At 43.8% G+C, this 71,791-nt stretch overlaps 2 protein-coding genes across 2 annotated transcripts in view; both read left to right on the top strand.

The window, feature by feature from the left end:
* The window catches only part of SNRPA1 (small nuclear ribonucleoprotein polypeptide A'), a 15,858-nt gene extending 2,431 nt beyond the window's left edge, over positions 1–13,427 (top strand). The window contains exons 2-9 of the mRNA XM_006872139.1: positions 95–242; positions 964–1,042; positions 7,163–7,209; positions 7,660–7,762; positions 8,439–8,518; positions 8,911–8,986; positions 9,446–9,539; positions 13,369–13,427. Coding sequence (XP_006872201.1) covers positions 95–242; positions 964–1,042; positions 7,163–7,209; positions 7,660–7,762; positions 8,439–8,518; positions 8,911–8,986; positions 9,446–9,539; positions 13,369–13,427 — 686 coding nt within the window. The remainder of the gene's footprint in view (positions 1–94; positions 243–963; positions 1,043–7,162; positions 7,210–7,659; positions 7,763–8,438; positions 8,519–8,910; positions 8,987–9,445; positions 9,540–13,368) is intronic.
* A 15,764-nt stretch (positions 13,428–29,191) lies between these two features.
* On the top strand, positions 29,192–43,972 carry VIMP (VCP-interacting membrane protein). Its single transcript, XM_006872138.1, has 6 exons — positions 29,192–29,267; positions 29,803–29,937; positions 33,066–33,172; positions 42,049–42,138; positions 42,239–42,317; positions 43,893–43,972. The coding sequence occupies exons 1-6, from the start codon at positions 29,192–29,194 to the stop codon at positions 43,970–43,972; spliced, it is 567 nt and encodes a 188-aa protein (XP_006872200.1).
* The last annotated feature ends 27,819 nt before the right edge of the window (positions 43,973–71,791 follow it).

Here is a 71,791-nt window from a genome sequence, read left to right as displayed (position 1 = left end):
TTGCTAATGTTACAGGGTGGGTTTTAATTATGAAAAAATGACCTCTTATATTCTTTCCTTTTTTCTCTCTCTCTTCCACTCTCCTCTTTTACAGGTTATAAAATTCCTGTCATTGAAAATCTAGGTGCTACCTTAGACCAGTTTGATGCTATTGATTTTTCTGACAATGAAATCAGGAAACTAGATGGTTTTCCTCTGTTGAGAAGACTGAAAACATTATTAGTGAACAACAACAGAATATGGTAAGTATCTCATATTCTCTGCCATTTGTATTTAGCAATAATTGTTTTTTTAAATACAGGAAAAAGATAACAGTCTAGGTATTGTCTTTAGAAAGTACTGGGTGGTGTAGTTTTGGTCTTTTAAAATAGCAATTGTTGTTGTTAAGTTCCATCAAATCAGTTCCAACTCTTAGCGACCCTGGATTAGGGTTTCTGAGGGTGTGAACCTTTGCGGGAGCAGATAGCCTTTCATCTTTCTCCCACAGAACGTCTGGTGGGTTCGATCCACCAACCTTGTAGTTATCATACAGAGCCACTGCACTCCCGTTAAATAAGCATATTTCTCATAAATTAACCATCCATTTATGGTATAGTTGTTGCATGTCTGGTAGCTGGGCTGCGTATGCAGAATCGTGTTTCTTCTGTGCTGTGTGCACAGAAAAGTGATGAAGTGAACCTTTAAGAGCCTCCTTTCCTAGATTTCACACAAGTCAGTCACTGTGTAATGAAAGAGCTCTCCACAACTTTTCGGGAGGCATCCCATTCTGTCATTGATCTCACATTGAACAAGGTTTCCTCTGTGTACCTCATGGCCCCCCGTCAAATAGGTTGTCGGAAGAAGAACCCCAAAGGTTCCTTCCAGCCCTGAAGTCTGAAATCTATGGAGTACGGATTTTGATCAAATTGTTAGCTTACTGAATTTTCACTTGTAATTAAAGGGTCATTCTGCTCTCATTTTTAGCCGTATAGGTGAGGGACTTGATCAGTCTCTACCTTGTTTGACAGAACTCATTCTCACCAACAACAGTCTTGTGGAACTGGTAAGTTGACCAGGGAAAAATATATTGAGGGTGGGGGGCGGATTTTAAAGGTTTACATACACTCGTATGTAAGGAGCTCTGGTAGCATAGTGGTTATGAATTGGGCTGCGAACCTTAAGGTCAGCAGTTTGAAACTACCAGCTGCTCCGTGGGAGAAAGATGAGGCTTTCTGCTCCCATAAAGATTTACAGCCTCAGAAACCCTGTACAGGGCTGCTATGGGTCAGAACCAACTCCATGGCACTTAACAAAAACAGCAACACATACTCGTGTGGTGCTGTGGGTTAATGCACCAGACTGCAAAGGCGTTTGAACTGCAAGGTTGGTTGCTTAAGCTCACCAGCTGCTCCTTGGAAACCCTGTACAGGGTCGCTATGGGTCTGAATTGACTCGATGGCACTAACAACAACAATATGTACTTAGAGAAAATTCAGAGAGAAAAAAAATCAAAATGCATTCTATTACCCTTTTTCACAGTCAATTCAGAGTCTGGATGTTTGCGGTTATATACATTACAAATATCTTCTCATTCTGTAGCTTGCTTTTTTTATTTTAGCATGTTTGATAGAGAAGTTCTGAATTTTTTATTTTAGCATGTCTGATAGAGAAGTTCTGAATTCTAATGTAGTCCATTGTCAGTGCTTTTGATGGTTTGTAAAAGCTTTTCCCCCAAGGTCCTTAAAAAAAACCCTCCTATCTTGGTGTGTAGTGGTTACAAATCATCGGGCTGCTAATGTCAAGGCTGGCAGTTCGAAACTACCAGCTGTTCTGCAGGAGGAAGATGAGGCTTTCTGCGTCCATAAAGCCTCAGAAATCCTGTGTAGGGTCACTATGAGTTGGAACTGACTCCACAGTACTTACCAACAACAACAGCATCCTGGTGTGTGGCTCTGTGGGTTAATGCACTGGACTGCAATGTCAGTTTGAACTACAAGGTCTGTGGTTCAAGCTCACTAGCTATTCCTTAGAAATCCTATACAGGGTCATTATGGATCAGAACCGACTCAATGGCACTTAACAACAACATGTTTTCTAAAACTACCAGATGGTATCCAATTGTTAAGTGCTTTTGAGTCGGTTCTGACCCATAATGACCCTGTGTAGTGTTTCCAAGGAGCGACTGGTGAGTTGGAACTGCCGATGTTGCAGTTCACACCACCCATGAGGTCCATTCCACTGTCCCACAGCACCACACCGGGACTTCAGTCTGGTAGCCACTAACCTCAACAGACCTGAAGGCACTGAACAGCCACCTAAAGCAAACATGTCACCATCCAGTCAGTTCTGACCCAGAGTGACCTAACCAGACAGAGCACAACTGCTGCATTGAGTTTCCAAGGCTGTGAGTCTTTCCAGAAGCAAACTTTCCCAAAGTGTGGCTAGGGGGTTCAAACTGAAGTGCTTTAGCCATTGTGCTACCAGGGCTACTGTTACTCCCATAGTTTGAATTTTGAGATGTTCTAGTAGTAATAAACTACATGGTGCTATTTGAGAACAATACAAAAACCAAATGGTCTCAATATTTTTTTGCTTGCATGTTGAAATGGTAGTTGAATTAAAATATTAGAATGCGTGAAGGACATCTGGTGATGCCATAGTTAAGCACTTGATCACTAACTGAGAGGCTGGTGCCGATGGCTGCGAAAGACAAGCCTCTAGGGATTATACCCAGAACCTCTGGGGCACTTCTACTCTGTCACATGGGTTGCTACTTGGTGACATCGCTGAAAAAACAAGAGCAGTATAAAATTAGTTTATTCCTTTATTCACTCTGTTTTAATGTGCTACTGAAAAATCTAAACTTTACTGTTTTACTTTTTAACTTTTTTGTGTGAAATGAGTGAAGGATTACAGACCAGATCATGGGTCCCACATCCAACAGAGTATACACTTGGGGTCACTACTGTGATTGCAGTCCACTCCAGGTACCATCTTTTCACAGATTTATACACTTGGGGTCACTACTGTGATTGCAGTCCACTCCAGGTACCATCCGCTCACAGATTAACCTCCAGTCATTTCATTTATTCCCGTGTCTTTGCTGTGTCTCACACACACAGTGTATTTCATATTTCACTCTTTACATTCAGATCAATAGTTACCTGGAATTGATTATTTTGTTGTTGTTTTTGGGTAACTTTTCCTTGTGTTTTGGGAATCCTGGTGTGGCGCTGGATTGCTCAAGACAGGGTTGCCAGTTCAAGTCCACTAACTGCTCCTTGGAAACCCTATACAGGGTTGCAGAGTTGGAACCGACTTGACATCACTTAACAGCAAATACAAAGCAGCTTATTATTTTCCCATTCAGCAACTCATACACATTGTGTTTCATGTGATTGATTGCCATCCTTAACCAAGTAACAGCTCTCACCCACGTCCTCCTCTTGTTTCCCATGTCCATTCTTCCTTCCCTGTCCCTTCCCAGCTTTCTGACCTTGGGTTCTGAGTCACTGCTGCCTTTGTGATCTCATATAGTTGGTGGTTGTAAAGAGTGCCTGCCTCCTATTACAGTTCCCCTTACAGACCTGTTTACTGTGTGGTTGGAAGCTGAATTCAGGGGTAAGTTCTATTCTGAGCCTGCTCTTGGGGCTCCACCAGCCTCTTTCCAACCATTGAACCTGCTCTTTGTTCTTATTTTGAGTTTTAAACTGTTCCACCTTTTTCTCCCACTCTATTCAGGACTTTTCTACCTTGATCCCTTTCAGAGTGGTCAGTAGTGATAGCCAGACACCGTCTAGTTCTTGTAGTTCCTGAATCATGGAGGCTAAGGTTCCCCTGGTCCTTTGGACTAATTCTTTTTACAGATCCTTGATTTCTTCACTCTTACCTCTGGATGGTGAGAGACCAGTAGTTTCACCTTGTTGTTAAGTGCTGTTGAGTTGCTTCCGACTCATAGTGACTCTGTACAGGGTTTCTGAGGAGCAGATGGTGAGCTTGTAACACCGACCTTGTGGTTCAAACTGACCTTGCAGTCCAGAACACTAGCCCATATAGCGCCACACCAAGACTCCAGTTGAACTGATATTTTTGTAAGATAGAGGCAAGTTATTTCAGCTGTTTTGTCTAATGGTGCTTCACAGAGTTCTTAGAAAAAAGCCATTCTTGTATCCATTTTACATTTTTCCACAAACTGTTTTAAGCCCCCTCATACAACTTTTTTTTTTTTTTTTGAGTGGAGCTGTGTAGGCGTGAGGGTTAGGGTTGTGACTATGGCCTAAGACTTTGTTTATTGTTAGGGTACTACTTTATGTTGTTGTTAAGTGCCGTCGAGTCGGTTCCGACCCATAGCGACCCTGTATAGGGTTTCCGAGGGTGTAAATCCTTACGGGAGTAGAAAGCCTCATCTTTCTCCCGCGGAGCGGCTGGTAGTTTCGAACCGCAACCCCTGTATAAAGTTTCCAAAGAGCAGCTGCCAACCTTGCAGTTCAAACGGTGTTACAGTCTGGTGCATTAACCCTCAGCGCCACACTTTATACTAGGGTTGGTATTAAGGGTAAGGGTTAGGCTACGCTTACGAGGAAGACTCAGTCTAGTTTTTAGGGTTACAGTTAGGATTGTTTTAATTTTTTCCTTGAAATTTATTTGGTTTCCTTTACATTTTCAAATTCTACAACTACATTATTCCCTATTTTCACTTTATGGGTTTTTGTGGTTGCAACTGTGTCTCTGGTTCTTTATTTTCCGTGTTACAGGTCGGGTTTACTTTGCATGCATCTATATCTGGGTTGAGTCTACGTGATGCTGTCATGTAATTTAGTCTGAGGTTATTGTCTGCTATTGTTGGTTCTCCAGAGAACTCTCTGTAGTATGCTTTGTAAGGTTGGTCTAGTTTTAACAAATTCTTTTCATTTGTTTGTCTGAAAATGGCCTAATTTCGCCATCGTGCTTGATTGACAGTTTTGCTAGATAAATGATTCTTACTTGTCGGTAGTTTTCTTTGAGAGTTTTATATGTGTTTACCGTTTCCTTCTTCGAGTCCTGGGGTGGCGCTGTGGGTTAATGTGCTGGACTGCACAGTCATTTTGAACCACAGGGTTGGTGGTTCAAGCTCACCAGCTGCTCCTTGGAAACCCTATACAGGGTCGCTGTGGGTCGAAACTGACTCGACAGCACTTAACAACAACATTGCCTTCTTGCCTGCCTGGTTTCGGCTGAGAAATCAGAGCTTGATCTTACTAGTTCTCCGTTGTAAGTAACTTTTCAGTTTTTCTGAGCTGTTCTCAGGATATTTTCCTGGCCTTTGGTTTCTAACAACTCTTGCACAATATTCTCTCTGGAGTTTTTGTCTCTTCCTGTTCTGGAATTCCTGTCACAAGGTAAGGTAGTCCTCTTGATGGTGTCCCACATAAATCTTAGGCTTTCTTTGGATTTTTTGGTTCTTTTTTTCACGTTATTTCTTTAGCAGATGAGTACTGAGAGCTTTTTAAGTTCAGTAAATTCAGCTTTCTGATGATTCATTTCTGTTATTTCCCTTTTGGGGGGATAGGCTTCTGGCTTTCTAGTTGCTGCTTTTCTATGGTTCCTGCTTTTTTAAATGAACTTTCTCTGTTTCCTGAATTTTTCCAGTTCTGTGTTCCTTGATTTCATCTGTAGTTTTCTCATTGTTTCTCACAGTCCAGTGAAGTTGCCTAATTCGCCCTTACCGAATGGTTCTGAGACCATTTCTGTATTTCGGTCATGTCCTATGAGGCACTCTGTCTTGTTTCTCTGTGTAACCTGAGACGGTCGGTTTTCTCTGACACTGTGGTATTGTGTTTATACTTCATTGGTGATTGTATGTTGATGTGTTCTCAGGCACTCACCACCTGTCTCCTGGTGGTCTAGTATAGACCAGAAGTGTGGATGCAGTTGGTTCTCTGTTCACTGTTTATGTAGCAGTAGTTGAGGTGGGTTCATACGCAGCCCAAGGCAGGGGCGCCAGACAGAGCAGAGGCTGCACACAGGGCTGCCACTGATCACTGGGTTGGCAAGGGTGGGGAGGCACAGGAAGAAGGGAGATTGGTCCCCTTTGGCCACCAGCCTGCAACTGTATTCTCTGCCCACTGGCCACAGTGCCATCTGTCACTCATGAAAGCTCAAGATGACCGTGTGGCCCACACCAGGCCGCATTGTGCGGGTCTTCCCTCCCTCGCTGCTCCTGTTGTGACCTCCCGCTGCTCGGAGCTCAGCATCACTGTCTGTGTCCGTTTTGCTCCAGCTTCTTTGTCTTTATTTGCAGAGGGTCGTCTGCATCTGCGTACTGTGCGGTCTTGCCATAGACTCTCCCTCATCAGTGTCAACCCAATTCAGCTCATGCTGTGTGTTCTGTAAGCTTTTTAATTTTAACTTAAAATGTTGAATGGGTTTTGTGTGATCCGGAGGTATTCTGACCTTACCCCTTTTCCTTGTTTCAAATGGACTGTATTCCTTTTCCTCTGGACTCAGTACACAGCTTCCCTTGGATTCTTAAAGGGGTGCTACCTCCAAAAGTAAGCAAGCACTGCTCCGAGGTTGTCTCCCTCCTAAAATGTGAGAAGAAGGCATTTCAGGGTGCTCACTCAGCTGCCCAACAGTCATTTCGTTTAATCAACCACAAGGAACCCCTTTCCCAAATGCAAACAGCCATGAAGTGTAAGGTTTGAAGTAGTCGACCCAACATGCACATGCCTAGAGAATGTGTTGTTTGATGAGAGCTGTTAGAGAAATTATAGTTGTTTTTAAAGGTCTTTGCGGTGATAAAGGAGGTGTTTTAACATCTCAGTGGGATGGTGGATTTGACTATCTAGCTCAATAGCTGGAGTTCTATCAATGTTAGTTCTATAGACCTTGAGTTTCCCTGTGTGAAAAGCTTAATGCAGTGTCATCAGTTTTGATACTTCTCACTTTTAAGCTCAGTAGCCCTTTAGAAATTGCTGCAGGAAATCCATTCTTTTGTCTCTCTACTGTTGATATAGATAGTACTTGTTAATGCCAAAGAGTTTAATCTTTAAGAACCTCACATTTACTCTCCAGTTTATTCCGAATCTCTTCTGTGCTAGTGTTGTGCTGGGCGCTGGAGCTATAAAATAAATAGGTGTAATGGGGTCTTGCTTCAAAGGCACCTGCCTGTGTTGACGTTCTTACTGTGACGGTTCTTTTACAGGGCGATCTGGACCCTTTGGCCACTCTCAAATCACTGACTTATCTGAGGTTAGTAAACTATTTGTGTTCGCATTACAGTCTTGATTTAAAGTAATCATTTACTGAGTGTCTTTTTAAAACATCTTGAAAATGTTCCTTTGGGCTCCTAATGTGACTTCGAGCACCCTGGTAATCTAAGGGTGAAGCACTCAACTGCTGAGTAAAGGTTGGTTTGAAAACCCACCCAGTGCCTCCGTGGGCAAAAGACCCAACCATCTGCTCCCCAAAGATCACAGCCTAGAAAGTCCATCTATGGGGCAGTTTTCATCATGGCACATGGGGTTCCCATGGATCAGTGTTGACTTGGCAGCACGTGACAATAGCAGCGTTTCTTAAATTGCTAGGAAAAGTAGTGAGGTTGCCTTGGTTTCTAGGTTCATTCAACTTTATGAAAGTGGGCTTGGAATGCTACGCTCGGCCATGAACAATGTTAGCTTTATGTTGTTCCTTTTCTCCTAGTATTCTGAGAAATCCTGTAACAAATAAGAAGCATTACAGACTGTATGTAATTTATAAAGTTCCACAAGTCCGAGTGCTGGATTTCCAGAAAGTGAAATTAAAAGTAAGTGTCACTATTACTCTGTTGACTGGGAGTTGTTGTTAAGTTCTGCGTTGTCTTTATAAAGCTGGTAATTAAAATGTGGGAACGAAAATTTCATAGCCGAGCTTATGGTACAACTTTGAGTTAAAGCTGGTCCTTCTAAGGGTGGCAAAATGGCATACGTACCGTGACTACTGCTGCCAGGCTGCGTACACGTGTTCCCAGGGGACCTAAACAATGTCCCACTTTTGAGCAGCTCCAGCTGTTAATGTTTTTCTCTTCATGGAGAGGTTTTGGGTTTCCTGGTGGTGCTGTAGAATGGGTACTGGACTGCTAACCACAAGGTCAGAAGTTCAAACCCAGCAACCATTCCAAGGGAGAAAGATGAGGCTTTCTGCCCTGGAAAGAGCTACAGCCTCAGGAACCTATAGAGCGTCGCTGTGAGTTAGAACTGACTCAATGGCAGTAGGTCTGCTCTGGGTGGGTCTTAGGTCCCTGGGAGCCTCTCCTGGGAACCTGAAGGAGGGGGCTGTTTCAGAGGGTTCACCAACGAAAGCAAGATTAGTTAGTGTGGCTTTTGGTATTTAAAACCACCCAGATGATTTCAGGGACGTTTCCTTCCATGTTTTCTGAGGAAGGCATGTAAATGCATGTGGTATTCCTGTTTCCATTAACTCTGTGTGTGGTGTCGCTGTAGGAGCGTCAGGAAGCAGAGAAAATGTTCAAGGGCAAACGGGGTGCACAACTTGCAAAGGATATTGCCAGGAGAAGCAAAACGTAAGATACGGATCCAACTTCACTCCACTTCACCTTCAGAAACACTGTTTGGCAGTATGCCTCCTACAAATTCAACAAAATGCTGTGACTGATCTGGTATTAAATTTGGGTGCTGGTGGTCTGTGACCCCATCAGTGTTCTGTACATCCATGAAATGCCCAGGTCAGCAGAACAGATATTGGCATAATCAGTCTTAATGTGATACTATATTTGTCCTGCTTTCTCTATAGGAAGATAAACCGGGTAGTGTTTCTGAAGGAGAGCTTTTGTATCAGTTTGTTAACAAAGATAAGATACTACACTGGTTGAAATACTTTCAAAAGCTTTTGAAAGTAAGAGAAGCAGTTTCTGCGGTGTGACTTTAATGGTTATGTTCTTCCTCTCTTCTCAAGTTTTAATCCAGGCGCTGCTTTACCAGCCGACAAAAAGAAAGGTGGGCCATCTCCAGGGGACGTGGAGGCAATTAAGGTAACGTGTTAGAGCTCTCAGACTGCAGGAATGAAGTGGGATGAGGACACAGGTGTAAAACCAACTTCTGAACCTTGTAGGTTCCATTTTGTACAGCTGTTAAAAATCCAACTACACTTCTGTTCAGAACAGGCTAGCTTTAACTTGAATGAGTTACAAGCACCATAACCAGTCAAAGCAAGGCAGCTCTGGTAGTTTTCGTGTTCCCAGGATGCATTTACTACGGAACACCTGGGACAGTTACCGTGGTATGTTAGCTGCTGTTTGCCTCCCTGCTTGCTTTCAGATACTGAATGCATCTAGTACCTATGTTTGAACTTATCAGTGAGAAGTCAGAATTTAAAATACTGCCTCCTAAGTTATCCAGTTATGTAAGACCAAATACGTACTTCAAAAGTTGCTCTGAATTTTTGTTTCTCTTTAATTAATTGACCATCTCCGTTGCGTTCTCCCGTGCAGAATGCTATAGCAAATGCCTCCACGCTGGCTGAAGTGGAGAGGCTGAAGGGGCTGCTGCAGTCTGGACAGATACCTGGAAGAGAACGCCGGTCAGGTAAGAAGGTGGTCTCAGTCTCTGAAAGTCAGATACCTTAGAAAGGCAGAATGGGGCCACATTCCCGTCTAACCTAATGTGCACAAAAGCCCTATAAGTGCTCTCTGAAGACGAAGATTTGGATAGAAAGTGTGGGTATGTTTGTGTGTGAAAGTTCACACAATGATTACTTAGCTATGGCATGAAACCAGACTGTCAGGGTAGCCATGTGGAGTTTTATCCATGTCTAAGGTAACTTGGTCAGTAAGAAACAGGCTCCTCATCTTAGTGTCACTGCTGTGTCTTTGGGCAAGTTTTCTAACCCTAAGTCTTTCTTTTGTTATATCTTTAAACCTGGAATAAGGACCTCTGGTGGTAAGCACAAGGTCAGTGGTTGTAACGCATCACCTCCACTGCAGGAGAGAGATGAGGTGGTTGCCTCCCATAAAAAAGGTTTACAGTCTCAGAAACCCTACGTATAGAGCGGTTCTGAGTTGAAATTGACTTGATGGCACTGGGTGTGAGGGTTAGAAACCTGAGATGAGAATAGTACCACCCGGAAAAGATGATTGAGTGTGTGGGGGGCGCCTCACACAGGCCTGGCATTGAGAGGCTGTAACCAGTGCCCGGTATTCTAAATATTTGAGTGCTTGCTTGGTGTCAGGCAGCAGGTTGAGCATTGGGAACAATGAAACTGGTTGGACCTACCTTGATGATTAGATTGTGTCTATAGAATTGTGCTCCCGAGAGTTTTCCATACTCACAAGGAGTTCTCCAAGCCTTTCATCTCAGGGGCCTCTGAGTGGAGGTCCACCTCCAAGCTTTCCTTTGACAGCTGAGTTTGGAAACTCACTAGGCCACCTCGACACACAAAGAACATAATGTTGTTGTTGTAACATGCCGTCGAGTCAGTTCTGACTCATAGTGACCCTGTACAGGGCTTCCGAGAAGCCGCGGGTGGGTTTGAACTGCCGACCTTGTGGTTCACCGTCTAGTGCTGATCCTACAGCTCCACACCAGCAGTCCACAATCGTAATAGTGAGTTTAAAATACTTAATATAAGCTGTTTATTGTGGTACTGTAGGGTCAGCACTGGACTAATCTCAAGGTTGGCAGTTCAGACCCACCAGCCGTTCCTCAGAAGCCTTATACAGGGTCACAATGGACTCAACAGCACCTAACAATAACATCTCGAGTGGCAGCTCTGGGGAAGATAAGGTTTGAGCTGAGTTTAAAATGCAATGATTGCACAAGACTTCTGACGCCAGCTACCTGGAGGTTGGTTGAATTTCACAGATTAAAGAAGGCACACACAGGCTTCTAGTTGCTAGGTGAATTGTTCCCAGGACCACGCTGACATCATGTGTCTGAAGAGAACCGTGCTCCATACAGTTTTCAGTGCCTGCATTTTTAGAAGTAGATCATCAGGCCTTTTTTTCTAAGGGACCACTGAGTGGACTCGAACCTCCAATCTATTGGTTAGCAAATGAGCGTGCTGACCATTTGCACCACCCAGGTACTTTGCTGTCATAATGTTATTGTTGTTGTTAATTATCGTGGAGTCGGTTCTGACTCATAGCGACCTTGTACAGGGTTTCTGAGGCTGTAAATCTTTACAGAAGCAGAAAGCCTCATCTTTCTCCTGCGGAACAGCTGGTAGTTTCGAACTGCCGACCTTGAGGTTTGCAGCCCAATTCGTAACCACTACGCTACCAGAGCTCCTCATAATAGCACATGTAAAAGAAAGTTTTACTGTAGAGGGTCCCTGATGATGACGTGAACCTCACTCGTTTTATTAAATGTCACATCTTGATATTCTGGTGGTAGAATGGGAGGTTCATAAGAAGCAAGCACTTGCGAAGCCCTAAGTCGTGTGATTTTTCCCATTGAAACTACTTGTACAGTTGTGTCCTTTGAGAAGCAGATATTTTCTTGAACGTGGATGAAGTTAGCCTGTGACTTCAAGGAAAACAACTGACAGTATTTATTGTCAGTGCTAAAATTGAGATTTCAGACAAAACAAGATAATTTGGAAAACTTGTATCTGCGGCTGTGACCTTGGCTCCATCCCATTCTGCAGTCTTCTGAGGAGATCAGTTAATCATGTTTTATATTATGTAATGGAATGGATCAGTGTTTTTAAGATCTGAATAACTCATTGAGCCAGTATTTTTCCAAATGAAGAATCTTGTGTGGTTAATAAAATACAAGATGTTGTTGTTAGGTGCCATTGAGTTGGTACCGACTCATAGCGACCCTATGCACAACAAAACAAAACACTGCCTGGTCCTGGGCTAACCTCACAATTGTTGCCACGCTTGAGCCCATTGATGCTGCCACTTTGCCAATCCATCTGGCTGGGAGTCTTCCTGTTTTTCTCTGACCCTCCACTTTACCAAGTGGATTTTCACATAAACTAATACAGAAAGCCTATTGGTGGGGTTTCAGACATCACAGGGCAAACGGACTTAAGAATAAGGACATCCACAGTTACCTGCTACCACTATTAACTCTTAGACTGTCACCTCCTATGAGGCCAGAACTTCTTCATATTCTTCATCCAAAGCAGTTCTGTTATAAGTGATCAAATACTGAAGCCAGTAGGAGAAATTGCTGACTTCTAAGTCTGACATTACAGATATGTGCAAAAGTGTAAAATAATGCCAGTCTTTCACTAAACTGTTGTTTTTACTATCGGTGTATAGACCTTGTTTTACTGAGCTGCTAGTTTTTACAAATGCTCAGCTTCAATTTCTATTACGGTCAGTTTATTTAGCTAAATGCCATCCACATAAACAAGCTTACTAGGTCTTGAGACTAAAAGTTTTGAGAGCAGTGGCAGTAGTCTAGGGTTTTAGGCTTGTGGTTACAGGAACTCAGCACCCTTGAAAAGAGGTGAGCTGGAGGAGGATCAGGGTGGGTGGGTGAAGCCGAAGATGGGAAACTAGAGAGTCAGCACTCGCCAGCCATGCAGGGCAGTAGGCCACGTGAAAGATTAGATGAGGTCACTAGTCTTGAGAAATGTGAAATCCATAGAAGGCTTTTAAGGTTCACTGCTACCAGAGGTTGGAGAAAGGGAGGTATAGTAACAAATTTGTTGATTCTGAACAGTCTTCTCAGCATCTAGTGTGTAGTTGTTGTTGTTGTTGTTGTTAAGTGCCATCGAGTCAATTCCGACCCATAGCGACCCTGTATATGGTTTCCGTGGAGCAGCTGGTGAGCTTGAACCGCTGACCTTGCAGTTCAAATGGCTTTGCAACACATTAACTCACAGCGCCACACTAGGACTCCCTGGTGTATTGTTGTTGTTATGTGCCATCGAGTCGGTTCCGACCCATAGTGACCCTGTATAGGGTTTCCGAGGGTGTACATCTTTACGGGAGTAGAAAGCCTCATCTTTCTCCCGCGGAGCAGCTGGTAGTTTCGAACCGCTGACCTTAAGGTTCACAGCCCGATTCGTAACCACTACGCTACCAGAGCCAATAATTGTAGGTGCCAATAATTGTGTTTTCTGCTTGTGGTTGTAGCAAGACCAAAATGCTAAGTATAAATTTTTAACCTCAGAAAAATGAATTATAAAAAACACAAATGTATTACAGAGCAGCATGGGTTGCAGTGAGAGGGACATCCGTACAGCCTTCTTGTGGTCCCTTTCCTTCGGTATTGACCGTCCGGACGTCTAATAACTGGAGGGCAGGCTCATCAGATGATAAAGCTCCCAGACAAAGGCAGGGGCTCTCCTCATTCCTTTGTGCCGAGTCCAGAACCCCGCACATGAGATGCACTCACATGTGCAGCAGACAACTGACCTGAAACTTGACGTGACTTCTGATTGTGTGTTTCCTCTTAGGGCCCCCCGATGACGGTGAAGAGGAGATGGAAGCAGACCCCGTCCCCAATGGGTCCTGAGCACTGTGCTCAGGCTGGTACACGATGTGGAAGAATGCCATTTGGGATCAGGCGTCTTGGTTTTTGAACATGGAACAATTTTATTTGTGTCTGCAAGGTGGAATTCACACGTATTGATGAAATGCACAAAACTGTTGCTGGTCATTTTCTAATGTAAATTTTGAAATCTAACTGTCAGTTTTCTACATAGAGTAAAATTAAAAGTACACTCACTGTGCTCTCAAATTGCATGTCTTCATGAGTACTTGTGGTCATGGGGGCTGGGGCTGAAGTTCGAAGTCTAGTAGCACGTCTCAGGTAGTCCTCTCTGAAATGTTTTCATTTTGAATTTCAAGATTGTCCATCTTGCTACCAATGGTTATCAGTAAACTCCAGCCATCTCTGATGAGTGTGTGCTTTCTGCAGAGTAGCAGTGAGTTCCTTACAGGCAGCGAGGCTTCATGACCCTTTCCATGTAACCCCTTCCATACGGACATCATGCAAATTAAATTAATAAATTGTTGTTAAGTGCCATCGAGTTGGTTCCTACCCACAGCAACCCTGTAGAGGGTTTCCAAGAAGCAGCTGGTGATCTTGAACCACCAACCTTGCAGTTCAAACCGACTTTGCAGTCTAGTGCATTAACCCACAGCGCCACACCGGGACTCAATAAATTACTGACTTGCAAAAATACAGAGGGGAAACGTGACTTCAGCTTGTAGGGTGAAGGGGTTTGAGGAGAGGGGATGGGAGGGGAACTATAACTATGGCTTACCTGGTGGACAGACGAAGACCTGATGTACTCAGAGCTCCTAAACAGTTGATTCCACTTAGACTCATGTGAAAACAACATGGTACTCGTGGGGTGAGGTAGGGGCATGGAGTGTGGACAGACACTATCCACAGTTTCTCATGTGGCATTCACGGCTCTAGTTTCTCAGCCCAGAGTCAATGATGTCCTTCACCCTAATTAGAGGGGGCTTTTTAACCCTGACTGAATCTTGCAATTGTTGGTAAGTGCTATTGAGTCTGTTCTGACTCAGAGCGACCCTGTATAGTGTTGCCAAGAATCAGCCTGGTAGGCTTGAACTGCAAACCTTGTGGATATTATCACCTTAGTTAGTGGTTCTGTAAGTCTAACTGAATATTAGAGTTCATGGGAAGGATATTTTTAAACCAGTGCCTTGGGTGCCTCATTAAGTTTTTGTATTTTTTTTAACTTTTGATTATGAATTGAGTGATGGTTTACAGACAAAATTACTAGTTTTACATTCAACAAATCACACACTTTGTCTCATCTCAGTGATTTTACATTCAACGAATCACACACTTTGTCTCGTCTCAGTGATTGCATCCCCTCTCTAAGCAGCAGTTCTGCTTCCTCCCTGTGCTGCTTAGTTTCATTCCACCCACAGTCCAATCCCTTCTCACCTTTGCCCTTTTGATTTTGAATGACTGACTATTCCATCACTTACAGTGAGCACAGCTCACTAGTGCGATCTCCCCTATATGCCTTTCTACTGCTTGGCTGAAAGTTGGGCCACAAGAGTGAGTTCCTTTATAGACCTGAAGGGTGGTTGAGGGCTATAGTCTCAGGTTCCTCCGGTCTCTTTATGATCAGTAAACCTGGTCTTTTTTTCTTTAATAACTTTGAGTTTTATTCCACATACTCTGCTGCTCTGTATGGACCTTCTAAGATGATCCCTTTTAGAGCAGTTGGTAATCGGAGCCAGGCGCCATTTAGTTCTGGTCTTAAAGAGTTGTGGAGACTGATGTTCACACATTCCACTCATCCTAATTGATACTAAGACTTTTCAGTTCTCATCACTCTTCTGCATGTGGAGATACCAGTAACCCCCGTAGACAACAGCTCATGAGCTTTCAATATCCCAGATGCAACTCACCAAAGTAGGATGTAGAACATTGTCTTTGTGGACAGTGTAATGCCAGTTGACCCTGGTGTTCCCTGAGACTATCATGCTGAGCACCTAGACCTATCAATTTATTGATCACTTTAAGATGTTACATAATATTTAGATTTTCACCATTTTGCCAACTGTATGCACCACCACATGATAGTTGTGTGTGCAGGAAAAGTAAATACCCTTTTTCAAACTTAAATATTTGTTGTTAAGTATACTATCAAGTTGACTCCAACTCAGTGATCCTGAAAAGAATTTGCAAGGAGTGGCTGGTGAGTTTGAACCACTGACAACAAAACGTGTGTGCGTGTGTGTGTGCGTGTGTGCGTGTGTGTGTGTGTGTATATAGATGTACTTTTTTTCCCCCATATACAATCAGCCTGTCTCTGGCTGTGTCTACCTACAGAACATTGTTGTTCAGGGTTGCTAGGTACCATTGAGGTGGTACTGACCGGAAACACTGCTCAGTCTTGGGTCAACTTCACAATTGTTAAGCCTGAGTCCATCAATGCTGCCACTGTGCCAATCCATCTCATTGGGGGTCCTTTTTTTCTCTGGCCCTCCACTTTACCAAGCATGATATTCTTATCCAGGGACTGATCCCTCCTGATAACATCCGAAGTATGAGAGACGAAATTTGGCCATCCTGGCTTCTACAGAGCACTCTGGTGAAACTTCTTCCAACAAAGATATGTGTGTTCTTTTGGCAGTCCATGGTACTTTTAATATTCTCCTCCAACACCATAATTCAAATGCATCAATTTTTCTGCGGTCTTCCTTGTTCACTGTCCGACTTTCACATACATAAAAGGTTACTGAAAATACCAATGCTTGGGTCAGGCAGACCTTAGTCCTCACACTGACATTTTTGTTCTTCAACTCTTTAAAGAGGTCTTCTACAGCAGATTTGCCTAATGCCTTTTTGACTGCTACTTCCATGAGTGTTGACGGTTGATCCCAGCAAAATAAAGTCTTGGACAACTTCAATGTTTTCTCCATATCTATGGATGTTGTTTATTGGTCCAGTGGTGAGGATTTTTGTTTTCTTGACATTGAGGTGCAACCTATATTGAAGGCTGTGTTCTTTGATCTTCATCAGTAAGTATGTCAAGTCCTCTTCGCTTTCAGCAAGCAATGTGCCATCTGCATATCTCAGATTATTAATGAGTCTTCCTCCAATTCTGATGCCACATTTTTCTTTATATAATCCAGCTACTCAGATTATTTGTTCAGCATGCAGACTGGATTAACTATGGTGAAAGAATACAACCCTGGCACATACCTTTCCTAATTTTAAACCATTCGGTGTTCTCTTATTCTGTTTGAAAAATACCACTTGGTCCATATACAGGTTCCTCATGAGCACAATTAAGTGTTCCGGAATACTCATACTTCGCAATGTTGTCCATAGCATATCATGATCCACGCAATCAAAAACCTTTAGGCAGTCAATAAAGCACAGGTAAACATCTTTCTGGTATTCTCTGTTTTCAGCCAATATTCATCTCGACGTCAGCAATGATATCCAAAAGAGTTCCACATCCTTTTCTGAATCTGGCTTGAACCTCTGGAAGTTCTCTGTCAATGTATGTTTGCGGTTGTTTCTGTATTAACTCTAGTTAAACTTTACTCGCATGGGATGTCAAAAGATATTGTCCAATGATTTCCGCATTCCACTGGGTCACCTCTCTGGGATGGGCACAAATACAGATCGCTTCCAATCGGTTGACCAGGTGTCTTCCAAACCTCTCAGCATAGATGAGTGAGTGCCTCCAGTGCCACATCAGTTAGTTGAAAGATTACAATTTCTAGTCCATCAATTCCTGGTGCCTTGTTCTTTGCCAATGCCTTCAATGCACTTTGGACTTCCTCCTTCAGGATCATTGGCTCTTGGTCATATGCTGCTTCTTGAAATGGTTAAACATGGACCATTTCTTGTTGGTACAGTGACTCTGTATTTCTTCCATCTTCTTTTAATGCTTTCTGTATTATTCAATAATTTCCGCAAAGAATCCTTCAATAACAAAAGTCGAGGCTTAAATTTTTTCTTCAGTTCCCTCAGCTTGAAAAATGCTGAGCATGTTCTTTCCTTTTGGTTTTCTAAGTCCAGGTCTTTTTTGCACATTTCATTATACTATTTCACTTTGTCTTTGAAATTTTCTGTTCAGCTCTTGTACTTCCTTATTTCTTCTATTTGTTTTAGCATCTCTATGCTGCATGGCAAGTGTCAGAGTCTCTTCTGACATCCATTTTGGTCTTTTCCTTCTTTCCTGTCTTTTTTTTCCTTTTGCTTTCTTTCTATATGATGTTCCTGATGTCATCCCACAACTCTTCTGGCCTTCAGTCTTTAGTGTCTATTGTATCAAATCTGTTCTTCAGATGATCTCTAAATTCAGGTGAGATATATTCAAGGTCATGTTTTGATTTTCATGCACTTGTTTTCATTTTCTTCAGCTGCAGCTTGAATTTGCATATGAGCAATTGATGGTCTGTTCCACAGTCTGCCCCTGTCCTTGTTTTCACTGAGGATATGGAGCTTTTCCATTGTCTCTTTCTGCAGATGTAGTCAATTTGATTTCTGTGTATTCCATCTGGTGAGGTCCAAGTGCATAGTCATCTTTTATGTTGTTTAAAAAATGTATTTGCAATGAACAAGTCATTGGTCTTAACAAAATTCTATCATACAATCTCCAGCATCATTTCTATCACCAGGGCCATATTTTCCAACCACTAATCCTTCCTTTTTGTTTCCAACCTTTCATGCCAATCGCCAGTAGTTATCAATACATCTTGATTGCATCATTGATCGATTTCAGATTGAAGAAATTGGTAGAATTCTTCAATTTCATCATCAGTGGTTGTAGTGATTGGTGTGTAAATTTTAATAATCGTGGTATTAACTGGCCTTCCCTGTAGGCATACGGATATTATCCTATCACAGTGTTGTACTTCATGACAAATCTCGATATATTCTTTTTGATGATGAATATGACACCATTCTTCAATTTGTCATTCCTGGCATAGTAAACCATGTGAATGTCTGATTCAAAATGGTCTATCCCAGTCTATTTCAGCTCACTAATGCCTAGGATATCAATGTTTTTGCATTCCATTTCATTTTTCACAATTTCCAATTTCCCAGGATTCATACTTCGTACGTTCCATGTTCTGATTATTAATGGATGTTTACAGCAATTTCTGTTCGTTTTCAGTTGTGTCCCATCAGCAAATGAAGATCCGAAGGGCTTTACTCCGTTTGCATCATCACTGTCAAGTCTGCTGTGGAGAGGCAGCTCTTCCGTAGACGCCTTTTGAGCGCCGTCCAACCTGAGGGACTCATCTTCTGACACGATAGCTGACAATATTCTGGTGCTCTTCATCATGTTTCAGTATTCTATAATCTGGTGCTGACAGTGTTCCACTGCTATTCATAAGGTTTTCAGTGACTAAATATTTGGAAGTAGTTGGTCTCTCCTTCCTAGTCTGTCTTCGTCTGGAAGCTCAGCTGAAACCTGTCCACTGTGGGTGACCCTGCTGGTATTGAAAATAGCTTCCCAGAATCACAGAAGCACACAAGCCATCACAGCATGACAGACTGACAGACGAGTGGTGGTTGTTTCAAGGTAATGTATATGTGACATTATTTACCTCTATCACTTTAGCCCTTGCCTACCTCCCTGTGTTGTGTCTTCACCTGTCTTCATCTTACTTCTGCCAACCTCCCTCTTGTGTTTTGCCTTCCCTGTCACATGATAACTTGTGTCTACCCTCTAGCCAGTGAATTACTCTACCTTCTCTCCCACCCCTGGTAACCATCAAAGAATGTTTCTTTTTGCATGGAAACCTTTTCTTGAGTTTTTACATTACTGGTCTCATTCAATAGTTGCCCTTTTGTGATTGACTAATTTCACTCAGCATAACACCCTCCAGGTTCATCCATGTTCTGAGGTGTTTCGTAGCTTCATTGTTATTATTCATAGTGTGTAGGTACCAAAGTTTATCCATTCTTCCATTGATGGGCGGTTGGGCAGTCTCCATCTTTTTGCTATTGTGAATAGTGCTGTAATGAACCCACTAGGTATTTTGTTTTCTTTAGTTTGAGATTGTTTGAGATTTTAGTTTGAGATTTTAAGTGTGTGAAATAAATGTTCTTGGACGTGGTCTCCAGACAGTTGCTGGTGACTGCATACCAGCCAATACTGCCGCTCAGTCCCACAGGAGGTCTTGTAAAGCATATACCAGATGCCTGGGGCCTGTTGGGACCGCATTCCAGGTGCTGGCTGTCTTACTCAAAAGACCAGTACAACGGGACTGATTTCAAATGGTTCAAATGGGAAATGATATTTTCCATTTTATATATATATATTTTCAAGTTTTTATTGTGCATTGTGGGATAGTTTACATGGGGGAATATTAGTTTGTTTCATTGCAATGATTCCAATCCCCTGTATGCTTCTAGTCCCTTTTTTGTTTGTTTGGTTTTTTTTTTTTTTTTTTTTGGATGTGCACCCAAACACTCAGGAATATATAATCATTCAAACAGCCAAAGGGTACACCCTGCCCCCTGGCCACCAGCACACAGCCCCTCTCCCTCCATGAGTCTAGAGTCCTCAGCTGCTCCATCTCTCCATGTCATCATCTCTGACTACATCTCTGGCATTGCCACTTCTCTGGGTAGGGTCCTACACTCTGTTACTGCTCTTCTCCCTTGATGGTCCCAGGGTCCTCTGCTCCGGGTCTGTAAGATCGACCACTCACCCCTTTTTGCTACAAAACTTCTACCTTTACAGATACAACAATTGCAATTAGTCATGACAACAATTACTGTTGAATCTTGAGAGTCTTATCCCCATCTCCTTTCACCAGACCTGGCTAGACAGGATGAAAACCACTCAGTGGGGGTTCTACCTTCCCCTGAACTCTCTGAATCTAAACTCCCTCTTGAAAACTTGTAGGCCAGTCACTTTGTGCCTTTACAGCCCCCTCCGTTTTAGGTAGCCAATATCTAAGTTATCTGTCCCTATCGACCTTGTGTGCAGAAAGGATGGGAATGATCCTTGCTGTAAAGATTCTTTTCCTCTTGGAAAGTTTTAAGCTACTACATCCATAAGTATAGGTCAAGTTTATCAGATTGTAGCGATTTACACTTGCTTTCTCTAAAAAAACAAAAAATTTTTTTTTCCTTTCTTTGCTCTTTTCCTTCCTCTAGTTAGGTTCTGAACATCCAGCCATTGAAGCTAGGTCCAATGGGCACTATCTGCAAGTTTGTGTGCCTTTGTGCATATCCCCTCACTTCATATCAACTGGACTTTTCATTCTCAGCTCCAGCCCTCTGTGGCCATGTCCTTGTCCATGGGCTCAGGAGTCTCCAGGTCTCACCATACTTCAGGCCAACCAGCTCTCACCATACTCCAGGTCAATGGGGTCTATATAACTTGGTTGAACTCAGCCCACCTCTTCATTACTGCTTTTACTCCACTTCCTCTCACCAGTAGAACAATGTGGTCGCCAGCAAGCTTACATGCCTGCATGCATTCCCTTTGAATTTCAGTCTTGGGAGGGGGTTTGTCCTGGAGGGATTTTCCGTTATATTTTAATCCCTTTTTTTCATGAGCTTTTTGAAGCCCTCTCATACACTAGACCTCAGTGCAGTAGCAAAAGACAAGAATGGGAAAAGCATTCAGAACAGCTTTGGGAAGGAGATGGAACCTAGGAGAACCTAACCTTTAGATTTTCTCAATTTTACCCGAAATCATATGCTTTTCAAATTCATGTGATATGAGCTCAAAATGCAGGTCTTGGGGTGAGAACCTAATGTTCCCACATGCTGTGGTTCAGAGTGCAACACCTAGTAGGAAGGATTTCCAGCCTTCCTCAACACTCCCTAACTTTCACTTGATGTAAGTTTTAGAGCTTTGAACTGGTTTGTTCTGGCTGGAGAACTTACTTTTCCACTCCAAATAGTCTAAAAATTGTTGCTTCTGCTTCTGTTCATGCATCCCCTTGCTGTAGACTCCAATTCATGGAGACACCATGCATTTCAGAGTAGAACTGAGCTCCTTGGGCTTGCTCATGGCTATAATTTACCGGATTCTGCGTTGTGAGGGTAGATAGCCTGTCAGCTACTAGCTAAAAGATTGGTGGTTCCAATTCCACCAGAAACACTCTGAAGAAATGCCTGGTGATGTCCTTCTATAAATTTTACAACCCTTTGCCTTTGAGCTGGTGACTAGCTCTTGGTGGTCCCCTTGCTTTAGAGCTGAAACACTCCACAGAGCTTCCTTGGCTGTAATCTTTACAGAAGCAAACCATCAGTCTGTTCTTCCTGGTGCCAATGGACAGATTCAAATGCCAACTCCTAGGTTATACATAGGGTTGCTATGAGTCAGAATGGCCTCAGTGGCACCTAAAGACAGACAAAAACTAGTATCATATCACTTCTATCTTATTATAACAGAAAATTTTATACTAGTAATAAAGTCATACACCAAAAATCAACTTTGTTTCTATGAAATTAAGATATTAATTTACAGACTAGTAGTTTTATAGCATTTATATATACTTAGTAAGTACTCAGGTTTTGTTGGGTCCTGGTCACTAACCATAAAGTTGCTAACCACCAGCCACTCCTTGGAAACCCCAAAAGTTGGAACCAACTCATCAGTACCTAACAAATTCTAAAGTTTTGAAAATTCTATATTTAGGAAGTATGTTATTGTTAAGAGCTGTCGAGTAGGTTCCAACCCATAGCGACCCCATATAGGGTTACCGAGGCTGTACATCTTTATGGGAGCAGAAAGCCTCATCTTTCTCCTGTGGAACCACTGGTAGTATCAAACTGCTGACTTTGAGGTTAGCAGCCCAACTCATAACCACTACGCTACCAGAGCTAGTTTTGTATATATATGGAGTCCTAGTGTGACACTGTAGGATAAGCCCTGGACTGCAAAGTCAGAGGTTCAAACCCACCAGCCACTCCTTGGAAACCCTATACAGGGTCGCTTTGAGTTCGAATCGACTCAACAGCACTGAACAACATATATATATATATATATATGTTGTAAGGTGGAGGGGTCAGAGAAAAAGAGGAAGACCCCCAATGAGATGGACTGGCCAAGTGGCAGCATCGATGGACTCAAGCGTGGCAACAGTAGTGAGGTTGGCCCAGGATCAAGCAGTGTTTTGTTCTGCTGTGCATAAGGTCTCTATGGGTCGGTACCGACTTGATGGCACCTAACAACAACAACAACAACAACAACAACAACAACAATCTTGACATTGAACCTTCCTTTCCTCTCTTTTTGAGATCAGTAATAAAAGGTCACAAGGTGGTCTACCCACCTTTAGCCATGATAACTTCTAAAATCCCAATTCCATGAACAATTTCTTTTAGAATGATCAGCACAAGGTTGGTGCCTATGAATTGGATGTTAAAGATGCCCCAACTGTTCAACTTTCCAACTTGTTAAACAACATCATTAATATCACATTCAAGTAAATTTTGCTAAAGATAATTCAAAAACAACTGCAACAGAACGTTAACAGGGAACTTCCAGAGCTTCAGGCCAGATTAAGAAGAGGCCATGGAATGAGCGATATTATTGCTGACCGGAAAGGGATCTTGACTGAAAGCAGAAAATACCAGAAAGATGTTTACTTGTGCTTTATGTTGTCAGGTGCCATCGAGTCGGAACCGACTCATAGCGACCCCATGCACAGCAGAACGAAACAATGTCCGATCCTTGGCCAACCTCACTACCGCTGCCACACTTGACGCCATCAATGATGCCACCTGGCTGATCCATCTCGTTGGGGGTCTTCCTCTTTTTCTCTGACCCTCCATCTTACCCAGCATGACATCCTTCTCCAGCGACTGTTCCCTCCTGACAATATGTCCAAAGTGTGAGAGATGAAGCTTAGCCATCCTGGCCTCCAAGGAGCACTCTGGTTGCACTTCTTCCAAAACAGATCTATTGGTTCTTTTGGCAGTCCATGGCACTTTTAGTATTCTCCTCCAACATCACAACTCAAAGGCATCAATTCTTCTATGATCTTCCTTATTCACTGTCCAGCTTTCGCATCCATATGAGGCTATTGAAAATACCATGGCTTGGGTCAGGCGCACCTTAGTCCTCAAGCTGACACCTCTGCTCTTCAGTACTTTAAAAAGTTCCTGTGCAGCAGATTTGCCCAATGCAATACGTCGTCTGATCTCTTGACTTGTGCTTTATAGACTATGCAAAGGCATTCGACTGTGTGGATCGTGACAAGCTATGGATAACATTGTAAACAATGGTATTCCAGAACATGTAATTGTGCTCACAAGGAACCTGTACATAGACCAAGAGGTGGCCATTCAAACAGAGCAAGGGCATACTGAATGGTATCAAATCATGAAAGGTGGGTGCTAGGATTGCACTCTTTCACCACACTTACTCAATCTGTATGCTGAGCAAATAATCCGAGAAGCGGGATCATATGATGAACAACATGGCATCAGGACTAGAGGAAGACTCATAAACAACCTGAATTGTACAGGTGATACAACCTTGCTTGCAAGACTGAGGGACGAGGATTCAAAATACTGATGAAGATCAAAGACCACAGCCTTAAACATGGATTGCACCTCATTGTAAAGAAAGGAAAAATCCCCACAACTGAACCAATATATATCATGATAAATGGCAAAAAGAATGAAGCTGTCAAAGACTTCGTTTTGCTCGGATCCACAATCAACACTCATGGAAGCAGCAGTCAAGAAATCAAATGAGGGACTGCATTAGGCTAATCTGCTGCACTACACCTCTTTAAAATGTTCAAGAGCAAAGGTATCAGTTTAAGGACTAAGGTGCACCTGACCCAAGCATGGTATTTACAATAGCCTCGTCGTATGACTGTTAAAGTTGCGCAGTGAATAAGGAAGACTATAGAAGAGTTGATGCATTTCAGTGATGGTGTTGGAGGAGAATATTGAAAGTACCATAGACTGCCAGAGGAACAAACAAATCTGTGTTGGAAGAAGTATAATCAGAACGCTTCTTAAAAGCAAGAATGGTTAGACTTCATCTCTTATAGTTTGTACATAGTATCAGGAGGGACCAGTCCCTGGAGGAGGACATTGGTATTATTGCTAAGTGGCATCAAGTCGGCTCTGACCCATAGCGACCCTGTGTAGGGTTTCCGAGGAGTGGCTGGTGAGCTTGAACCACCCACCTTGTGGATCAAACGACGTTGCAGTTCTACGCATTAAATCACAACAGCACACCACGGCTTCGGAGAAGCACATTATGCTTGGTAAAATGGAGGGTCAGTGAAATAGAGGAAGACCCTAACAAGATGAACTGACGTCGTGACAGCAGCAATGGGTTCAAGTATAACAACAATTGTGAGGGTGGTACAGGACAAGGCATTGTTTTATTCTGTTTTGCAGAGGGTGCTGGGGGTCATAATCGATGTGACGGTACCTAATAACAATACACCACTCCAGAATCTCTGACGTCAATCACCACTCCTCTCTTCCCTTAAGTCCCAGGGTTCTGCAACACATGGCAATCTCTCACAAAACTCACAACTGTCCAAGGAAATATATGGTTAACGCAATTAGAAAGCTGTCAAGTCCCAAATCCATAGTTCAGAAATCAGTCTGAAGAATCTTCTCATCCATGTAGTCTCACATTGAGGTACACAAATTGGCAGGTCAGATGACAAGCTGTTGATGCACGCAGCTGTGGGGGCTGGTGAATCAAGTCAGGTGATGGATGAACTGGAGGTCAGATATAATGAGTCAGAGTCAAGATCCGGGGCATGAGAGAGAGCTGTCCAAACAAGTCTTACAATCAGTGGTCAGACCATGCCCAAAGGGAAGGGAAGGGTGGTGACATCCTTAATCCTTAAATCCACTGTCATCTTTATTCTCTAGCCCCACCTTAATCTTTACTGCTTTGAAACTAATATCAGAATGGATCCATAACCATAGAAGGCTAGGATTTACTAAAGAAACTCTGGTAGCGTAGTGGTTACGAATTGGGCTGCTAATCTCAGGGTCAGCAGTTTGAAACTGCCATCCGTTCAGCAGGAGAAAAATGAGGCTTTCTGCTCACATAAAGATTTACAGCCTCGGAAAGCCTATGCAGGGTCGCTATGAGTCGGAACCAACTCCACAGCACACCGCCGCCGCTGCCAGGATTTACAATATTATCAGAAAATGGGGACATTTCACTAGAAGGGCCTTATAAATAGAATTACTTATGCTGCCTTGCATAAGTAAATCTCGCTTGGAATAAGAATGGAAACACTAACAATTTTGGGTGAAAAAAACCTGGCAGGATTAATTTTCGGTCAGCACTTTTTATGACTAATATTTGGTTTTGTAGATAAGAAAAAAGTCTTAAAATCAAAGTCAGATATCTGTTCTTTTCTCTTTGGTGAATATTTCAAGTTTGAGACACACTGTCATTTCATCATCGTGTTTAGCAACTTATAATATGAAGATGACACAACCTAGCTTGTTGAAAGCAAAGAGGACTTGAGGCATTTACTGATAAAGATCAAAGACTACAATCTTCAGTATGGATTACATCTCAACATAAAATTCCTCACAACTGGACCAATAAGCAACATCATGATAAACAGAAAAAAACAACTGAAGTTATCAAGGATTTCCTTTGACTTGGACCCACAATGCCATAGAGGCAGCAGTAAAGAAACCAAATGACAGATGACACTGGAAATACCTTTAAAGTGTCCAAAAGTAAAGATGTCAGTTTGAGGACAAGGTGCACCTGACCCAAGCCATGGTGTTTTGAATCACCTCATACACTGGACAAGGAGTCCTGGTGAGGTGCTGCTGGATAAAGCGCGCGTGCTCTCTCTTTCCCGCACCCTGCCCCTCGAGATTTCCAAAGAGCATCTGGTGGATTTGAAAGGCCCACCTTACAGTTAGCAGTCTAGTGCTTATCACACAGCACCACACCAGGACTCAAGACAATCCTATACTACTCTTGCTTCATTAACATAACAAAAAATCAATTCCCAAATGGGATTATGGCCACAGGCACAGAGGTTAGGTTGGTGGTGGTTATGTGCCGTGGAGTCGGTTCTGACTCACAGCGACCCTGTACAGGGTTTCCGAGGCTGTAAATCTTTACTGGAGCAGAAAACTTCATCTTTCTCATGCGGAACAGCTGGTAGTTTTGAACTGCTGACCTTGAGGTTTGCAGCCTAATTCGTAACCACTACACCAGAGCTCCTTAGAGGTTAGGTTAGTGGTTACGAATCGGGCTGCGAACCTTAAGGTCAGTGGTTCGAAATTACCAGCCGCTCCGCGGGAGAAAGATGAGGCTTTCTACTCGGAAACCCTGTACAGGGTCGCTATGGGTCGGACCCGACTCGATGGTACTTAACAACAACAACAACACCAGAGCTCCTTAGAGGTTAGGTTAGGATTTACAATACCTTTTCGGGGAGACATAATCCAATCGATAACATTAACAACATCATTTCTACCAGTGGGATCATAAGAAAAGGAAAATGCCATGAACTAAAATGGAAGACCCAAAATCCATGCTCTAAATTCAAAATCTATTAGACTTTAGTTGAATGTGCTGTTCATCACTCTACTATAAAGGAGCTCTGGTAGCGTAGTGGTTACGAATTGGGCTGCGAACCATAAGGTCAGCAGTTCGAAACTATCAGCCGCTCCGCGGAAGAAAGATGAGGCTTTCTACTCCCGTAAGGATTTACACCCTCGGAAACCCTGTACAGGGTCGCTATGGGTCGGAACCGACTCGAAGGCACTTAACAACAACAACAATACATACACACAGCTGTTCCCAGTGATGTACAGATACTGGTTTTTGTTGTGAATATTTAAAACGTGTATTGGTTTCATGAGTGTTGGTACCGGTTCCCATTCCATTCCATTCCAATCACCAGGACTGCAAAATCCTGGGTGACAGGAATTGCTACTTCTTCATGCTTTCTTTCCTTTGTTTGAAACACAGCTAGATTTTTTCACTTCAAATACCGCCCCCCCGCCAAAGCCTGAAGGTCAAATAACCTAATTTCCAAATAAAATTCTAGGAAAAGAAGGTATGCTTTTCTAGTTACTGTCAGATTTTTCTGGGGTATTCCTGTCTCAAATATTTGGTTCCCTTGCTATCAAATCTTGAGGGCTCAGCCTCATTCAATGCATATTTGAGGACAAGTAGTGAATACCTTTTTCCTGCCATTGGATATCCCTCAGGTCCAGTGGAAACTTCTGGTTTTCCAAGCAGCTTTCTACCCGCTCCCTTTGAGCTGCTATTTAGAAGCTCTGGTAGCTTGTTGTGGTTGTGAAGTGCCATTGAGTCGATTCCGACCCATAGTGACACTGTATAGGGTTTCTAAGGAGCAGCTGGTGAGCTTGAACCTCCAACCTTGCAGTTCAAAAGGCTTTGCAGTCTGGCATATGAACCCACAGCTCCACACCAGGACTCCTCTGGTTGCTTGTTGCTGTTGTTGTGAAGTGCCGTCAAGTCGGTTCCAACCCATAGCGACCCTGTATAGGGTTTCCAAGGAGCAGCTGGTGAGCTTGAACCATCTACCTTGCAGTTCAAACAATTTTGCAGTCTGACGCATTAGCCCACAGTGCCACACCAGGAATATGGCAAATAAAAATGTAATAACTAAGGCTCAGTATTAAAAACCATTTCACTGTTATTGCCTATTTGCTTCTAATTTTTTACCGCCATTCACTCGACAATTCTTTATTGAGTCTTCCTCGACATCCAGCATTGCTCTGGGGTCTTGGGTTACTCAAACACCTGGTACTTTGCTTCCACAGGTGAGAAAACTGGCAATAAACACAGCAAGTTAATAGTACTCCTGTGTTAGAAAGGAGTCCTGGTGTGGCGCTGTAGGATAAGCACTCGACCTCAAGGTCCGTTTGAACCGCGACAACAACAGTGTTAGAAAACTATAAGCTATGTTGTTGTTGTTGTTAAGTGCCGTCGAGTCGGTTCTGACCCATAGCGACTCTGTATCCGGTTTACGAGGAGCAGCTGGTGAGCTTGAGCCGCCAACCTTGCAGCTCAAACGGATTTGCAGCCTGTCGCATTAACCCATAGGGCCACACCAGGACTCCATTCTGAGCTATGGAAGAGAGACAAAAATATAGCAAGATCAGGGGATTGAAAGGAGGGACCACTGGAATTTTTAAACCGCATCGTTGAGGTAGGTGACCATTTGAGAATAATGGAGGAGGTGGAGGAAATAGCCAGCAGTTATAAATAACTGTAACAAAATTGTATGACACACAATAAAGTTCAATATATGTTGAAACTATCACTATGATTATCTTCCCCAAAAGGTTTCGATTCTGGAAGGGAAGTAGGCACTTTCTTAACCTGAACAGCAGGATGAGCCAGACGTAGCCTGCAATATCCTCAATGCCTGGAAGTCTCCAGCCAGCTGGCTCTGTTGCCCAATGGACAGCCTGTGAGCGTAAACTCTGATTCTAGGCGCCCAGAACTCTCTGGCCTCAGTGCCCAAACAGTAAAAAGGAGGTGAAAAGCCAGTCTTTCGGACTTTACGCATGCCAGTGGAACTAACGGAGTAGCTGAGCGTAGCCCAGAGGTCTGCTAGCGCAGGAAGACAAGCTCCCACCCTACTCGCATTTCCCCAGGTCCCTTTCTCCGCCCCCTCCCGGTTCCCCGCCCACCAGCCACACCCCCTCTGCGATAGGTCGAGCATCAGCGCCAAATCCAAAGGCGATTGGCTGAGCCGATGACGCGTCCGGGCGCGCCACGTGTACGTCGGGGCCGACCGGAAGGCTGGTGGAGCCAGAAGACGTGTCACGGCGTAGAGGCTGCGGAGGCGCCAGCCATGGAGAGAGACGGGGAGCCTCTCTCCGCGCGGCCAGCCCTTGAGACCGAGGGGCTGCGCTTCTTGCATGTCACGGGTGAGTCACCGCGGACTGAGTGTAAGGGGCTCGCGCCGTCCTGCTCTCCCGGAGTGCCGCCATGTTCGGTGGGTCTTCCTTCTCGCTGCGCGGCCTTCGGGATCTGGCGACAGCTGGCTGGGCGTCGGCGCCGCGGGCGGACCCTGGGCGCTGGGCCAGTCGGCGCCGCACTTCCCTGGGCGGGTTTGGACTTTGCTTGTAACAAACGCTTCCGGCTTGCGGCTACTGGGCTTGCTCGGCCCATGACACTTGCCTCGTTAGCCTCGGCGTCCCCCAGACTCACCATCCTCCGGCCCCCACGCCCACCACCTTCTGTCACGTCTTTCAGAACCCAACCATGTTTTATCTCCCCCACCCTAAAATGGGTGACGGGCCCTTTTGAGGGACCCCTGAATTATTGCCCTTCTTGGTATTTTTAACCCACTTAGGCCGTCGTAGCGAGGATCTGAATGTGTTGAGTGCAGGAACTTGTTGAGTTTTAGGCAGAAGTCCATGAGTAGTAACCTTTTTTAATCTCTTGATTCCTCTTTTTCAGTAGGCTCCCTGCTGGCCACTTATGGCTGGTACATCGTCTTCAGCGGTATCCTGCTCTTCGTGGTCATTCAGAGGTTGTCCGCCCGCCTGAGGGCCATGAGGCAGCGGCAGCTGGAGCGAGACTCAATTGTTGTGGGTTAGTTCGTGCCTGGGAACAGACGAGGCCTGTCTCTGACACCTGATTCCTTTGCTAGTTAAATTAGCCAACTCTTAAGAGGGAGAAGTTGTTGTTATGTGCCGTGGAGTCCGTTTCGACTCATAGCGACCCTGTACAGGGTTTCCGAGGCTGGAAGTCTTTACGGGAGCAGAAAGCCTCATCTTTCTCCCGTGAAACAGCTGGTAGTTTCGAACTGCTGACCATGAGATAAAAGGGAGAGAAGTACATGGTTCTAATTTGTTCTGGGAAACAGTGATGGTGTGCTTCTGAAATTGATTTGGCTGGTTGAACTATAAAGTTTTTTTTAATTTAGCAGATTTTAATGGGATGGAAGGAGGCCTGATGTGTGTGATGAACTGCAAAGTCGGTGTGAGCTGCAAGGTTGGCGGTTCAAGCTCACCAGCCACTCCTCAAAAACCCTATGCCGGGTCACTGTGTGTCAGAACCGACTCTATGGTACTTAACAACAGCAGTGAGATGGAAAACCTGCCTGAAGTAGATCACTCACTACATCTCTTGTTGAGTGGTTTTTGTCATTTGTGGTATGTTTGTGTGCTGTCGAGTCGATTCCAACTCTGAGGCTGTAAATCTTTGCAGGACCAGAAAGCCTTGTCTTTCATTTATGTTGTTGAGTGCTGTCAAGCTACTCATAGGGAACCCTGTCTAGTGTTTCCAAAGTGCGACTGGTGGGTTTGAACTGGCGACCTCTCTTTGTATTTGTGGGTCTGCCTAATTTGAGCTATTGCTAGAATTAGTATGAGTGATAAGAAACTCAGCTCAATTCTCTGTATCCTTTTCATTTTAGCATTAACTAATATACCCAATTTTGGTTTCAGATTGTATTTGGCTGTTTTAAAAACTCATTCTCTCTGGAAGGGTAGGGTAACCTTTTCTAGATAGAAGCTACATTTTCTGAGAACATTTTCAAACGGTATGTAAGAGGAAGTCTGTACTGTTGATGGAATGGATACTTCAAAACAGAATTCTTTGATTGAGACAAGTCTTTTGGCAAAAATGATGAAGCCCTTGACTCCTACAAACATTGTGTTTATGAAACACTGCAAAAAATAAATTGCATTGTTGTACAATTTGTTTGAAAAATTGGGTTTAAAAAAAAAATCTACGCTTGTTTGATTTTACTATAATGACCCAAAATTTACCTAATTCTTTTTTGTTTTACAAGGTAAAATTCCACTAGGCTCTACTGTCACCGAACATAAACAGATACACACAGAGGTGGGACTGTGTGTGTGTGTGTGTGTGTGTGTGTGTGTTGGGGGGGTGTTTCAAAAAGTTCATGGAAAAATATCATTACTTTGGCATCCCATTTTCCACAAACTTTTTGAAACACCCTCATATTTGCATGGGAGTCCTGGTGTAGGAGAAGCATTGGTTGGCAGTTCAAACCCACAGTTGCACCTCAGAAATCCTATCAAGGTAGCTATGAGTCAGAACCGACTTAGCGACACTCAGCAATGTTTATGTTCACTTTGTTTGTGGTTCTTTGTCATTGTTAAGTGCCATCAAGTCTGTTCTCACTCATGGCAATCCTGTTTGGATTTCCAAGGCTGTAAATCTTTGTGGGATCAGAAAACCTCATCTTTCTCTCTCGGAGATGCCTGTGGGCTCGAACTGGTGATCTGTGGTTCCAAGTCCAGTGGTTTACATTATAGTGCCACTGTGCTCCTGTGATACTTTGGTCTCTATATGCATCCACTTAAATGACCTTTTTCCAGTACTAGTTATCTGCAGATAATGATCTATTCTTTGGAGGATTGCTTGTTGTGAAGTGCCGTTGAGATGGTTCCGACCCATAGCGACCCTGCATAGGGTTTCCGAGGAGCAGCTGGTGAGTTTGAACTGTTGACCTTGCAGTTCAAACGGCTTTGCATTCTGGCACATTAACCCACAGTGCCACCCCAGGACTGATGCGATTCTATAAGGTGTAATGTGTTTTCTTGTTTAAAAAGATCCCGTTACTGTGTAGTTGTCTCTCCCACCCTCCCATTGTTGTGGGGCTAGCGCAGTGGTCCTGGAGTCCTGGTGTGGCACTGTGAGATGTAGCAGTGGGCCGCAAGGCTGCTGGCTCAAGGTGGGGGACTTGACAGGATTTATAATAATTCCGCTTGCTTTCACAAACTAGATACAAACGGTTCACTTGTGCTTTATTCTTAGTGCTGGCTGAAAGGATTTTTCTTCCTTTATAGCAAAATGGATAAAAGGCCTAAGAATCCTTATCTTTTTTTGAGGTAGGTCAGAGCCGATTAAGGAGCTGTAGTGATTATGAATTGGGCTGTGAGCCGCAAGGTCAGCAGTTCAAAACTACCAGCTGTTCCATGGGAGAAAGATGAGTCTTTCTGCTCCCATAAAGATTTACAGCCTCGGAAACCTACCCTGTGCAGGGTTGCTATGAGTTGGAACCGACTCCACGGCACATAACAACAACAACAACAACGACGTAATGTAGTGGTTACAAGTCGGGCTGCAAACCTCAAGGTCAGCAGTTTGAACTACCAGTGGTTCCTGGGGAGAAAGATGAGGCTTTCTGCTCCTGTAAATATTTACAGCCTCGGAAACCCTATGCAGGGTCGATATGAGTCAGAATTGACTCCAGAGCACATGACCACCACTACCACCAGAGCTAATAAGTGATAGATGTTGGTGTTAGTGCCATTGAGTCGGTTCTGACCCACAGCAACCCTGTATAGGGTTTCCAAGGAGCAGCTGGTGACTCTGCATTTCAGGTCATTAACTGAAAACTTGTATTTGTTTTGGTACTCTGGTCAGCCTAGAACTCTGGGGGCTACTTAGGTATCTGGCTTGTGGGACGGGATCGCAGTGTGGTCAGCAGGCTATTTACATTCAGTTGCAGAGGCATGATCCAGATGGGAAGTCAGCACTACTACTGCAAGTTCTAGTACTACTCCTGGTTACGGGGTAGTTCCTTGAGTAGTAAAATACTTGGGAAGTGCGGAAATGATTTCTGTGGAATCAGCTGTCTTTTGTGTCTTTATTTTACTTCTAATGATACGGACGCTCCAAAGTTTGGGCTAGGGTTTATTTTTGATTACACAAGGTGCTTTATCAAATTTTTTCTGACTTTCTAGAACCTGATATTGTTGTTAAACGACAAGAAGCTTTAGCAGCTGCTCGTCTGAAGATGCAAGAAGAGTTCAATGTGAAAGCCGAAAAGCATAAAGAGAAGCTAAGACAGGTATGAACCAGCTTTTGGATAACTGGGCTTAAGAAATCGAGACTCAGCTCTGTATGCCTGTACGTGTTCCCATATGTTTGGTTCGTTATTAGCTACAAGGACAGGCTTTTACCACATCCAATTCAACAACTGTTCCATTGCCAGATGTGGGAGAGCTTTGAGCCACCCAGACAAATCTGCTCTTATGAAGGGCACAGCAGGGGGACTAACGGACTCGGGGCTAGTGTGTGTCTGTCTCTGAGCACACGCATGTGCGTACGCACACAGACTCACTAAGTCAGGAGCTGGAAAGAGTGAATTGTGTGACTGCTTCTGTTTACTTTAACGTGCTTCCTTTGCGGCGTTTTCTTACTATTGCAGGGAAAAATAAGCAAGGAACGGTGTCTTTGTTTTGGTGTTTGCTCCCTGATTGCAGTGAGCTCACCCAATAGGAGGCACCCAGAATACATAGTCGGCTGCTTGCTCCTTGGTCTGTTTTTAGCTCTGTGTCTCACCAGGACCTGAGCTGTGGTTTGAAAGAGAGCAGGGAAGGCGATGATAATACAAAAGGAGACGTGGAGGGTGACAGGTGGTATGGGTGGAAGGACTTCCTTAGACAACTGGAGGGTGACAGGTGGTGTGTGTGGAACGACATCCTTAGACACCTGGAGGGTGACAGGTGATGTGTGTGTAAGGACTTCCTTAGACCCCTGGAGGGTGACAGGTGATGTGTGTGAAAGGACTCCCTTAGTCACCTGGAGGGTGACAGGTGATGTGTGCGGAAGGACTTCCTTAGACATCCGGCTTGCCTGGGGGTCAGGGATGGGGGTGGAGAGAACAGGCAGTAGAGGAAGTTGAGGCTGAGCTTAGAGACCTCTCCAGCTATGCTCTTTTTAGCTGGACCCAGCTTATTCATCCACTGTACCTTGACATGACTAGATTTTGCTTTCTGGTTTCCATCTGAAGGTCTCTGGCTCCTTCCTCTTCATCCCTCCACTCGGAGTCCGCTGCCCCTGGAATCTGTCTTGCCTACACCTCTGGTGTTTCCTGGGTGGTGTGTTTTCCCTCTGGTAGCTTTACTGGTCTCTTGTGGTCTGCCAAGCTTGGCGGGAGCCTGTAAGACTCCAGGAGGGCACAGCAAGGTCACCAGCTCCCAATAGCTGTCTTCAGTGTCCAGGACTGTTAGTGTCCCTGATGGTAGTTTCCTGGAGCTGCTGGGACACACATAGCACACGTCTGTGGCTTTGAAAAACCGAAATTGACTTCCTCAGAGTTCAGAGCATAGATGTCTGGACTTAGGACACCACTGTAGGATGAGGTGCTTTCGCCTCCTGGGTTCCTTGTCTCAATCTTCATGTGGTATTTCTAGTGTCTGTCTCTGCAGCTCCTTTTAACTCCTGAACTGCTGCAGCATAGGACACAAACTCCACCCCTAGCATCTCATTAACGTAACAAAGATCTCTGTTCTCACAGGAAGCAGTCACTGGGGCTAGGAGTCCTTTGGGTGGAGCACTGAGTGTTCACTGAAGTACAGCCACAGGGCCAGAGGCGGGACAGAGGAGACTCCAGGGTGGAGTTCTTGCCTCCTGTGTGGCCACCACTCAACTTGGTGGGGTGGGGTGGGGTGGGGTAGGGGGGGTGCCGTGGTACTGAGCAGGCTTCAGCGGGGCCTCCAGACTAAGATGGACGGAGAAGGAAGGCCCAGCGATCTACTTTGCAAACTCCAGTATTGAAACCCCCGTGGCTCCCCATGGTCTGTCTGTGGCAGTCCCCAGATGCTTCCCTGTGGGAACTCACAGCCCTGGCACTGTACTCGAGTGGCTGCTTTCTTCAGTCCTTGCTGTCCCCATGTGCTTGTCACCTTGTGAGCCGACAGAAGCCTCAGCTGAGCAGGTGCTGGCACACTCCTATCGTTAGGTACTGAGTTTTTTATCAGGTGGCACACACAAAATTACGCTGTTCAACTATACCGTGGAAAAGGCACGGGTTTATTCCAAACAAAATGTGTTTAAACATGTCTCTCTGATCAGTGCCTGTCAGTAGTAGACTTTTCTAGTTCTCCTTAGAGTGCCTGCAGAAAAGATTTTTGTGCCAGGAGAAAAATGATTTTGAGGATAGGGCTAATTCCTAAATTTTAACAAAACTCAGGTGGACATTTTGCCATATCATTGAAGCTTTGCAGCAAGGTTATAGGATTGCTGCCCCACATAAAACATTTTAAGGAAGGTCAAGAAGACCTCAGAGGGGTTAATTGAAGGCAGAGAGGGTCAGCTCAAAAGGTTATGGGAACTGTTTTTGCTCACTCCAAAGGTAATCTTGATAGATTTTCTTGCAAGACACAGGCTGATCACTGACTTATTAGGAAGAAGTTGTCTGGAAACTGAAAAGGCCGGGAATGTTGTGAGGAAGGATTTTCACCATGACAGCATCTACTCATTCTTGGAGGGTAGCAAGGACTCTTCATGAGAATTTCATTGGGAAGCCTTACTCCATCACCCTACAGTCCTGATGTTGTTACTCCAGACTTTGGTTTCCAGGACTCAGAGGACATCTAAAAGGAACACAATTTGAGTCCTTTGAGGATGCAAAAACTACTATTTTGACATGGTGTAAATTGAAGAGCATGACATTCTTCAGGGTGTAAATTGAAGTGTGCTTAAGGGTTGTTGTGAAGTGCCATCAAGTCGGTTCTGACCCATAGCGACCCTATATAGGGTTTCTTAGGAGCTACCGGTGAGCTTGAACCGCCAGCCTTGTGGTTCAGACGGCTTTGCAGTCTGGCCCATTAACCCACAGCGCCCCACCAGGACTCCAGAAATACTGCCTTGGGGAGTGTCTAGACCTAGATGGAGGGTATGTGGGAAAACAACAGCTTTACGGTTTGGTATTTTTGTTTAGTGAAGATTTCTATGATTTTGTTAGTACTGCTTTTGTGCTTGGAGTCCTGGTGTGGTGCTGTAGGATAAGCACTGGACCCCAAGGCCAGCGGTTTAAACCCACCAGCCACTCCTCGGAAGCCCTGTACAGGCTCGACAGCACTTACCAACACCACCTTTGTACTGACCTCGTATTTCTTCAGCTGTGTTTCATCTCTAGATAACACATGTACATACCTTTTATGTCAATGGCAGTATAGTGTAAATATCCTGTGCCTTTGCTGAGCAGTTTTTTCAGTTTTGTTCCTTTGCTGATTTCCAACCCCTTAATTATTGTTTTGTCTCAGAGCTGTACCTTGAATTCCTTTTATGTGCATTCAGTGAATTTAGAGTCTGAGTTTTTCTTTTTTATTAGTAAAATAGTGTAATCATTTACTCAGCTTGTGCATGTAGCTGAAAATATTTTTTTAAAACAATAGCTTTTTAAGATTGTTCCTGAAATTGTTTGGATTCAAAATGATTTGAGCATGCCTGGTTCCATCTCATGTGCTTAAAAACATAACACTTCACTGGTTAACTTGAATCTGTCTGTTGTTACATGTTGTGAAGTCAGTTCTGACTCCTAGTGACCCTATCTAGGGTTTTTGTTGTTGTTGTTGTTGTTAAGTGCCTTCGAGTCGGTTCCGACCCATAGCGACCCTGTACAGGGTTTCCGAGGGTGTAAATCCTTACGGGAGTAGAAAGCCTCATCTTTCTCCCGCGGAGCGGCTGGTAGTTTCGAACCGCTGACCTTAAGGTTCGCAGCCCGAGGGTTTTGAAGGCTTTTAAATCGTTACAGGAGCAGAAATCTCATCATTTTCCTGTGGAACCGTTGGCAGACTCAAACCGTGGACGGTGTGGGTCACAGTCCAGTGCTTATCATATGGTTCAATCAGATCTTCTGTTTATGGTCTCAGAACTTGTCAGCTATTCCTTGGCAGTCCGTTCTGATGTTCTTGATCATCAGAAGTGTCTAATTGGTTTCCTCCATGACTCATTTATTTAGTGTTATTATTTTTATAAGCACATGAGCTGGAAACACTGAAGGCATGAGGTGACAGGTATTTGGGTTTGCAGCAATGGACTCTGAAAATTATGGAGAGATTTTCTAGATGTGTGCTTTTTAAAGCATCTTCTCACGGATCCCTGGTACACTGGTTTATTGGACCCCGAATGAAGTACATTTGGGTCTGAGTTCCATTGGGAACAGAGGATTCTGTGTGTGCGCGCGCAGGTTGTAGTGCGTGGACAGTGAACAGTGTTTTTTATGTTGGTGAGCCCCTCAGTCTGTGGACAAGGGTTCTCAGAGGTCGTGGTGGAGCAGGATTTTCTGCTGCGATTCCTGATCCCCTTAAATTCCATCCTTGGCTTTTCAAAGCTCTTTAGATTTGTTCTCAGCTGTCCTCAGAGCCCTGATCAGAAGAGGGTCAGTGGCTCCCGAGGTGGCACAAGCAGCGAGCAGCAGAGTGGGCCGCTGACTACACCCACTCGCTGCAAGGTGGAGTAGTTTCACTGCATTCATTATCCAGATGTCTCCATACGAAGAGTTCTAGCCTCTCTCCTGGGTTCACTTCAGAAGAACTAACCCTGTTCTTTCCGATACTTTTTGCTTTTTTTTTTTAGTTTTTATTGTGAGTTATGTGTTAGATTACATGGGTGAACATTATCTTTACAGTCATCCTATCATACTTTGTTTCATTGCAAGGATGCATGCATCATCAAACACCCAAAGGGTACACCCCACACTCCTGCACCCCAGTTGCCAGCACACAGCCCCTCTCCCTCCCTGAGTCCAGAGTACCCAGCCGCTCCTTCTGCCCACGTCATTGCCTCTGTCTCCATCCCTAGTGTCACTGCCTCTCTAGACACGGTGTCCAGCCTTGCTTTTCTCCCTCGATGCTTCCAGGAATCTCCACTCTTAGACTGCAAAATCAGCCACTCCCCTCCATTAGTTACCAAACATTTACCTTTCTAACACTCACTGTGAGACCTGATACCAATCATTCCCTTATATCAGCTGGATGCTTCACACTCCATTCTAGTCCCTACCCTTGGGCCCAGGAGTCTCCAGGTCTAGTCATACTGCTGGTTATCCAGGTCTCAATCCAGGTTAACAGGAGTCTATTGACTGTGATTGGACTTAGTTCACAAACTCATTGCTGTTTTTCCCCCCTTCCCCTTGTCGGTGACCAACGTGGTCAGCAGCAGGACTGTATGCCCTCTAGTGTATTCCATTTGAGTTTCCATCTTGGAAGGGGATTTGCCTTGAGGGGACCTGACCACTTGCCTTGATGGCTCCCTGGGGAACAACTTGCTTGTTCTTATAGTAGTCAGTGGGACTGCTGTTGTTTTTGATTTTTGCTCCTAGTCTTTATTTCAAGAAGTATCTTCTGCTCTTCTAACTGCTCCAGACTGGTCTGCTTGTCCTTTCAAGTGGAAATGTCCCACCTCAGAAGATTCTGGATGAGGATCAGAATTCCACCTATGGTCTTGTGCAATGCAAAGGCTCTGCAGGAGTCTCTTTAACTGGGCAAATTGTAGCCCCATTTTAGTTATTCCAATCAGTTACAGGCTGAAGACGGATTTACAAGCTTTCTCTGGTGATGTTTCTGGCTATTCCTCTCTCTCCCCGTCAAGTGTGTATTTTACAATAGTAGGCAAGGGAAATGAAGATTTAAAAGACAGCCAAGCATCTTAACATCAGTTCTCCACTTTAACCCATTCAAACCATGCCTCAATCTTTGTGTCCACGAGCCCTGTTGGTCCAAGTTTGTGCTTAGATCGCTATTTACCTCTGTCCCATTTAGCCCATGTAAACCTGGCTACCTATTCTCCCATCCTCCTTATTTTTCCTTTCCCATTCCCCTTCTAGTGTATTCCCTGCCCCCCAGCACCATACTATCCTGTGTCTATTCCATACCCTGTGCTACACCTTCCCCTCCCTCTTCCTCTCCCCATCCCATACACCCTGGTAACCAACAACAACAAAAATACTAAAATAAAGATGATTTCTTTCCCCCTTTTAGTGTGGGTGCTTTTTCTTAGTCTTTTACAATAATGGCTCTATGCTGTGTTTCTCCTTTTGTGACTGACTGATTTCACTCAACATATGTCCTCAACGTTCATCCATGTTATGTGGTGGCTTGTTGCTTCCTTGTTATTCATCAGGATAGCGTAGTATTCCATTGTGTGTATGTACCACAATTTATTTATCTATTCTTCCATAGATGGACACTTAGGCTGTGTCCAACTTTTTGCTGTTGTAAATAGTGCTGCTATGAACATTGGTGTGCATATATCTACTCGGGTTATGGCTCGTATTTCTTGTGGGTAAATATCAAGTAGAGGAATTGCTGGATGATAGGTATCTATTTCCAACCTTCTGAGGAAGCGCCATATTGTTTTCCAGCGAGGTTGGACCATTTTGCAATCCCACCAACAATGCAGGAGCATCTTAGTCTCTCCACATGTTGGCCAGCATTTATTGTCCTCTACTTTTTTGATCTTTGTTGTTATTGCTGGTTTGAGATGACATCTCATTATTGTTTTGATTTGCATCTCTCTAAGAAGCTCTGGTAGCGTAGTGGTTACGAATCGGGCTGCGAGCCTTAAGGCCAGCAGTTCGAAACTACCAGCTGTTCCGCGGGAGAAAGATGAGGCGTTCTGCTCCCGTAAAGATTTACAGCCTCGGAAACCCTGTACAGGGTCGCTATGGGTCGGAACCGACTCGACGGCACTTTGCAACAACAAAATGGCTAGTGATCGTGAACATTTCTTCATATGTTTGTTGGCTGCCCGGATCTCTTCCTTGGTGAAGTGTCTGTTCAGGTCCTGTGCCCACTTTTTAATTGGGTTATTTGTCCTATTCTTATAGAGGTGTTGTAGGCTCCTTTATATTTTGGAAATGAGTCCCTTGTCTGATGTTTTAATTTTTAGTATGTCCAAATCATCTATTTTGTCAATTTTTGTTTGTGTAATTTTCAAAATGTTTGGGAGTCTGTGTATGCCCTCTATTAGAGTTCTCACATTTTCCCCTATTTTTTCCTGAATGGCCTTTGTAATTCTGGGATTCACATTTAGGTCTTTAATCCATGCTGAGTTGGGTTTTGTATAAGGTGTGAGATGAAGATCTTGTTTCAATCTTTTACATATTGCTTTCCAGTTCTGCCAGCACCATCTGTTGAAGAGACTATCTCCTCCCCATGCGATATATTTAGGTAATGTCGAAAATCAGTTGGCTGTATGTGGATATGTTAATTTCTGGATTCTGTTCCATTGATCAATATATCTTTCATTGTACCAGTCCCAGGCTGTTTTGACCACTGTAGCTGTGTAGTAAATTTTGAAGTCAGGGAGTGAGAGGTTTCCAACCTTGGTCTTCTTCTTAAGCAGTACTTTGCTTATCCTTGATCTGTTTCCTTTCCATATAAAGTTTGTCATAGTTTTTACCATCTCTTTGAAGAATGTCATTGGAATCTGGATTGGGATTGCATTATATATATTAATTGCTTTGGGCAGTATCGACATTGTCACAATGTTAAGTCTTCCTATCCAGGAGCATGGTACATTCTTCCTTTTTTTTTTTTTTTGTAAGTCTCTTTTGGTTTCTTGTAGTAGTGTTCTGAAGTTTGCTTTGTATAGGTCCTTTGTTTCTCTGGTCATATTTATTCCTAGATATTTCATCCTTTGTTGGGTGGCTATTGTAAATGGGATTGCTTTCCTAATGTCCTTTTCAATGCTGTCTTTTTTGGTATAGAGGAATCCAGCTGGTTTTTGTTTGTTGATCTTATGTCTTGCTACTTTGCTGAGTCTTCCAATGAGATCTAGTAGCTTCTTTACTGAGTCTTTGGGGTTTTCTATATATAGGCTTATATTGGCTGCAAATAGAGTTTTACTCCCACTTTGCTTGGCTGCCCTTCATTTCCCTATCTTGCCGTGTAGCTCTGGCTAAGACTTTGAGCACAATATTAAATAGGTGGTGGTGGTGGTTGTGTGCCATGGAGTCAGTTCCGACTCATAGCAACCCTGCACAGGGTTTCCGAGGCTATAAATCTTTATGGGAGCAGAAAGCCTCATCTTTCTCCTGCGGAATAGCTGCTAGTTTCGAACTGCTGACCTTGTGATTCACAACTTGATTCGTAACTGCTAAGTACCAGACCGTGGTGACAAAAGGGCATCCTTGTTTGCAGAAGGAAGGCTTTCAGTTTCTCTCCATTGAGAGTAATGTAGGTTGTTGGTTTTGTATATATGCTCTTGATTATGTTGATGAATTTCCCTTCAATTCCTATTTTGTTGAGTGTTTTTATCAGGAATGAATGTTGGATTTCATTAAATGTCTTTTCTGCATCAATCAATATGGCCTTTTTTTTTTCTTCCTTTTTTCTTATTTATATGGTGAATGAGATTGATCATTTTTCTAATATTGAACCCTTCTTGCATCCCTGATATGAATCCCACTTGATCATGATGTTTTGTTTTGTTTTTTGATGTGGTGCTGGAATATGTTGGCTAGGATTTTGTTGAGAATTTTTGCATCTATGTTCATGAGGGATATTGTTGTATAATCTTCTTTCTTAGTGACATCTTTCCCTGGTTTTGGTATGCAGGTTATGCTTGCTTCATAAAATGTATTAGGAAGTTTTCCATTCTCCTCTTTATCTTTTGGAATAATTTGAGTAGAATTGGTGACAGCTCTTCCTGAATGTCTGGTAGAACTCACCAGTGAAGCCATCTGGACCTGGACTTCTTTTGGTTGGGAGTTTTTTGATGACCTGATAAGTTTCTTCTATTGTTATGGGTCACTTTTTGCTTTTTAATAATAGTGTTCAAAGTAAAGGTTCCTTGTGTGCAATGAGCCACCAGTTCACAAGAATAATGGTTTGTTAGAAGGACATTTAAATGAAAAGTTGTCAAAATTTTCATTTTTCTTAAGGAAGATGGCACTATATGAATAAATTGTTTATCACGTGCACTTTTTTTCAGCTTGAAGAAGAGAAAAGAAGACAGAAGATTGAAATGTGGGACAGCATGCAAGAAGGAAAAAGCTACAAAGGAAATATCAAAAAACGGCAGGTGCTGTGTCTTCAGTCCTGTTGGAGAGTTTCAAGTAGATGAAGCTTTTGCAAGTACAGTGTTTTTATGTAGATTCTGAAACCTGCGTATGTTCCTACAGGAAGAAGATAGCCCTGGACCTTCCACGTCATCAGCTCCCTCTAAACGTAAACCTGACAGAAAGCCATTGCGGGGAGGCGGTAGGTGCCAAATGACTCCTATTATGAGTCTACATTTCATCTATAAATTGAAACTAACTCGGAGGTTTAGGACTGGGGTGACTAAGCAGGGAAACAGAAAGCCCCTAAGAGACATTTTGGTTTGGTTTGCATACTGGTGGAATACTCTGTGGTTTGCATACTCTGTGGGATCAGCACTGGACTGCAACCACCAGGTCCACAGTTCAAACCCACCAGCTGCTCCTCAGAAACCTTATACAGGGTCGCTATGAGTCGGAGCCAACTCTATGGCATTTACCAACAACAACCTTCTCACTTACTCCTACAATGTGGGTGTCTGCTGGGAGGTCAGTAGGACAAGGACAGTGTGACCAGTTTGCAGATGTGCTATATGTTTTTGGTCAGGGCTTGTTTCCTGTAAACAATTTTCTCAGAGACAGGTGGGTAATGCTCCCTCCTGGCCTCTTGGTGCGACCTCACCGAGGCTTCTTCATTTGCTGGGAGGGTTTGTGAGTTAACCTTGAGGAAGGAGAACCGGGACAGTAATTCCAGGGCCCTTGGTGTAGGAGCCATTCTAGGCTGAAGCCTCCTCATTCTTCATTGAGGAGAGGCTGTTCCCGTAGGGAGGTACTGCAGAAGCTGAAATGAGGGCATCTGAGAGCCTTCTCCGGGTAGACCTAATGCGTATGGCTGGGCATTCCGAGGATTGTGCTCCCAGACTGGCCGGCCTTACTCACGGAGCTCGAATCCCCTCGCTGTAGGGGGAGTGAGGTGTCTGAAAGAAACGCCTCTAATACCATCTCTTAAAAACCAGCCACTGCAACCACCAAAAGACCTCTTAACTGAAAGTCTGTTTTCTAAGCTGCCACCAGTGGTGAGACCTAAGGGAGGAGTGTCAATTGTGGAAGGTGGGAAACCTCCCAGGCACATCTGCTGGGTTTCTTGTCACCTTCCCCACAGCCCTAAGTTCCCACAGCAATTCGGCAGTGCTCCTGGGTCCCCAAATGACAATTCACAGCTGTGACACAATGATAGTGTTAACAAGTGGCAAGTTGCATTCTGTTTTGGTTTTCTTCTTTGTATCATTTGTAGCTTGAAGTGCCATTATTTGACATTGCCATTTTATTAAGTAGTATTACAGGAGCCCTCATGTAGTTCATTAAATTGGGCCACTATCAGATGGGGTTTTTTGGTGAATTTTTTTAGTATGTGTTTTTCCACTTATTCTGGCTTTTGGGAAGTTAGGACCAAGAGATAGCAGCTTGTTTATTTCCTCTGATGTCAATTCAAATGACATTCACTATATAGTCAACCCTCCCCCCCCCCCATGGTGGCTAAACTACCTTGAAAATTGTTGTTGTTAAGTGTCATCAAGTTGGTTGCGACTCTGTATAGGGTTTTTAAGGAGCAGCTGATGAGCTTGAACTGCTGCTGACCTTACAGTTCAGACCGACTCTACAGTCCAGCGTGTTAACCCACAGCGCCATGCGTCCATATAGTTGCAGTACTTTACATGTTGAGCTCATACGTATATTTTTGGATAAAAAATGTTCCCAGGTCTTCATATAGGCAAATGTTTCCTTTCTGCTGTTCCAGGTTACAACCCTCTGTCTGGTGAAGGAGGCGGCTCGTGCTCCTGGAGGCCTGGACGCAGAGGTCCAACGTCTGGTGGATGAAGCTAAGCTTCTTGTTATTGTCAGCTGACATTAACAAGATGTGCCTAAACCCTCAAGTCAATTGCTCTGCGCACCCTTTTCACAGTGACTAGTTACGGGAAGGTGGGAGTTATTTCTGCTCTGAGCTATCTCTGCATGTTTAAGGCTTTTAAGTCAACAAAAGGGAGGCAGTGCCATTAGGCATTCAGCCAGTGGTCACCCCACTTGATGAGGGCAGCTGCCCCACTGATTTCTAGGTGAAGTCCTAGCTGGTATATAACTCTCCTGAGAGGCCAAGTGATGGTTTGTTGAAGTAGAAGTCTTTGCTGACAGAATAGTCTCTGTGACAGGTTGCATTCAATGACGTCTTCCTTATAAATGGTGAACCCACCAATGAGGATTACTGATAACAGACAGTTGATGAGGCTGTGTCTGTATATTTATTTTTATGTACAGAACTTTGTAAAAATAAAAAAGGTGTTGTAAATATTAAAAATTTGCAAATAACATTTTTAGCATCTTTATGAAATTTGAGAAAATTTCTATATAAACTTGACTTTGTCTTTCAAACATTAAACAGCTTTTATCATTCACAACCTCTGACTATTAAGATTTCTGTATTTATTCCTCACCAGAAATGTGAATGGCAGCTGTGAGTTTAAAAGTTGGCAAGTTCCTTGGGACTCATCCAAAAGATCTGGGCCGGAACTACCAGGTGATTGCAGGTAGTTGCTGAATTAAGGAGCAGCTTATGAAGACACCGCTCCTTGCCTCGAGGTGATGTGCACCAAGTTGCCTGACAGAGTTCCTGAGAACTCTGGCTTCCATTCCCCTTTGCACCTGGATTCATTTCTGCATTGTTGAGACATTTTCAGGGGTTGGCAGACTTTTCTTAGCAGGCCAGATGGTAAATATTTTCGACTTTGCAAGTCATCTGTAGTCTTAGGGTTTTTGTTTTAAATCTTAGTTTGCAGGCAGAATTTGGCCTGTAGGCTATAATTTACCAACCTCTGCCATAGAGATCAAGAGGGACAAATACTGACTTCCTGATGAATTCGCTGGAAATGTGTCTGAAATGGTCTCATATATAAATTGTTGTTGTTAAGTGCTGTCGAGCCAGTTCCATAGTGACTGTGTATAAGGTTTCCAAGGAGCAGCTGGTGGGTTTAGCAGTCCAGTTAGTGAACATTTATTGTGTATCTTGCTATGTGTAGAATCGTCTGGGTTGCTGCTTTTGGCAGTATATTGCATAAAGGGAAAACTACAGTCTGATCTGATGAGGCTTAAAATCTGTGGAGGTCTGTGGGGAGTTGGGGCAGAAATGGGGCCCTTGAACAACTGTGTAAATTACACTTAGGTTGGAGTAGTGAAGACTGAGTATTTGAGTCTGGAGAGACGTGAGTGAAATTCTATGTAGGGAGGAAATTGGGTCTTCCAGGCAGAACAAGGGTCAGAGAAAGCCTGAGTGGGTTTTGGGAGCTTTTGGAAACCTTTTGAACACTTTGCCCAGTTTAACTAGATTTATTTTCCACCAACATGGAAAATGAACACTTTGCAAAGTTTTATAATTGGATTAAGATTCTTTCACCTAGATTTGTTGTTTATATCTAGAGATTTCTTTCTAAGAAACTGCCTAGTAATTCTTCCTTTAGTTTGGTATGTTTCCTGTAGCTTGAAACTTTTGAGAAATTATTCTCAGCTATTAGTTGGAAGAAATGATTTAGAAGTAAAATAATCTTCACAAACGGGGAGTTTTTCTAGTGTTCACTTGGAGTACCAGTTCTGGACCTACTCCTTGATGGCTTCGTTCTGCACAGAGTCCACGTGGTAATATGAAAATAGCGACCTTAGCCAAGCCCCTTCGGAAAGCTGATTGTCCCTTTGTTAACCTGGTTAGCCTCATGGGAGGAGTTAATACAGTGCCACAAATGTTGACATCAAATAAGTCCCTTTCACTTTGCAACATCGATTCCAACCTCCTTTCAGTTCAGCTCAGTCCTCCTCTGCCCACCGTTGTAACAACCTCTTTTGTGCTGTGGAGTCTACAAACCTCATATTAAAATTAGGGGTGGTTTTCAGAAGATGCAAGAAAAGCGAGCTTGCCAACATGATCTTTGTTGAGGACGATTCATTCTTTAGTTTTTCCAACATGTCTTACCACTGAACTGAACTCCAGCCAATCACATTGCAAGAGTCCGTTGGACTGTGTGTGGCCTGATCTAAATTGCCTCACTCATGCATCCATGGTCAGCTGGAGGCTGGCTGGACCTACATGGCCTCACTCACGTAGGGCACTTGGCTGGGCCATGTGTTTGTCAACCTTCAGCAGCTAACTTGCACTTGTTCATGTGGTGGTTCAATTTCAAGAACAGATTTCCAAGTCAGATGGCCTCACATTTTGCTATTATTCATTGGCCAGAGTCAAGGATAGCAGGAGATTCCACCTTTTCGATTGCAGTGAATTCACATTGCAAAGATAGAGATACAGGAATTGGAAAAAAATTGTGGCTATTAAAAGAGAATTATGTAGCAAATATGGCGAATCCTGCTCTGACATGTGTGTTCTGGAGACGCTCATCTATACCAAGAAATTTGGAAGGCAGGCACCTGACCAGCTGACTGGAAAAGGTTCACGTTAGTGCCCATTCCAGAAAGCTGCCAAATCAAACTATTATTATCACATGTAAACAGAATTTTGTGAAGGTTATTAAAGTATTACAATATAGTGACAGGGAACTGCCACAGGGTCAGGCCCGATTCAGACAGGGATGGTCAGCCAGGGATATTGCTGACATCAGATGGATCTGGGCTGAAAGACACTACCAGAAAGATACTTGTGCTTTATCGACTATGCAAACGTTTTCCACTGTGGAGCATGACAAGTTAGGGGTCTCATTACTAAGAATGAGTATTCTGGAACACTTGTGTTCATGAGGAACCTGTACATAGACTAAGGCAATTGTTCCAACAGGACAAGGGTACACTTGTTGTTAGGTGCCATCGATGCCATAGTGACTCATAGCGATTCTGTGCACAACAGAATGAAACACTGCCCAGTCCTGGGCCAACCTCACTGCTGTTGCCATGCTTGAGCCCATTGATGTTGGCATTTTGCCAATCCAGCTCTCTGGGGGTCTTCCTCTTTTTCTCTGACCCTCCACCTCACCAAACATGATATCCTCCAGAGACCGGTCCCTCCTACAATATGTCAGAAATACGAGAGACAAAGTTTGGCTATCCTGGCCTCCAAGGAACACTCTGGCTGCACTTCTTCCAACAGAGATCTGTTCTTTTGGCAGCCCATGGCTCTTTCAATATTCTCCTCCAACACCATAACTCAAAAGCATCAATTCTTCTGTGGTCTTCCTTATTCACTGCTCAGCTTTTGCATGCATATGAGGTTATTGAAAATACCCTGGCTTGGGTCAGGCGCGCCTTAGTCCCCAAGCTGACATCTTTGCTCTTCAACACTTTAAAAAAGGTCTTGTGCAGCAGATTTGCGTAATGCAATATGTCATTTGATTTCTTGACAGCTGCTTCTGTGAGTGTTGATAGTTGATCCAAGAAGAATGAAGTCCTTGACAACTTCAAGTGGTTTAAAATCAGGAAGCTGTGCACCAGGGTGGTATTCTTTTACCATACTTAGTCTATATGCTGAGAAAATAATCGGAGAAACTGGATTACATGAAAATGTGTCATAAAGATTGGAGGAGGACTGATTAACAGCATGTGATACACAGATAATACAATATTGCTTGCTGAAAGTGAAGAGGACTTCAAATATTGATGAAGATCAAAGACCACAGCCTGCAGAATGGATTACACCTCAATGTAAAGAAAATAAAAATCCTCATAATGACCAATAACATGATAAACGGAGCAAAGATGGAAGTTGTCAAAGGCTTCACTTTGCTTGGATCCACTATCAACACTCATTGACGCATCTGTCAACTCAAACAACGTATTGCACTAGGTAAATCTACTGCAAAAGAGCTTAAAGTGTTTAAGAGCGAAGATGTCAATTTGGCACCTAAGGTGTGCCTGACGTGCAACCCTGGAATTTTCCATAGCCTCATACGCATGTGAAAGTTGGGCAATGATTGAATAAGGAAGACCATAGAAGAATTGATGTATTCGAGTTATGGTGTTGGAGAAGAATATTCAAAGCACCATGGACTGCCAGATGGACAAATCTGTGTTGGAAGAAGTACAACCAGAATGCTTCTTAGAAGCAAGGATAAGACTGTCTCTCATACTTTGGACATGTTATCTAGAGGGGAAAGGTTATGATTGGTGAAGCGTCAATGAAAAAGAGGAAGACCTCCAGCTAGATGGGTTGGTACGGTGGCATCAGAAATGGGCTCAAGTGTAACAACAGTAGTGAGGTTGGCCCAGGACTGGGCAGTGTTTCGTTTTTGTGCATAGGGTTGCTATGAGTCGGCTAACGCAATGGAACCTAACAACGTTGGATAGTGCTATCCCGCCGTCCACAATCCTGAAGGGCTCTATGATAGGAGGAGACCTTCAACAGAGAGAATGCCACCTTGTAGTGACCTAGCAGGTAGAAGCAAGACGAAATACTCTGACCTCACTGTCCTCCTACACAGTGACCTGCCACTTCTTCCCATTGACTGAACCTGGCTGGAGCACTTGGGAGTGGAGCTGTTACCTGCTGAGCTGGTTAACAAAGTCTGGACTCAATGTGACTTCTAGTCAAAGGGCTGGAACTAGAATTTCCCTGACATCAGTGGGTATACAAAACCCTCAATATGTTGCATGGATGTACTATGTGATACTTGCTCGTTCATCCCTGAAACGTTTCCTCCAGAGATAGCCCAGGGAACATTGTTTCACCAAAGCATTACAAAGGGTTTCCGAGGGCTCTCCAGCATTTCGGAAAAGCAGCGATGACCTGTGGGAATAAGATAGATGTGATGTCATCATGAGGATCTGAGAACTGGTGATCATCATGTCCTTGTGTGGAAGTATTGACACTGAAAGGACCGGTCAGTGGTGATGAGCTGTTGGGTCTCCTCTGTCTGCCTCTCCTTCTCCACTCTACTCTGATGTGCCCCGAGAGGCTGACCCAACTGAGCTGCAGGGAGTCCAGCTGTGTGGTCCATACAGGTCAGCCCCATCCCAGGTGTTCGGTCCACACAGTAAACCCAGAATTCATCTTTTTGACACCATTGGAGTTCACCAGTAGGCACTCTCCCCAGATTCCTGCCAATATGGACGGGCAAGGTATTACCACAATCTCAGCGTCATCTCCCAGCAAGCCTAGCCTTTTCCATCTGGGCTTTTGTCGGGGACCTGCCTTGACATAGGGGTTCGGTTCACGAGGAGGAGATATCTGACGGCGATTCATATATAGCAAGAATACACAGAAAGAGACAGAGAGAGACAATGAGGCACCCCAAAGCCAGGGTGGATACATCACTGGTGGGCAGGCTTGGGAGTACAGGCATCGTGGCCTCTGCAGGCAGCAACTCACTGCCCTGCAGTTTTTACCGCGTGCCCTCCATCTTGTAATGCACTGCAATCTTTACTGCATGCCTTCCAACCCGTAATGCACTGCAATCTTTACTGCATGCCTTCCAACCCGTAATGCACTGCAACCTTTACTCCATGCATTCCAACCAGTAATGCACACCTGGGGAGGCCCGGGCTTCTGTTTTATTTAGGGGAGGAGCTTCACACCAAGCTGGGAGGGACTTAGGCAAGATAAAGCTAACATCAGTACTTTTCCAGACATTCAGGTAACTTTACATTGTGCTACGCTGGTTCGAATCCCAGGCCAGCAACTTGGTTTCTCAGGCCCAATTAACATATCTATAGCCCCTGAGCTGAGGTGGGGGAAGGTGAAAGGTAAAGACAAAAGCTTGGGCTGAGTCCCGCTGTTTCGGCTTCCTGAGCCAGGTTTTCAGGAGGACTCGAGATGCCCAGGTGAATGGGCTGCACCTGGAAAAGGATTAGGGAGGATGGGTTCTTTGTCTATAGAACAAAGAACTGAGAAGTAGCTAAGATATTTTTAGTTAATCCTTTGGAGAAAGGCTTAACCTTGCAACCTTTAGTCTCGGCTTTAGGAAAATAACACATTTATCTGTGGATTATCAAGAACTCCATGTATTAAATTAATACATGTAACAATATTAAGATAAAAAACAATTTGCCATTAACTGCCAGTGGCCTCATTTGTTACACTCGGGCCTATAGGGCCTCGAACCTCTGACCAGCCTTACACGGTCCGCAACAGGCTTTGTTAGGGTCAAACTCTTCTTGGGGGCCTGGAGGCAGTGAGGAGCATAGAGGTGAGTTTTGAGGAGAAATGAGTCAGCTTGTATGGGGACTGTGAAAGGTGTGTGTGTGCCGGGGGCCTGACGCGACAGACCAGGGACGCAGAGGTACCTGGTGCTTTCCCTCCTCTGTGTCAAACCATATCTCGGGGTTCCATTTCTTTGTCTTCGTGGGCCTTAGCATGAGATGTGTGAGCATTTAGTTGACAATTCCACACCCTTACTGTCAGGCCAGGACCTGGCTTTATCCACGGATGGCGAATTCCACCAGGTCTGTCTCACCTTTCTCTATATTCTGCCTTGAACAGTCATTTCCCCCGTGTACTGACTGGAGGCCCACCAGAAGTAGCCAGCTGATCTCACAGTCTGTAATTGCTCTCATTGCCTTGTGATGTTTTTCAGCCATTTCCCATTGCTGGGCTCTCCTGTCCATGTTTCTGTCCTGTGCCATGACATGACATCACCAGTTTCCAGTGACAAAGAATAAACGTGATGCCACCGTCTGCCCTGGACCACCAGTGCCCTGTTGCTCCCACCTTAAATCCCCGAACTTCTTGTTGGTTCTGACTCATAGCTACCCTGTGTAGGGTTTCCCAGGCTGTGAATCTTCCTGGGAACAGAAAACCTCATCCTCTTATGGAATGACGGGTGGATTTGAACCACGGCCCTTGTGCTTTGCAGTCCAGTGCTTATCCTACAGAGCTACTGTGCTCCCCAAATACCTGAGCAGCCCCATTCTATTTTGAGGGTGCACTTCCTGGCTTCAGTTAGCCAAGGTCCTGTGTAGAAACATGATATCCCAGTAGGGTCATGGAGGAGAGTCTCACAAAGGAACTGCTGCAAAGGTGTTCACAGGGCTTAGAGAAGTGAAGAGGGGGTGCAGAAGCCCAGGACAGATAGGCATTACTAGGGACACATTACCTCCACCAGACCTGAGGAAGGGTGAGAGGAGAGCCACCCCGTGGTGAGCCAACAGGGAGCCCACATGTTGAATCCTACCACACACACTGCAAATCCTCAGACCTACAGTATGTGCCCTGGGAGGTTAGTAAGAGCATTCAAACAGGACAAAGAAAAGAAGCAGTTTCTAGAACCAAGCCTTGTGAGTTTCTGAATAACCAAGGAAATAGGGTGACTGTCATTACTAGAAAAAGGAAAGCATGCCAGACTCTTTGGGGAGAGAAAGTTAATCCTGATACTAAAGTTTGAGAAAATGTTCAGATGTAGAACTTTTCACAGGAGAGAAACATGCTAGAACACATACAAGTGTTCTCAAGAACAACTTGCTGACGTCTTAGCTGTTGAGTGCTGTCACAAACACCACACGTGGGTGGATTTAAAAACACAGTCTCACAGTTTAGTAGACTAGAAGCCCCAATTCAGGATGGCGACTCGAGGGGTAGGCATTCTCTGTGTGCTTAGTTTTCTTCAACTTCTTCCTACTTCCTTGGAGAGCTGTATGTGGTGTCGGGAATTATTTAACATGGCTCTTCTAGCCTTAGTCCTCCGGTTTGCGATGTAAATCCTGGCCTCTGCCATGGTTATGATCTGATTTTGGTTTTGGACTGAGTTATCTTTTATGTTACTGAGGCAGGACTGGGGTAGAACTGACCCCACCTTATTACAGGGTTTGACTCAAACCTTTCTTTCCTTGAGGGTATAATCTGCTTCCAATATGCAGGAATGCTCTGGCAAAGTTCACACTCTGGCTCTAGATTTGCATCTGGCTAGCTTCACCTCACCTCCAGTTCTTGGGATTTAGGCCAACTGTTGTGGCTGCATGAGTCAGAACTCAACTCGAAAATCTTAAAGAGCCAGAGTGTCAGCTAAAGCCCAAATCCCTCTGACCCCGAAGGGAACAGGGTTTTATACCAAAACACAGAGCAGTTAAACAGACTTGTCACCTGGGGTAGAAAATTCCAGTAGACCCTTATCCTGTAAGTGGGAGTAAACCCACTAACATACCCTCATCCTGTTTGTGCAGATGTTCTGTGCCGTGGAGTCGGTTCTGACTCCTCATAGCGACCCTGTACAGGGTTTCTGAGGTTGTAAATCTTTACGGGAGCAGAAAGCCTCATCTTTCTCCCGCGGAACTGCTGGTAGTTTGAAACTGATGACCCTGAGGTTCGTAGCTCGATTCGTAACCACTGCGCTACCAGAGCAGATGGGCTGGTGTTTTGAGCCAAGTTCAGGTATCCTTGGGACATTCTGACCTTTGCAGTTTTTCTGTGAGAAGTTTATTATTTTTCCATAAGGTGAGACGGGGCTGAAAGCACTTAACAGATACCTAGTTTAAATGGGGGCGGTTAGTCCTGCTCTAACACAATGACCCATCACCTGACCTGATTCATCTGCAACTCTGCAAGCCAGCAGCCTGTCCTAGGACCTGATGACGTCAGGTTTTCAGTCCCTGTGACCCCACAAGTGAGGAGACTCATCCAAACTTGACGGATGGATGTGGAACTTGTCAGCCTGTTCAACCACATGAGCCGTTTCTTTGAGGGCTCCTGAGTTCTGTGAGACACTAGTGGATTAGGATCCTACAATGGGAAGGAGAGTGTTGATAGCAGAAGTGAGGGGGTGGTACAGCAGTGTGGAAAAGTGGTACATTTGGGATGTCTTTAACGTTGGCCTCGCAGGGATCAGCCTTGTGCTAATCCTTCTACAAGAAACGGTTCACGCAGTTGGTGTAAGAATAGTGGGATCCACTGCAGTCTTCCAGAATCACTGGAATATGTGAACTTGGAAGAGTTGGTTTCTGGATGAGATTTAAAAACAAAAAAAACCTGTGGATTGAAGCAGCTGTTACAATCATCGGCTCAAGGCAAAGCTATTGATGGGAAGTAGGACTGGTGGATCTAACTCTTGAGGAATTGGCTAGCTGTATACATTTGGAAATACTGAGTGATAAACTAAACAGTAAACCAGTCTCTTGGTTTCTGTTGTCTACAACAGCAGGGAAAAAGAATGTAGGAGTAGGTGGGTTGTAGCTTTGAACTAAACCCAGATCTAGCCCAGTCAGAGCTATAACTGCTAGTCTCAGGGCCAACTCAGAAAGGAAAAATCATGTTAGAACAGCAGGAAATACCCTAGGACCAAGGGTCAACAAGAAGGGAATTCAGGAGGAAATGGGCAAAACCAAAAGACGATCGAAACCAGAGTGTATAGTGTAAAGGGGTTGCTTCAATTTGCAGATCTGTATTGTGTGGACCATGACAAGCTAGGGACAACATTGCGAAGTATGAGTATTCCAGAACACTTAATTGTGCTCATCTGTACCTGGACCAAGAGGCAGTTGTTCGAACAAAACATGGGAACACTGGATGTTTTAAAATTAAGAAAGGTGTGCGACAAGGTTGTGTTCTTTTACCATACTTTTTCAACCTGTATGCAGAGCAAATAATCCTAGAAGCTGAGTTCTATGAAGAAAAACGTGGTATCAGGATTGGAGGAAGACTCATTAACAACCTGCGATATGCAGATGATACAACCTTGCTTGCTGAAAGTGAAGAGGACTTGAAACATTTACTGATGAAGATCGAAGAGCACAGCCTTCAGTATGGATTACATCTCAATGTAAAGAAAACAAAAATCCTCACCACTGGACCAATCAACAACATTCTTATCAACAGAGAAAAGATTGAAGTTGTCAAGGACTTCATTCTTTGTGGATCAACTATCTACACTCGTGGAAGCAACAGTCAAGAAATAAAGGATGTACTGCATTAGGCAAATGTGCTGCACAAGACCTTTTTCAAGTGTTGAAGAGCAAAGATGTCTGCTTGAGGACCAAGGTGTGCCTGCCCCAAGCCATGGTATTTTCAATAACGTCATATGCAAAAGCTGGACAAGGAATAAGAAAGACTGTAGAAGAATTGATGCCTTTGAGTTATGGTGTTGAAGGAGAATATTGAAAGTGCCATGGGCTGCCAAAAGAACCAACAGATCTGTGTTGGAAGCAGTGCAGCCAGAGTGCTCCTTGGAGGCCAAGATGGCCAAACTTCATCTCTCGTACTTAGGACATATTGTCAGGAGGGACCAGTCGCTGGAGAAGGATATCATGTTTGGTAAGGTGGAGGGTCAGAGAAAAAGAGGAAAACCCTCAGGGCGATGGATTCTTCAGGTGGCAGCATCGATCCAGTTACGAAGGCTTCTAGCATGATGACAGAGTAGGCATACAGACTACCCAGGCCCTCCTTAAAAAGGGCACGAGAATCCAAACTCAGCAGAAGTGAATGATAATCCAGGACCCCTGAGCTTCAAAGAAAAAAAGGAAAAGTGGATCAAATATTGACTAGGAGGAGAAGGTGAACACAAACAGCCAGTGAGTGAGTTGTTCCCTGGCCTGACACACTATGGCCATTTTGAACTTTTGCAACAGTGTTACATCAGGACAGCACACTGGTATATTTAACTCTGTTCATCCAGCACTGCACAAGCACCCACACTGCTGGCTGGCGACCAGTGGTCTTCCCCTTGTTCCCTACACCTCAGCCACCGGCCCCCTCCCTCACCCGCTGGCAGCCAGTGACACCCCCCTGCACATCCTCTGCTGTGTCTGAGATTGGGGGTGCACATTACCCTCGTGTTTAAAGGCCCCCACTCTCCACTTCCTTGGGCCAGCAGAACTTGCAGTGCACGATGGTGCCCTACCCCCAGCCATCTTTTTAGTTGACAGAAGCGCCTTCGGAGGCCAGTCGTCCTGTGAGCTTGCAGGAACTCTTTCTGGGGCAGGTGCCCTATCCACCACTGCCCTCCAGGCCCAAAGAAACTTGTTCCAGGACCAGGTACCCTGACCCCATGCACTCTCTGAGCCGGCAGGAACGCACATCTGGATTAAGCACACTGCCCTCAGCTGCACTGGGCCCATAGGAATGCCTTACCTGGAATCCAGCCACCAACAGCCGTCAGTACTGGCAAGGACTACCCAGGATTGGAATCTCCTTGGCCAGCAGAGCAAGCTGATCCGTACCAGGAACACAACCCCACTGAAGCCCTCCAAGGTGACCTGCCTGGCTTTCTTCTTTCTTTGTCTACTTTTTAACCTTCTCTCTCCCTTCCCTTGTTTGTGTGTGGTTTTTGACTTTTTAAAAACTTTTTATTGTGAATTGAATGAAGGCTTACAGAACAGATTATCAGCCCCACATTCAACAGATCATACTCTGTCATTACATTGATTGCAATCCCTCCTCTACCCTCAGCTAACAGTCTTTGCGTCTATTCACTTTAACTCTTTATTTTTTATTTTTTTTTGGCAGTGAGGACTTTACTAATGAGTGGGTGACTTTGGCTTCTAGAAAAGGCGGAATATGTGAGGGCTTAGTAACAATGACTACTCCCAGGAGGCCCTGGTACTGAACCCAAGGTTCTCACAGGAAGCCCACCAGGACCAGGATGTCCCAAGGCACGAAGGTAGATGTTCAGAAGGAGGTTTCATTGAGCTTTGTCTTGGGTGGTGCGAGAAGAGCCCCAAGGCCTGTGGAGGGCCAGGGGTCTGACATTGGTGGCTGCAGGGGCTCTGGCCTACTCTGAACCAGTTCCTGGCAGCTTTCCAGCAAGCTGCCTGCTCCTTGGCGCCAGGCCTCAGCCTGCCGGGGGCTTGGGCTCCCACTTCGGCCAGATAAGGAGGCCACACTGGAGGCTGAGTGGAGACTGGCAAGAGAGTCCTTCGAGGAGCCCAGTGAGGTCAGCTCACATTGCTCCAGCTGTTCCATCAGCTCTTCTCTTTCAGGTCACCAGGGGCCTTGCCAAGGCCAGCCATGGAGGTGGTCAGATCCCACATGGCCAGGCTGCCGTTAGCTTGGTCAGTGAGCAGATAGCTCCCGGGCTGAGAGCCCCACCCCCGCCGGTTGTCGTCAGCACACAGCCCCTCTCCCTATCTGGATCTAGAATCCCCAGCCGGCTCCATCTCTCCACGTCATCGTCTCTGCCTCCATCTCCGGCATCACTACTTCTCTGGGTACGGTCCCACTCTCTGCTCTTCTCCCTTGATAGTTCCAAGAACCTACACTCCTGGACTGCAAAGTCAACCACTCCCCTCCTTTTGCTACAAAATATCTACCTTTAAATTTCAACCCTCATAGTCAGTCCTAATAGTAGTTATTCACTATTGTATCACAAGAGAGCCATCATCTCCTTTCATCAGCCCCATCTAGACAGATTGGATACTACTCAGTGGAGTCTACCTTCCTCCACGCCCTCTGGATCTAGGTTCCTTCTTGAAAGCTTGTAAGCCAGTCACTTCTTGCCTTTGTATCCCCCTCCACCCCCTCACGACTTTGAGTAGCCAATGTCCAAGTTGCCCAACCCTGTCTACTCTGTATATGGAGAGGTGGGAGTGATCCTCGCTGTAAAGATTTGTTCCCTCTTTTGATCTACTGTCTCCATAGGTGTCTCACTTTAACTCTTGCACTCCTCCTTGTGCCAACCTCCCTCTTATAGATTGTTGTCCTCTGCTTTTTGAATTTCCCTGTTGTTGCTACTGTGAGATGGTATCTCATTGTTTTGATTTGCCTCTCAAAGGAGCTCTGGTAGCGTAGTGGTTACGAATCGGGCTGCGAACCTTAAGGTCAGCGGTTCGAAACTACCAGCCGCTCCGCAGGAGAAAGATGAGGCTTTCTACTCCCGTAAAGATTTACACCCTCGGAAACCCTGTACAGGGTCACTGTGGGTCGGAACCGACTCGATGGCACTTAACAACAACAACAGTTAATAAGGAAGACCATAAAGGAATTGATGCTTTTGAGTTATGGTGTTGGAGGAGAATTTTGAAAATGCACTCCTAGGAGGTTGTACTATATGCATATTGTAGGTTATTAATGAGTCTGCCTCCAAACTTGATGCCACATTCTTCTTCATATAATCCATATTCTCTGATTACTTGCTCAGCATACAGATTGAATAAGTATAATTAAAGAATACAACCCTGGCACATACCTTTCCTGATTTTAAACCATTTAGTGTCTGCTTGTTCCATTCAAACAACTGCCTCTTGGTCTATGCACAGGTTCTAATGAACACAATCAAGTGTTATGGAATACCCATTCTTTGCAACGTTGTCCATAGCTTGTCACGATCCACACAGTTGACAGTCTTTGCATAGTCAATAAAGCACAGTTAAATATCTTTCTGGTATTCTCTGTTTTCAGCTAAGATCCATCTAACATCAGTAATGATATCTCTCTCCATGTTCTCGTCTGAATCCAGCTTGAACCTCTGACACTTCACTGTCCATATACTGTTTGTAACATTTTGAAATTACCTTCAGCACAATTTTCCTTGCATGTGATAGTAATGATATTGCTTGATGATTTCCACATTCTGTTTGTTGACATCTCTATGGAATGGGAACAAATATGGATCTCAGCCAATCAGTTGACCAGGTGGTCAAAATTCAAAAATTCAAAAATTTTTGGTATAGATGAGTGAGTGAGTGCCTCCTGTGCTACATCAGGTTGTTGAAAGATTTCCATTTGTATTCCATTAAATGCTGGAGCCTTGTTCTTTACGAATGCCTTTAGAGCACCTTGGACTTCCTCCTTCAGTATCACTGGCTTTTGATCATATGTTACCTCTTGAAATGATTGAACACCAACCATTTCTTTTTGGTACAGTGACTCTGTATTCCTTCCATCCTGTTTTGATGCTGTCTATATCTGACAGTATCCTGGTGCTCTTTATCATGTTTTTTACTACTTAACTATTTTGACGCTATTTGACAGTGTTTCACTACTATTCACAAGGCTTTCTTCTTTTGAATCTCTTGTAGTCTGGACGCTCCACTGAATGAAACCTGTTCATGTGGATGACCCTGCTGGTGTTTAAACTATCACATCACAGCAGCATGCAAGCCATCACGGCATAAGAAGCTGACAGAGGAGTGGTACACTGACAAAAAATACCGTGTGAATCCTTCTCCCAGCATTTCCCAAGGGAATCTATTGATGTTCACTGGGGAAATGAACAAGAGTTATTGTTCATCACGTAAAAGGAAATAATCAAACTTTGGAGGGATTACTAGACACTGGCTCTGAATTGATACTATTTCCAGGAGACCCCAAACATCACTGTGGCCCACCAGTCAGTGTAGGGGCATATGGAGAGAAATTTTTTAGTAGAGTTTTCACTCACTCAGTCTCCCATTTGGCCCGTTACATCCTTGAACCCATCTTGTAGTGATTTCCCTAGTTCCAGAACACATAATTGGAATTGATATACTGAGCAACTGGCAGAACCTTGACATTGGATGTGTGGAGTAAGGGTTATTTTTATGGTAGAAAAAGCCAGGTGTAAATCATTAGACTTGCCTCTACCTAGGAAAATAATTTAAAATAATACCACATTTCTGGAGGGATTGCAGAAATTAGCGCCACCATCAAATGCTCCAAACGATGTTACCGTCTGGTGCATTAACCCGCAGTGCCCCATGAGAACCATGCAGAGATAGTATTTGCCCTTAACATACACGCCTGTTCAGCTGCCTGTTTGGCCTATGCAAGCACAGACGGATCTTGGGAATGATAGTAGATTATTGTAAACATAAACACATCAAATTGCAGATGTGCTTCCAGATGTGGTTTCAATACCCGAGCAAGTTAGTGCATCTCCTGGGAGCTGTTATGTTATTGATCTGGCCAATAGCTTTTTTTCAATTCCAATTTCAAAGGGATATCAGCTGGTCAGGCCAGCAACACACCTGTGAAGTCCTACCTCAGAGGAAGCTCAGCTCTTCAGTTCTATGGTGATGCACCATGGAGTCAGCTCTGACTCAGAGCAACCCCATATAGGGTTTCTGACACTGTAAATCTTTACGGGAGCAGAAGGCCTCATCTTTCTCCTGTAGAACAGCTGGTGGTTTCGAATGCAGACCCTGAGGTTAGCAGCCTGATTCGTAACCACTACGCTACCAGAGCTTTTTCTCCAGCCCTATGTCATGGTTTAATCCACAGAGAGCTTGATCTTTTACTTCCACAAGAAGCCACACTCATCCACACATTGATAATATTGAGGAGATTGAACCTAGTAAGGAAGACGTACCCATGACTCTAGACTTACCTATAAGGCGTTTGTATATTGTTGTTGTTAAGTGCCATTGAGTTGGTTCTGACCTATAGCGACCCTTATAGGGCTTCAGAGGAGTGACTGGTGAGCTTCAACCACTATCCTTGAGGTTCAAACAGACTTTGCAGCCCAGCACATTAACCCACAGTGCCACACCAGGACTCTATATGTATGTTGTTGTTGTTGTTAAGTGCCATTGAATCAGTTCTGACCCATAGCAACCCTCTACAGTGTTTCTGAGGAGCGGCTGGTGAGCTTGAACTGCAGACCTTGCCGTTCAAATGGCTTTGCAGTCTGGTGCATTAACCCACAGTGCCACACCAGGACTCCATATATATGTTGTTGTTGTTGTGAGGTGCCATCGAGTCGATTCTGACCCATAGTGACCCTGTACAGGGTTTCCCAGGAGCGCTGGTGAGCTTGAACCACTGACCTTGCAGTTCAAACGACGTTGCCATCTAGTGCATTAGTCCACAGTGCCACATCAGGACTCCATATGTATGTTGTTGTTGTTATGTGCTGTGGAGTTGGTTCCGACTCATAGTGACCCTGTATGGGGTTTCCAAGGCTGTAAATCTTTGCGGGAGCAGAAAGCCTCATCTTTCTCCCACAGAACAGCAGGTAGTTTCAAACTGCTGACCATGAGGTTTGCATTCCGATTCGTAACCACTATGCTACCAGCTTGAGGACTGAGGTGCACCTGACCCAAACCATGGTATTTTCAATAACCTCATATGCATGCGAAAGTTGGACAGTGAATAAGGAAGACCGTAGAAGAATTGATGCTTTTGAGTGATGGTGTTGGAGGAGAATATTGAAAGTGCCACGGGCTGCCAAAAGAACAAACAGATCTGTTTTGGAAAAGGTGCAGCCAGAGTGCTCCTTGGAGGTCAAGATGGCCAAACTTCGTCTCACATAATTTGGACAAATTATCAGGAGGGACCAGTTGCTGGAGAAAGATTATGTTTGGTAAGGTGGAGGGTCAGAGAAAAAGAGGAAGACCCCTAACGAGATGGATTGGCCAAATGGCAGCATCGATGGACTCTGTTGTGATACCACATTCTTATTCATATTCTTAATTTTTGCTCAATTTACACATTGAGTAAGTATAGTGAAAGGATACAACCCTGACACACAGCTTTCCTAATCTGAAATCATTCAGTATCCCCTGCTTCTGTTCAAATGATTGCCTCTTGGTCTATATACAGGTTCACAGCTTTTATTGTTAAGTGCCATCAAATGCGTTCTAACTCGTAGTGGCCCTGTATAGGGTTTCCAAGGAGCAGCTGGTGGGTTTGAACCACCAACCTGGTAGTTAGCCATCCAGTGCTTATCCTACGGCACCACACCTTTGTTGTTGTTGTTAAGTGCCACTGAGTTGGTCCTGACTCATAGTAGCCATGTACAGGGTTTCCGAGGAGTGGTTGGTGAGTTTGAACCATGGACCTTTTAGTCTAGTAGTCTAGTTCTTATCCTACAGTGCCACACCAGAACTCAATGCCACAATTTGTTGTTGTTGTTGTTGTTAACTGCCATCAAGTGGGTTCCAACCCATAGTGACCCTGTATAGGGTTTACAAGGAGCACCTGGTGAGCTTAAAGCACTGACCTTGTGGTTCACACCGAGTTTGCAGTCCGGCACATGAACCCTGGAAGCTAGCAATCTGAGTACAGGACTACAGCTGTAAGGGAAGGCTTTCTATCTCTGCTGTCTCTACGGAAGGTGCCTGTCTCTTTTCAGCTTCTGAGCCTTAGTTCCTGGGTGATCATCTTTCCCCAGCTTTGCTTGCTTCTTGTGCCGAATCGGCTTGTTTCATACCTCAAAGGTGATTGGTTAAAATACTTTCTACACTGATATAATCTCATATGTAACAAAGACAAAGCTATTCCCAAATGGGGTTAGATCATAAAGATACGGATTAGCATTTATAACATATTTTGCGGGGAAGACACAGTTCAACCTGTAACATAGCCTTACTATGTAATTGGCCCTGACAGTCACCTGTTGCTAGAGAGATGATGGTTCGGTATACTAAACTGCTATAACATATATGTATATTTACATTTACTGTATTTCATGGCCGTTTTCCAATAAATCTTTTAGCTTGTTAAAATCAGATGCTATCATGCATGCCATTGCAAAATAATATTTTATTTAGCAGTAATAAAGCCAACTGGCTCAGTTGTAAGAGGATAACATATAGGATAAGCACTGGACAGATAACTGCAAGACCAGTGGTTCAATCCACCTGAAGCTTCTTGGAAACCCTATACAGGGTTGCTGTGAGTCGGAACTGACTCAACGGCACTTTACAACAACAAGTGTCCTTTGGTTGTTTAGATTATTATATATTCCTGAGTGTTTTGGCGTACATCCAAATATATATATATATATATACTGTTGAATGGTGATGCATGGAGGGGATTGTAATCATTGCAATGATATGAAATATGATAGGATGAGTGTAAAATTGATGTTCTCCCATGTAAACTATCACTCAATTCACAATAAAAACTTGGAAAAAAATACATTCTGAGCAACAAATGCTTAAGAATGGAGGGCAAGAAGTTGTGTGGATCTACCCTTTGGGTGGTTGATGATGCATGAAGGGGATTGGAACCATGGCAATGAAATGATATACGATGGAATGAATGTAAAGCTAAAGTTCTCTCATGTAAACATGTAAACTATCATATAATTCACAATAAAGCATTAAAAAAAAAAGAAAGAAAGAAAGAAAGAAAGTGCTATGAGCTGCTAAAAGAACCAATAGATCCATTTTGGAAGAAGTGCAGCCAGAGTGCTCCTTGGAGGCCAAGATGGCCAAACTTCATCTCTCATACTTTGGACATACTGTCAGGAGGGACTAGTCGCTGGAGAAAGATATCATGTTTGGCAAGGTGGAGGTCAGAGAAAAAGAGGAAGACCCCCAATGAGATGGATTGGCCAAGTAGCAGCATCGATGGACTCAAGCGTGGCAACAGTAGTGAGGTTGGTCCAGGATCAGGCAGTGTTTTGGTCTGCTGTGCATAAGGTCGCTATGTGTCAGTACTGACTCAGTGGCACCTAACAACAACGACAACAAAGGCAAGAGGTGACTGGCTCACAAGCTTTCAAGATGCAGCCTAGATCCCGAGGGCACAGAGGAAGATAGAATCTCTACTGAGTAGTATCCAATCTGTCTGGGCGGGGCTGATGAAAGGAGATGGGGATAGGTCTCTTGTGGTACAATAGTGAATAATTGTTATCAGGACTGACTGTGAGGGTTGGAAATGTAAAGGTAGACATTTTGTAGCAAAAGGAGGGGAGTGGTTGACTTTGCAGTCCAGGAGTGGAGGTCCCTGAGACCATCAAGGGAGAAGAGCGGAGAGTGGGACCCTACCCAGAGTAGCAGTGACATTAGCGATGGAGGCAGAGATGATGACATGGAGAGATGGAATGGCTGGGGCCTCTAGACCCAGAGAGGGAGAGGGGCTGTGTGCTGATGACTGGGTGGCAGGCTTGCAGGGTGTACCCTTTGGTTGGTTGATGATGCATGGAGGGGATTGTAACCATGGCAATGAAACGATAGGATGAATGTGAAGCTAATGTTCTCCCATGTAAACTATCACATAATTCACACTAAAACATTAAAAATCAAAACCGAACAAAACTTCTAGCTTTACAGTGGTGAGTATTGCAATTAGTCGTGAAAACAATTATTCCCTATTGAATCATAAGAATCTTATCCCCATCTCCTTTCACCAGACCTATCTAGATAAGATGAAAACTATTCAGTGGGGATTCTACCGTCACCTTCACATTCTGAAACTAAACTCCCTCTTGAAAACTTGTAAGCCAACCACTTCGTGCTTTCATATCCCTCTCATTTTAGGTAGCCAATGTCTAAGTTGCCAGTCCCTATCAACCCTGTGTACAGAGGCCAAATACATTTTTTAAAAAATATAAACTTTTTATTGTGAATTAAGTAAAGGTTTACAGAGAAAATCATCAGTTTTACATTCAACAAATCATATACTTTTTTTCATTACGTGATTGCAATCCTCTCCCTGTGCCAACAGTTAACAGTATTTACCTCGATTCATTTCATCTATTGCTTTCCTCTCTATCTCTCTCTACATTTGCTCATCTTTCCTCTGCTTACCTCTCTCTTGTTGTATAGGGCCTGCCCTGTCACCCATGTTAACATGTATATACTCTCTTTGTTGTTATGAAGTGCCGTCAAGTCAGTTTGGACCCATAGTGACCCTGTGTAAGGTTTCCAAGGAGTAGCTGGTGAGCTTGAACCACTGACCTTGCAGTTCAGAAAGGCTTTGCAGGCTGGCGCATTAACCCACAGTGCCACACCAGGACTCCTCTAGCTTAAGAATTATCATCCCTCATCTCCCTCCACCCTCGTAACCAACATATATTGTTGCTTTTATCAATAATAAATCTTTTTTTTTTTTTTTTAACTTTTTATGACATTGGTCTCATGCAATGTTTGTCCTTTAGTGATTGACTAATTTCACTCAGCATCATGTCCTCCAGGTTCAACCATGTTGTGAGGTGTTTCATCATTCTTCTTCAATGGCTTGTAGTATTCCATTGTGTGTCTGTACCAAAGTTTGTTTAGCCATTCTTATGTTGGTGGGCATTTAGGCTGTCTGCATCTTTTTGATATGTCTCTTACAGGCAACATATTAAAGGATCTTGTTTTTTAATCAATTCTGTTCTCTATGTCTCTGTTTTCCCTCCTTATTCTTCAACTAAGCACACTCATGCAAGCTTGTAAGGCAGTCACTTCATGCCTTTGTAGCCCCACCATTTTTGATAGCCAGTGTCTAATCCCTATCAACTCACTGCACTGAGGAAACAAGCTTGTTCCTTGGTATGAATAATCCTTCCATTCTGGTTGGAATTTTGAGTCACTGCATTCATAAGCAAAAGTCTAGTTCATCAAACTGTAGCAATATGCAGTTACTCTCAGTATGAAACAGCTTTATCTTTCTTGGCTGAATACATTTTCTGAAAAAATGATAACCTTCATACCAAAACCAGGCAGAGACATCACTAAAAGAGAAAATTATAGACCAGTATCATTCATGAACAGAGATGCAAAAACTCTCAACAAAATTCTAGCCAATAGAATTCAACAACACATCAAAAAATAATGTATCATGACACATGGGATTCATACCAGGCATGCAAGTCTGGTTCAACGTTAGCAAAATAATCAGTGTAGTAATCCACCTATAAATAAAACAAAAGAAAAAAAAAACCCACAGGATTATATTGATTTATGCAGTAAACACATTTGGCAAAATCCAACATCCATTCCTGATAAAAACACTCAAGGAAACAGGAATTGAAGGGAAATACCTCAAGGTAACTAAACGTATATATATAGAAATCCAACAGCCGATATACAGAAGCTGAAAGCATTCCCTTTGTGAACAGGAACCAGCTGACGATGCCCTTTTCCACCACTCCTATTCAATATTGTTTTGGAAGTCTTAGCTAGAACTATAAGGCAAGAAAGAGGAAGTAAAGGCACCCAGATTGACAAAGAAAAAGTAAAACTCTCCCTACTTTCAGATAATATGATCCTATACATAGAAAATCCCAAAGACTCCATGAGAAAATTATTAGAACTCACTGAAAGATTTATTGTTCGTCAGGAAAGCATGTACAGGGTTGCTATGAATCGACCGCAGCTAGTATAATAACGAATCGTGTTATGTTGGAGATTCCCTTTCATTTACTATGCAGGAAGGCACATTTTCAGTGATGTTGGTGGTCTAGGGACTTTCTTGGAGGGAACCAACCAAAGCAAATACTGATAGTTGTTAAGTGGCGTCAAGTTGGTTCCAACTCATAACAATGCTATTGGTTTCCAAGGAGCAGCTGGTGGATTTGAATTGCTGACCTTGTGGGTCAAAGCACAGTGCTGGTCCCACAACGTTATTCCAGGATTCCATAAACACTGTTGGTGGAAGTGTTTATGTTAGAGTGCAAAGGGATTAAGAATGGCATTTTAAGAGGTGACAGGTAGGCTCATTGTCTTTGCACTGGTGTTGGGGCTAGCTGATGAAAACTTTATGACATGGTAAACCTCTCCAACCTTCAACCCTACCCCCTTCTTCCACCGCTCGCCCAGTCACCCTGCCGTATCTGCATTTGCTGGGTTGGGGGAGGCACACAAATGAGCTTTTTGAATCATGAGCATGTTTGATGTGGCAGAGGTAGTGTGCTCCCATTAAGTCAATTCCAACTCCTGTACGACAGAAGGAAACACCTCCCGGTCCAATGCCTTCTTCAAGGCCATTGTTGTGACCACTGTGTGTTTAGAGTGCCTTCTAACCTAGGGGGCTCAGCTTCCAGCACTGTATCAGACTGGTAGATAGCCAGGTGTTTCTTCCTAGTCTGGAAGTTCCACTGAAATTGTCCACCATGGGTGTTCCTGATGGTATTTGAAACACCGGTGACGGTGGCCTAGCTTCTAACATCACAGCAACACGCAAGCTTTCAGAGTGATAGACTAATACAGTTTGATAGACTCATGTTTACAGACTTCATTTTGTTTGGATCCACAATCAACATACATGGCGGCAGTTGGCAAGAAATCAAACCACATGTTGCATCAGGCAAATCTGCAGCAAAAGACCCTCTTTAAAGTGTCCAAAAGCAATGATCTTAATTTGAGGACTAAGGTGTGCCTGATCCCAGCTGTGGTATTTTCAGTCACCTCCTATGCATGTGGAATTTGAATAAGGAAGACCTAAGAAAAATGGATGCATTTGAGTTATGGTGTTGGAGGAGAATATTAAAAGTACCATGGACTTCTAGAAGAACAAACAAATCTTTGTTGGAAGAAGTACAACCAGAGTGCTCTTTAGAGGCCAGGATGGCGTGACTTTGTCTCTCACACTTTGGACATATATTATCAGGAGTGATCAGTCCCTGCAGAAGGATATCATGCTTGGTAAAGTGGAGGGGCAGGGAAAAAGAGGAAGACTCCCAACAAGATGGGTTGGTGCAGGGGCAGCCGCAATGAAGCGTAACAATTGTGAGGACTTGTGTTGTGCACAGGGTTGTTATGAGTTAGAACCAACTCGATGGCACCTAACAACGTTTACAGAAGTCCTGAGGTGGCACTGCAGGAAAAGTTGTTGTTGTTGTTATGTGCTGTGGAGTTGGTTCCGGCTCATAGCAACCCTGTACAGGATATCCGAGGCTGTAAATCTTTATGGGAACAGAAATCCTCATCTTTCTTCCGTGGAACAGCTGTTAATTTTGAACTGCTGACCCTGAGGTTAGCAACCAGATTCGTAACCAGTAGCGCTAGCTCAGCGGTTCAAACCCATCAGTCGCTCCCTGGAAACCCTATGAGTCAGAACCATCTTGTTAGCACTGAACAACGATGTGTACAGGAGCAGGTCATCAGCTCTTTTCTCCCCTGGAGTGGTCGGTGGGTTTGAACTGTGAACCTTTTGTTGGTTGCTGATTGCTTAAGCACTGTGCCACCAGGGTTCTTAATGAATCACTAAGGACTTACTTTTTTTTTTTTTACTTTTTTTTAATTGTGAATTAAGTGAAGGTTTACAGAGCAAATCATCAGTTTTACATTCAACAAACCATATACTTTGCTTCATTACATGGTTGTGATCCCCTCTATGTACCAACTGTTAACAGTATTTATCTCTATTTTCTTTAACTAGTGCGTTCCTCCCTGTGTCCTTCATCTTTCCTCTGCTAACCTCCTTCTTGTTGTATGTTGCCTGCCCATCACCCATATTAACATGTGTCTACCCTCTAACCCATGAATAATCCCCATCCTAACCATCATAGATTGTTTATCAAGCAAGCCTTTTTTTTTTAACTTTTTACAATATTGCTCTCAGACAATGTTTGTCCTTTTGTGATTGATTAATTTCACTCAACAAAATACCGTCCAGGTTCAACCATGTTGTGAGGTGTTTCACAGATTCATCATTATTCTTCAATATTTTCTAGTATTCCATTGTGTCTATGGACCAAAGTTAAATCATTCTTCTGTTGATGGGCATTTAGGCTGTCTCCATTTTTTTAATACAGCTCTTGCAGACAGAATATTGAAGGATCTTGTTTTCGTATCCGTTCTGCTCTTTATGTCCCTTGTCTGTTACATTCAGTTCATTTACATTCAGTGTCATCATCAATAGGTATGAATTGATGTCATTTCTTGTGTGTGTTTTTTTGTGGTACTGCTTGATTCTTTGTTCCACATAATTTTCTATGCTGAGTTCATTTTGTTTTTGGGTTGTCTTTGCATTTTCATGTCTGTTGTGTTAATGTTTACTAAATCTTTCTGATTTTCCTCTTTTTTTATTTTGATGTGATATGTAGTTTTTTTTTCTTTGAGGTTACCTACCTGTAATTTATTTTTTCCTCTGCTTAAAACAGTCTGCTTTATCTTGAAATCTACTTGACTTCCTTGCCATTTAGAAGTTCTGTAGCTACACTATTCCCTGGTTTTGCTTTGTAGTTGACTTCATTATATGTTGATATTTCTGCCTCCCAATTTCCAGTGTTGTAGATTTGTTTTACTTTCAATACTTATGTACCTGGATTGAGTTCTGGGTGGTATTGTCATGGATGGTAATCTCAGGTTGTTGTCTGCTGTTATTGGTTCTCGGTGCAAAGAACACCCTTTAGCATTTTGAAAAGTTGGTCTCATTATTACACATTTCTTTAATTTCTGTTTATAAGGAAATGTCCTGATCTGAGGGACAGCTTTGCTGGATATATGATATATGATTCTTGGTTGGCAATCTTTTCCTTTCAGAGTTTTGTATACATCATCTCATTTTACTGAGAAATCAGAACTTAGTCTTACTGGTTCTCCTTTGTAGGTAATTGTTTCATTTTTTCCCTGAGCTGCTCTCAGAATTCTTTCCTTGTCTTTGATTTTGGAAAGTTTGATTGTAATATGCCTTGGAGATTTTCTTTTGCTGTCTCTCCTGTTTGGGGCCCATTCAGCTTTATGTATGCTCATCTCCTTGTCTTCATGATGCTTTCTTCTAACAACTCTGATAATTTTCTTTGTGTTTGTCTCTTTCTGTTTTGGAATTCTGATCACCCACAGTTATTCCTCACCATGATGTCCTATATAATTCTTAGGATTTCTTCAGATTTTTTCCTTCTTTTTCCTGATTGTTCTTCTAGCATACTAGTATTGAGAGATTTGTCTTCAAACTCACTGATTCGGTCTTCTACTGCTTCACATCTACTCCACTGCCCTTCTAATCTCATTTCTGAGATTTTAATGTTAATCCTCTAGATTTATAATTGCAGGTTTTGTATTGTTTCAAAATTTGCCCTTATTTTGTCTGTTTATTTTTGTAGTGTTTTCCTGAATTCTTCTGAAGTTTTTTTTTTTTTTTTTTAATTGTGTTTTCTTTGCTATCCTTGGTATTGCTATCTTTCTTTTGAAGGTACCGAATTATCATTCTTTTTCAGTTAGTCCTGTGGGACCCTAAGAAGAAAACTCCATTTTCTACTTAGGCTAAAGCACGTCTCCCTGTTTCAGGAATGTGCCTGGTCAGTTAGTACCAGATGGAGATGACCCCCTTCCCCTACGAGCCATAAAAGTAGAGATAAACTCTACTGACAAATCCAAGGCTAGATAATGTATGTCTTCCTTACCCTAATTAAACTGTCCTAGCGTAACAAACGTCTTCCTTATCCTAATGAAGCTATCCTAGCTATAGGTAGTGGCCAATCGAGTTGTGTAATCTTGTACCTTACCAAGTGTAAACCAATCCTAGAGAAGTTAGGTAGAAGACCCCCGGATCTGTTTGTAAAAATCTATAAAAACCCCCCGCTACCAGAGAGCTCGGGGCTCTATCCCTATTCCGCTGTGTCGGATAAGGTTAGAGACCTGGCTCGAGCTTGAATGAACAACCCTTGTGCACTTGCATCGGCTTCTGCATCGACTCCTCGGGCGATTTTTGGGGACCCCGAACTCTGGGCATAACAGTCCTATTACTTTTCTTCTTAAGAAATGTTTCCTGGCTTTGCATCTTTGTCATTTGTTTGAGCCATTCTTTCTGGTTTCTTTGTGTGAGCTAAAATTGTTGTTTCTGGGGCATTGTGGGGTTGTCACATTTATAAAAACAAACAGTACACTTGTTGGACCTGGAGGGGAGAAATCTCTAGGGGGTTCCTGAAATTCGAGGATCTCACAATGGTGGAAGGGCTGTGACAGCAGGGTTCCTGGCCCTAGATGGAGTTACTATTAGCCTCAGTGTTGTCTAGGTCCAGGGCACTCAATCAGGATGTCGTTCATGGGGGCCCTTAATGGAGCTGGTTTTAGTGTCTGTTAGGACCACAGGGAAGCCAGGGTCAGGATGACAGCTTAATTGCTGGTCTGGGGGCTCAGGCATGAAAGCAGTATACCAAAGTGGCACAGCTGGCCCCCACCTCACTCTGGCATGGCTCCCAACCATGTGTATCTGAACTTCCAGAGAACAGGGTCTGTGCTGGGGATGGATGAGGGTGGGAGCTGTCAACACTTTTGGTCACCAGAGGAACACGGGGAAAAAAAGAAATTGCACCTTTCCTGTCGCCCACGCGAATCTGCCCTGCCAGACCTCCCTCCGCTGCCAAAGCTGCTCACAAGATGGTCATGTTGTGTCTGGCTAGCTGCTCACAGGCAGTCTCCCTCTCTGGCCGCCCCTGCTTGTCCTCTCCTTCCAGCAAACATTCCATCCCCCTCTGTAACCTTTCTTCTCAAGGTCAGGGGGCCAGAATTTTCATCTGTTTCTGTTTCACTTTGTCTCTCGTATCTTTGTTGCAGAGGGTCCGTGTATTGCATCTGCCTAGTCCACCATCTTGCCAGGAGCCTGGATTTTTAATGTTTTAAGGCCAAGATAATAGGACCCTCAAGTTGGAAGGCACTCATATTATGACAGGGGAAGAGCTGCCACCTCAAAGTAGAGTTGATAAGATGGATTGGCATAGGCTCATCGGAAGCAATGGGCTCAAACATAGCAATTGTGAGATGGCACACGACGGGGCAGTGTTTCGTTCTGTTGTGCATAGAATTGCTGAGTCAGAACTGACTTGAAGGTATCCAATATGTAACAATACGTAACAGGAATACCTCCATACCACAAGAGGGCACCATTGCTACAGAGTTCTAATACTGCCCTTGGGCCCGTTATGGGGTGTGTCTAAGATGATTTCATTGATTCTCTTTTTTTATATGGCTAAAGGCATGATACAAAGCCCTAATATTATGGAACGTCCAAGAGTAAAGGGCAAGAAAGAATAAGAATAAAACAAGTGGAGAATTAGATTCTGAAGTGTAGCATTTTACCACCTTGAGAAGCCCTTTACAGCTGTTTTCATGCCCGAGAGGCACTTACAATGGCATGTTAAGAAAACTAGAAAACACAAGTTCAACCATTTCTTTAAAACATCCATTTTAGCATGCTAGCTGCTAACTGACTCGATGGCACTTAACAACCACAAGGAATGAGAGAAAAACTAGAAAGAAAATATTTAGGGATTCTAGCTTCAGACCTGATTGGGCAAATCTGCTGCCAAAGACCTATCACCTTGATGACCAAGGTCTATCTAACCTAGTCTTTTCGATCACCTCATCTGCACACAAAAGCTGGACAATGAGAAAGGACCCGATGCTTTAGAATTGTAGTATTAGTAAAGAATGCAGAATATACCTTAGATAGCAGAAGAATGAACAAATCAGTCTTAGGAGAATGCTTCTTAGAAATAAGGCTGTCAAAAACTCTGGCTCACTTCCTTTAGACAAGTCATCAGGCTAGATCAATCACTGGAAAAGGACATTATATGTGTTTAGTGAAGTTGAGGGTCTGTGAAACTGGGGACAACTTCTATGAGATGGTGTCTTAGACTGGGTTCTCGAGAGAAGCAAAAACCATGTGTATATGGAAAGAGAGAGATTTTATCTCTAGGAAATGGCTCATTTGGTGGTGGTGGTGGAGTCGGTTCCGACTCACAGTGACCCTGTACAGGGTTTCCGAGGCTGTAAATCTTTACAGGAGCAGAAAGCCTCATCTTTCTCCTGTGATACGGCTGGTAGTTTCAAACTGCTGACCTTGAGGTTCGCAGCCTGACTGGTAACCACCACGCTACCGGAGCTCCTTGTAGAGGTTGGTAGTTCCCAAATCCATGGGTCAAGTGTCAGGCTGGAAACTTCTCCTGACTCACATGATTGCAGGGACTGATGATGAACCTTCAATTGGCAGGTAAGATGACAGACAGGCTCATGAGGATGTGGAAACTGGAGAACCCCAGAACTGGCCGGTCAGACGACAGACTGCTGGTTCAAACCCCAAGAACCAAAGATCACATAATAATGAACCAAATGTAAGTGCGAGAGCAAGAGAAAACTCGGCAAGAGCAGCTGATAGCTATTGGGTAGAGGCCACACCCTCAAGGAAACTCACTAAGGATGTGACTTGAGTAGGTTGGCACT

This window comes from Chrysochloris asiatica, unplaced genomic scaffold (assembly GCF_000296735.1).
Source record: "Chrysochloris asiatica unplaced genomic scaffold, ChrAsi1.0 scaffold00184, whole genome shotgun sequence".
NCBI lineage: Eukaryota > Metazoa > Chordata > Mammalia > Afrosoricida > Chrysochloridae > Chrysochloris > Chrysochloris asiatica.
The sequence above is the reverse complement of the archived record's forward strand: the minus strand, read 5'-3'. Positions and strand labels throughout refer to the sequence as shown.

Bases quoted from the DNA above. Each gene is read 5' to 3' on its own strand.
- VIMP (XM_006872138.1), top strand. From the start codon at position 29,192: ATGGAGAGAGACGGGGAGCCTCTCTCCGCGCGGCCAGCCCTTGAGACC. The intron at 29,268-29,802 runs GTGAGTCACCGC...CCTCTTTTTCAG, and splicing joins GCGCTTCTTGCATGTCACGG to TAGGCTCCCTGCTGGCCACT. The intron at 33,173-42,048 runs GTATGAACCAGC...ACTTTTTTTCAG, and splicing joins ATAAAGAGAAGCTAAGACAG to CTTGAAGAAGAGAAAAGAAG.